This window comes from Opisthocomus hoazin, chromosome 2, assembly GCF_030867145.1.
Source record: "Opisthocomus hoazin isolate bOpiHoa1 chromosome 2, bOpiHoa1.hap1, whole genome shotgun sequence".
Lineage (NCBI taxonomy): Eukaryota > Metazoa > Chordata > Aves > Opisthocomiformes > Opisthocomidae > Opisthocomus > Opisthocomus hoazin.
This window is the reverse complement of record NC_134415.1, coordinates 82,933,127-83,005,215: the sequence shown is the minus strand read 5'-3', so window position 1 is coordinate 83,005,215 and position 72,089 is coordinate 82,933,127.

Below are 72,089 nucleotides of genomic sequence, written 5' to 3'. Positions count from 1 at the left end.
GCTGTTTCAGGAAGTTGTCTTCTACACACTCCAAGAACCTCCTGGACTGTTTCCACTCTGCTGTGTTGTATTTCCAGCAGATATCTGGTAAGTTGAAGTGCCCCACAAGAACAATGGCCAGCAATTGTGAGATTTCCCCCAGCTTCTTATAGAAGATTTCATCTGTCTCTTCATCCTGGTTGAGTGGTCTATAATAGATTCTCACCATGATATCTGCCTTGTTGGCCTTCCACTTGATTCTTACCCATAAATACTCAACCTCAAACCTCAACCCTAATGTGACTGAATGAGTCAGAGGCAAGAATGCATGAGTGAAAAAATAGTGCTGGCCAGATTTTCCTTTGTAAAGCCACCTTACTAAGTAGAACGAGATGGGATGTTCCTCCGTGTGTATGTGGTTTTTGTGTCTGTAAACTGGAAATTAAATGCTAAATTTCCAGTTGCAGTTTATAAACTTCAAAGTAACTCCTTTTTTTTTCTGGTTTTAGTAGACCAAACCATCATGAATTAGTGTTATATGATCATGAAAGACAGTTACCTTATTTATAAGTATGTATAAAAACCCCAATTATTTGTGAAAAAAAAAATAACAACCTGGAGCGGTATTTCAGAATTGTATTGTGTGGTTCTTCTGCTAACTATGCACACTAGTAGAGTCATGTGACATTATTAGGGGTGAAAAGTGTTTCATATGAAAAGCCGAACCACAGAGAAAATGAAAGTTAGGGAAACTAAGGGAAAGTTAATAGTGTGTTTTATCTTTTCATTGAATAGGTTGTTAAAAAATTTCCAAGTGTGAGGCAAATCCAGAAAGGGAGAATTAGTTTCCTAACTGTAGAATTTAAAATGGACTAGGAGCAACTTCTGTAGGTGACTGTGGCACACTTATTTTGGTATTGTTCTGCATAGATTCTTATGACAGTGGGTTTTTTGTTGCTTGGCTCTGTTTCTCTACCTCCTCTACCATTCTTTTGAACAGCAGAACAATGGAATGTAAAAACACATTTATGAAGAGACAGATTGTGTTGGGTATTTTTCGGACAGAGATTGCAGAAAGATTTACAACCCAGTACCCATGAAAGAATGTTTAATTCCACAAATCGTTGTTTATTGATATGGAAAGCTGTTTATGTCTGTAGAAAAAGAGTATAAAATTTATTAGTGATTTTGGAAGAAATTCAACCTATTCTTCGAAGTATTGTTTCACAGTGAAAATGTCTGACACTGTAGGGACCTGTAGAGGACTGAGAAAGAAATTAATTGAGTTCTCTGCAAAGACTAAAATAAAGAATGATCAAATTCTGAAACATTGATTATAACAGAAAACATGTTCTGAGTTTAACATCAAAGTCTAAACGAAGTCCTGTATCTTGGAGCTGTGAGAGTTTGGACTGAAACAAAGCAAAAGACATGATGCAAGATCTTGGAACAGCAGCTATGAGAAAGTGTTGACATGAATGTCTATACAGTGTAACCTGAAAGTGAGCAAATCTGACAACTTTCAGACAAATTAACAGAGGTATCAACAGGAAGCAAAATCACAGAGAGAAGACTTCTGCCAGCAAAATGAAAGTAGTCCTGGAATCAGAGAAAAGGAAACCATAAGAAAAAATAGAATTCTTGAATAAATAAGTGATGTCGTCCTTTGGTTTCCCTCAAATCTGATTTAATACAGCTTCTTAATGTGTGTGTATTTCAGTGGTAAATTCCATGTTTTACTAAATCTTCACAATGCATATTCTGTATTTTGACTTAATAAGCAATACATTATATTATAGACAAAGTAAATTCACTACAACTTGTGGAAGAAGTAATGCATTGTATTATAGACAAAGTAAATTCGTTACAACTTGTGTAAGTCTACAACCATGTTTAAACCACTGACCAGGATAGATAATTGATGTCAGAATAGACACCCAAAAGACCATCAAGAGCACCTGGATAGCAAGAAACACATTTTAAGAAAACCATCTCATCATCATCAGGGCATCAAGGCAGAATTAGTGCCTCTGAAAGATGCCAAATTTATGTTGGAAGCCATTCCAGAAGGTATTAAAATAAAAACCTGAGACTGGTTCCAGTTGTTCATTTCCAGATAGTTGTAGTAAAGAGAGTGGCACATCTAAGTGAAAGTCTCATCAAATGCTCACCAGGAAGTCATGGTCAACAGGTTTCCTCTTAGCATGATCCCATCTATGATCAGCCACTCCTGAAGAGCACAGCTGTCAATGTAATAAGGTTACTATGGAAGTACAGCCACTCTAAGCATTCTCTGTGCTGACATTCGCCAGGTGATCTCCATGGACTGGGAGATGCTATAGGTGACTTGAAACATTCTTTGTGACCTTTTTGGTCTTGCAAAAAGAGTTAGTGCTCCAGGAATTTCAAGAGGATAGAAAAATCACATGATGTTTTTGGGGGTGTGATTGGTTTTTGTTTGTTTTTTTATTTTCTTGCCCTTTCAAATAGAAGGAGTTAATATAGAGGGGAAGGTATTCTGCATAAAAATAGAAGGAATAGAGACTCATACAAGTGTGAAAAGTAAGCTAATATTCTAGAATGGTAGAAGAAATGAAATACCACTTGCGGCTGCATTGCAAGGGACAATAACAGAGCAAGACATAATATGTGTGGGGGCAGAGGGAAAACACAGAACTTGAGAAAGGATGCTGCACCTACATACTGGCTTGTTAGAAGGAAAAAGGAGGCAAATCCTTTGTGAACTGGGAGAAAAATAAGAAAACGTTAATGAAGCTGAAAAGGAAGACGCAAAAATGTTATGCTTCTATTTGACTAACTGGCATCCTCATCTTTGCAGTAGGGGAAAAAAATGACTAAATGTTTTTTCATCATACAGTGAAAGTATATTTCTCCATGTAGATGTTCATGAGGATTGGGGAGAACTTTGTAGTATCCTAGGGGAAGATGATGAAGGTGATTGTAATCTGCACTGCAGTCTGTCATCTAACCTGTTGTTCATAGTAGTGATGGAGAAAATATTTTTAAAATAGACAAACTGTCCTGGACTAATGATGCTTTCTCATCTGTTAGGAAAGAGATGGGACTGACAATCACTATCCCACTCCGGCAACAAAAAACAGCAAAAGAAGCGTTGCCTTCTGCTGCTACCTACTATAGAAGCAGGACACTGGGCTAGAAGGACTGTTCTTGTGTGAATATTTGGCCACGTTTTCCTAAACAGAGGGTGCATTTAACTTTGTGGATATACAGTTCAAATAATGTTACTTTGATTGTTTTATGAGACAGTGCATGGACAGAAACCACAATATAATTTTATTTCTGTTCTAGAGAAAAGTATTGCCACAAAAGTCTTAAAGTATCAAACTCTTGTAAATATCTTATAGGAATAAGTGGTATCTGCAAGGTTTTCAGACATTGTTTTAAAATTCAGTTTGAAACTGTGAATTCCTGTAGCGGACCTCAAGTTTTACATCAGCTTGTACAATGTCAATGTAGTTAATTATTGAATAATGCCTTAGTTTACTGATGTAAAACTATTAATTTTAAAAATAGAAATTGTTAATTAAAGTACCTTCACTTGAGTAGTTTTAGACATTTTTACAAAAGAACTTGGTACTGTATACTTTAACTTACATCATGAAAATTTCAAGGTACATTAAATTCCAAGGTACTTCACTTCTTCTTATTACACAAATACATCAGGTTCTTTGATCTTTTTTGTACTGGTCAAATTGTAATTCATTTAATTGAATAACATAATGTGACACTGAAGTTTTCTTTTTCAACTCTTTCCCTCTTACTACTGAAAAATAACTAAGAAACAAAACTCTACCCTAAGATGGAAATAAACCTGATAACCTTCTTTGTATATGCATTTATAGTGTTCTCTTAGTATATTATGCTATATTACTTACATACTTATCTTACACTTTTTACTCGAAGAAGAATGTTATGCTGATTAATAAAATAATTCCTTTTATGTACTGCTTGATTTATTTTCTGCGTACCTTTCCTTCTATACTTAACTTGCTCATTTTTTCTCTTTCAAATTCCCTCAAACTGTTTCTGTTTTTAATGTCTGCCATTCTTTTCTTTAGTTTTTGTTAGCTTTTGCCACTTCTTTCTTTCCCAGATATCTTTCTCATGTTTTTCTTGATACCACTCTGGTTATCTTCTGCCCCATCACCACAGCATTTGAAAGCCTTCTATGTAAAATCAATAGCAATAAAAAAGTTCCTAAACTGGCATAGATATACTTATCAGCAACTTTAACCTTCACCAGTTTTCACTTTTTTTCCCCCACTCATCTTTCTAGTCTTCATTTTGTTTTGTTCCCTTTTACCATAACTTAATGCAAGTTTTTAACCTTTCTTTTTTTTTTTTTTCTGATACAATACATTCCAAGGGAATGTAGACAATACCTTGCAAATTAGAAAAGTTTAAAATAGCACCACAAAGTTTGACTTCCGAAAATTTTATCTCAAAATCTTTCTAGAATGCGTATTCTTCTTACACATATCCAGATTGCAAATGATAAGTAACAATAAATAAATAAATATCTCAAGGAAATAAAAAATAAATAGATAAGATAAAAATGCTGCACATGCTGAAACACTGAGGAGTGGAAGAGAAATCATCTGCTTTTATCGAGGCTTCCCTCAGGACTAATTTCCAGAGTTGAAAGCAGTTGTCCAAAATGAAAAGAGATTTTAAGTGGATTTGCAATCTATTATATTTGAGTCTGTCCTTTCCTAGGTGATTTGATAGTCATGACTATATTAGTCTGCTTGCATAAGGGAGGAGAAGCTTAGTTTTCCAGGATAATACCATTTGATATCTTAGACAAATATATGAAGCTCTAGGTAACATCTGCTTTTTGCTGAGAATTTAGTATAGTATATAGATAACCACTTTAATGTCCAGGGAATTTTCTGAAATCATCTTAATTTGGTCGTTAATAGCAATGCATCACAAAAAATAAGATGATCACTAAAATGGCATGAACACTAAAAAGTTATGATTGTCTCTTACTGTGTTTCTTCTTTCACTTTTGGTGTTTCAGTTTCCAAGTGTTTCCTGCCAACTTCTTTTTCATGTATCTCAATAAAACTCTTTAAAATGCCAGACTCATGTCTTCCCGTCTCTTTATCCCATCAGCCATATAATCACAAAATTGTACTAGGGGGTGGGAACATGGGAGTTCACCTCGTCAACCTGCTATTTCACCTTTCTAACACTAGGTCAGCAGCCACATGTCCGTCTAGTTTACATCCATCAATGATCCTGCAAATCTTGTAAGTGTGTTAGTTCTTTGGAAATTTATTTTTCACTCCCTTTTTTTACTGATAATTCAGGGTAAACCAGAGCAGCTTTCCAATAAAAATTGGAATAATAAAAATGGAAAAATAAAAATTTCCAAATATTTTTACATTTCTTACAATTTAACGACTTTTCCTGGATAACTATAGCTTTTCCTACTGCAATGTCCTATATTCTAAATTCTTTATGTAATGGACCATATACACTCATTATAAATTTTATGAAAATGACAACAAGTCCAGCAAACTTTAGTAGATCTTCTGAAAATCCTAGCATGGATCTCAGTCATACAAGGAAATTCAGATCTTTTAAAAAAGCTTTATTTCTTTCACTTCTTTTTTTCCTTTTTGTTCTTTTTTCCTATTCTCTAGCTTTTTTCTTCCCTGTTGCAGTTTATTATGGGTTACATGGAGTCAAAACATTGATGCCTTTGCAGTCAAAAAAAAATATAATGTGCTCTAATGAGTCATCAGTCATTTCAAAATCCATTGTAAATGAACAGCAAAAATGTTATTTATTAATGCTCCTCAGACAAAAAAGTATTTTGTTTAAAGCTCTTAAACAGCTTTGGAGTCGGCGTGTGCAAATTCACCCCATCATTGTTCTAGTGTGGGGAAAAAAAGTGATTGGACTGTCTGCAGAGAAAGCAAGAAAAGACAATTATTTTATGTTGCAGTCAGTTACTTTCAAGTGACAGTCCTAATGGAATTGGGGAATGTATTTGATGCAAGTTTGACTAACAGCTGACTCCAAAGTCACTGTTCTACTTACGTGAAGTTAGAACTAAGTCAGCAGTTTGTTGGGCTCAAGGTAAGAAGGATTCACATAGGTCAATCATTTGGAGTGTAATAAACAGCAGATACAACAATTCTGCTTGGTAGTTACACTGCAAGCATCAAGAGCTGCAACCACAAATCACCAGTGCTTACTCAAATGTTCCATGACTCTTCTTATCACTTTTTCAAAAAGATGTCATCATTCAATGAAATGAACATGCTGTCACTATTCAAAAAATAGAACAAAGCCACTTGAACCTATATCATTCTCCACTCCACTAAGCGAAGCCACTTTTATATTTTTAACGTTTACTTGTGAAATCTTTCTAGCTTTACTTACTGGGCATCTTATTTGTAGAGGACTACACCTGCAAAAAGACATACCTCCCCCCCAAGATAAATAACATGAATAGAAACAGAGCCAAATAACACCATTTCTTGGGAAAAAGAAGATGGAAAATTTTTTAGAGTTTGCAAAACTTAAAACATGCCAAATTTCATTCTTATTTAAATACCTGCATTTTGTTCAGCTCTTTAGCTTGAGCTTTAAAAAGGTTTAAACGTCATATATCTTGTCAGTAAAATGCATAGGAAGCCTTGTAAGTACGATTGAGCACTATAAAGCTTTTAATCAGTCTTTTAATTAAGGAAAGAAAACTCAAATTCCATGAAATAAAGGCTGCTTTGTGTGTGAAAGTTTGCTGTGCTGCTTTGGAGAGACTGTAGGTGTATACAAAAACTTCAGCTTCTCAGATGCATCTTCAATTTCACTTGGAAGTTCAAATCTAACAGAGCAGTAATACAGCCGTAATTGGTGAGGGTTATTCAAAAGAGAGCATCCTGTATTCAACATCTCAGTCTACAAACTTTCTCCCATAAGAAAGGAGGGGGACAAAAAAGAAAGCATCAGGGTTATATGAGGCATGAGAAGGAGATGACTTTGGCAATAAAATCACCAGGCAGAGGTCTGTGATCAAGCAGAAGCAATGGATGCTAAAAAGATTCGTAGCTCAAGCTGATGGGGAGAAAGTGGAGAAAGAAGAGCCCAGGACTTTGATGAGATAGAATAAAACCCTCTTATTCTGAATACAACCACTTTTCCTTCTACAAAGATACTGTTAACAGGAAAGGGGAACAGAAGAAAGGCATACTGAATTGAGAAATATGTTTTTAATGGTCTGTAAATTCTTGAGGTTTGTGCTGTATGCAAATACAAGCCTAATCTCATGCACAGTGATGTTATCATGTCATAAGTCGATGTCGTACAGTAGAGCAAAATCATAATCCTGATCCTTTTCCCCGCGATGATAAACAGCACGGCAAGGAACACATACAGGAAGTACAGATTCAAATACCAGAGCCATCTGACCTAAGTCAGAAACATTTTTACCAGCAACTATTTAACTAACATAGTAAATGCGTATGATAAATTTTCACAAAATCTAAGAAAGCTGTTTTAATACCCGCTGCTCAGCCCTGCCGTTATCGCCGCCCCACGCTTGGGCACCAGATTTAATGTTATGGTTTGGCTGCAGCCGGCAACAAAAGCGCCCTGCTGCTGCCCCTCCCCCTGTCAGGGTGTGGAGGAGAATGGAAAGAAACAGGCAGAAACTGGTGGGTCGGGATAAGGGCAGTTTAACAGAACAGCAAACAAAGGGAACAGTAACAACAACGATACAGGTAAAAACACAACACAAACCGCACAACCCAGAGAGACACTCTCCAGGACCGACGCTGCGTGCTCCCGAGACGCGAGTGAGTTCCTGCCGCCCCACTCCCCCCCACTGGAACCCAGCATGATGGCACATGGTATGGAATACCCTGCTCTGTTTGGCCAGGTGGGGTCAGCCCAACCGGCTGTGTCCCTTCCTGGATTCCAGTGAAAATTAACCCTGTCCTGGCCAAACCCAGGACAGTTCCTTAACTGGAAAAAAATTAGTGTATTCAAATACGCTGTGCCAAGCTTGCTCCTTACATCTATTGTGTTCTTTTAAGAAGAGTGTTTAAAGCACAGGACGTCTGAGGAATAAAGGCTAGACTTAGAAAAAGGCTTTTAGAACAATTTAGTAGACCTAAGTCCTACAGCAGGGTGAGTAGGGCCTGTAGGACTTAGGTCGGTCAACTTGTCGTAAAAGTCATCTGGTGATATAACAGCTTGTATTGGGTCTGGTTGGAATGGAGTTAATTTTCCTTACAGAACCGTAGAATCATAGAATGGTTTGGATTGGATGTGACCATCTAGTTCATCTAGTTCCAACTCCCCTGCCATGGGCAGGGACACCTTCTACTAGATCAGGTTGCTCAAAGCCCTGTCCAGCCTGTCCTGGAACACTTCCAGAGAGGGGGCATCCATAAATTCTCTGCAACCTGTTCCAGTGCCTCACCACCCTCATAATAAAGAATTACTTCCTAATATCTAATCTAAATCTACCTTCTTTCAGATTAAAAGTGTTACTCCTTGTCCTGTCACTATCCTCCCTGATAAAGAATCTCTCCCCACCTTTCCTGTAGGCCCCCTTCAGGTACTGGAAGGCTGCTATAAGACCTTCCCAGAGCCATCTCTTCTCCACTCTCTCATCCTGCCCTCATATGAGACGTGCTCCAACTCCTTGATAATCTTCAACATCCTCCTCTCGACCTGCCCAATCAGGTTCACATCTTTCTTATGCTGGGGACCCCAGAGCTGAACACAGTACTCCAGGTGGGGTCTCACAAGAGCAGAGTAGAAGGGAAGAATCACCTCCCTCGTCCTGCCGGCCATGCTTCTCATATCAGTGTGTGTGGTAGTGTGTTTTACAGTTGTGCCTAAAACAGTGTTGATAACACAAACACTTTGTCTATTGCTGAACTCTGCTTGCACAGGATAAAGACCTTCTCTGTTTCTTACTCTGCTCTCTCAGCGAGTAGGCTGGGGGTGGGCAAAAAGGAAGAGTCACATTCCATGCCATCTAACACCACGGTCAGCAATAAAAATGGAGGGAGGAGTCTTTCCAAAGTATCCATTACTTGGAGACTGACTGGGCATCAGGTGGGAGGTAGTAAGTGATTGCTTCTGCATCACTAGGTTTTCTTTCCAGTTTTTTTCTTCACTTATTACATTGCCTTTATCTTGACACACAAGTGTTTCACAGTTTTGCTCTTCTGATTCTCACCCTCGTCCCGCTGCGGGGACAGTGTAAGTGAGTGGCTGGTGAATGCTAGGTTGCTGGCCAGTTAAGCCACTACACAGCTGCATCACACAACAAAAATCCAGTGATAAATATAGTAACTTTTTTATGCTAGTGTAAAGAAATATCTGAATATGTTAAAGCAGAAAAGTGTAGGAAAGATAAATAAATCAAGAGCTTGGTCAGAAAGGGCTTTTTGTCTCTTCCACAAGTAGAAGTTGTATTGCCCCAGATCAAAGCGAACAATTGTCTCAGACATCCGTCTTGAGGAACAGAGACAGAGATGTGTGAATTCTGCAAACTCCTAAGTCGGGAACTGTGCTTTGGGAGCTTCTTCATCTTGATAAAGGACCGTGGCAGATGAGCAGAAACCTGCAGAGGCAGGGTGCTGGCCTGTGAAACCCACATCTGTAAGTTAAGTGCTTGTGCAAAGTAGTGACCAGCCTTGCAGAGGAGGGTTGTGAGACCACCAAGACCCTCCCCCACACCCACCGACTTATTTTGAGTGGGAAGCACAACAGTCTGATTAATTGTTGTTGAATAGCAGCCAATGTTCCAGATAAGAAACATCTTAGGGCTACAGACCTGCTCAGATGAGGACATTGAATCACTCCATGTCAGAAGAAGAAACCCTTGCTACCTTTAACAAATAATATGCTGGAGCAGCTGGACCTTGAGAAGGACAGTTATTCGGAATGTTTTCTGTCTGCTGTAAACTTGGCATCGGAACTGAGAATTCATGTACCCTTAGCTGAACTACCCTTGTTAAAATACTAAAAATCATACCACCTGAGCTGAAGACACTGGCCCAAGCAAAGACCACTACTCACGGAGCATGCCCAGTGAATATGAGGAACACTACATCTTTAAACAGAGACAACACATGTAAGGACCAATGGGAAAAGAGAGTGATTAAGCATAACTGTGAAAGTATTGATAACTCTTGCTCAAAATGTATAAATGTTGACTGCATGTTAGCCAAACTGTGCTTGTGCTTGTGCCTGTGCTTGATTTGTGCAAAACTATTGAGCACCCAGGCTTCCAGCCCTGAAATCAAGCTCCTTGGCACACACCACCACAAGAGGACCCCGACTACCAGCAGAAGTTGATTGTGGATTCAGGCATGGTGATACCTTTTCTTTTATTTGTCCTTCTGTTTTCCTCTCTTTCTCTGTCTCTGACTTTCTAGTCACATGACTGTAATGTTGTAAGTCTGTCAGTCTGCTGTATTTTGTAGATTATTGTAAGCTTTGCCAAATCAATATCCATTCTAACCTCAATGTGTTAAAAGTAATGTCATTAGAAAGTTGCAAAGTTACCATCCTTGTAGTCTCACTGAATTCCAGGTAAGGCTTTGCTTTTAGTCAAGCCTTTTGGGTCATTGTTGTGACTCCTGGGTACCATGTAGAGAATGAAAAATATCACCTCCCCTTATCCACCAAGTGGGATGGGACAGAAGTGATAACAAGCTTATAGCTCAGGAACTAAATTCAAACAGAAAAATATGAAATGAAGGGATCTTTTACAATTTATATAGTACCTTATCAAACTATTACAAGCAAAAAAGAACAAACAATAAGATATTCCTGATCCTACAGAGGAAACACTGTAAAAGAGGACCAAGAAGACATGCATCTTGGTAGCAAGCAGTATTTTACTGGATTCCAGATATTTATTTCCAGATATTAATCCAGTGTTGTATACACACAGTTTTGCCTTTGGCTTTTTGTGGAGCATTTTTGTGTGAATGAGTTTTTACATTAAACATTTTGCATTATAAGAAATTCATAAGCATATTGAAAAAATTCTGTGCTAAGATGTAAGCCTTGTAAATTTTCATATTTAATTACATAGCTGGTTATGTCTATGTTCCCTCTGACAGACAGGTTTTCCTTCATTAACAAACCCTTTGATTATAACTAGGCATAAAGAACCTTTTAAGTACAGATTTTGTAAGCCTTTTCACAATTTTTCTTATAAATGGTAGACATGATTGTTAGGTGAGCTGGCTTCCCTTTCCTGGCTGTGCCCCCATAAGCCTGAGGACTCAGCAGAGTTTTCCTTCATCCTCCACTGCAAATGGTTTTGGTGATCTCTAAAACCCATATAAACGCAAACAATGATCACATGTAAATGAACAGCATAGACTTCCCTGTTCCTCTTATTTGGTTAAACAGGACAGAAGTTCATGCACATGGACCACTTCAGTAGCTACCCCTGATGTCAGATCCACCTTTTTGTTTAAAAGCCGTCATAACTACAAAAAAAAAAAAAAATCAAACCCACAACTACTTACCGAATTAAAAAAAAACCAAAACAAAACAGCAAAAATGAAACTATGAGGCCACCTCCTTCATTACTTACTAACAAGACCACAGTTACTATATACTGTTAGACAAGTAGCAATCTAGGGAACATTTCCAGCTGTACAATATTACTCAAATTGATCTAAAAACTCAGTATGTCTGTAAATAATAATAGATTAAAGGAAAATATTTTAAAACTGCTAAAATGCCTGCATTTCAATAAAATTACTATTAAAAAAAAAACTTTCCTATTACTTGTTCATTTTTGACACTTCATACATGTCTTAACTTCTACATTTCTTATACAGCTGATTAAATATCAATAAATCAAGCAATTTTAATTTAGGGCAAGGAAACATAGAGCAGAAACATCAAAATTAAAACTGTAGGTAGAAATAAGAAAAACAAAGTGCTTAACCTTAACTTTGCAACTTTAATTTATTATCCAGACATATTCCACAGAAGTCAAGACAACTTTTCACATGTGTGGAGTATCAGAATCAACTATTTTAAGAAATAATTTAGTATGGTATGGACCTGGATCTGCATCATACGAGTATCACCAGTGTGTGCACTATACTTTCATTTCCTTTTAGACTGGGCCAAGATCTGCTTTAGGGATTGTGGACTAAAACTTCAAGAAGTCATTGGCTGTTGAAATGCAACTCATTTTACAACATCAAAAACTGTCTGCAGAGAATAGATACACACACACTACAAGTATTTTACTTTTTTCCAGTGGGCTGTGGTTGTCTTGCTGCATATCAGCCAGGTATTTAGAAAGGCACCTTAGGTGTGTTGGGGATGAGGGAGCATTAGATTCTATTCATTATCATAGTATCATATAATGATTTGCATTGGAAGGGGCCTTTAAAGGTCACCTGGTCCAACCCTCCTGTAATGAGCAGGGATTATATTGTATTATCTTACATAACTTATAAATTACTGATTAAAGCATTGCTTCTTGTGCGCATAACAGAGAGCTACAGTGCTTGCAATGTGCTTGAATAAGGTTGCAATCGATAACATGAGACTATGTGGTGTCATGCCTGAACAGGCTAGAATGGTTTGAAATAACAAAACTGCACACTACTTTCTAAATATTTCTGCTTCTCTTTCAGTATTTTACCACTATGTACTGCAACTGTTTATTCTGACTGGTAGTCTTCTATGTCGGTGTTGATATAGTGACTATAGTGCTTAGATCAGGGGACACTTGGCCTCAGCCAAAAATTAACTTGCAAAGCATTGCTCTGAAAACCAGCTGAGACAGCCTATAGCCCTTGTGCTTCTGTGCTTCTGTCAGTCCTTTTGGGATCAGCTGAATCCAGAACCTGGGAAAATGTAACTGTTGTTTAGGGAATGCTGGAGATTCCTCAGGGATCCCCTAGGAGTTTCTTAGGGTATCTGGTAAGAAACTCTTTCTCTATTAAATTATAAATCCCATAGCTCATTTACTCAAAGCTGTTGCTGTGTCCTGCAAAGGCATGCAAAGAACCTGTGTACTGCTATGAAATCCAGCTGTATAAAAAGTGGGGTTTGGGTTCATTAGGTTTTGGGTTCATCCCAATGTGATTACTGACATTTTTAAAGCTTTCCCATTTTTACCTACAAGTGCCCTTCAGATTCAACAATTTCTTTCCTAGGTTTAAGATGTTTTTTCTGTTTTGACCATAGCTAAGATGACCAATGAAACTAAGACATTTTCATGAAGCAGAAGCAGCAGTGCATGTTTTTTTAACTGGGTTATGTGGCCCTAGAAAGTGTGGAAGAACTGTATGCATGCCAGCTAGTGATCATGTTACCTGGCTCCCACCTTCAAATTCAAGAGCTGAATTCTGATTACAGCCACAAAGTGTACTCTTTTCTGCTTTTCAGGTCACTGTTTCAACTTTGGTATAGTCAACATTGTCACCATACCAGACACATGAATATCTGCCAAGAAATGTAGCTATGGTTCAGAGAACATTTATTGATTATAATTCATAGTACTCCTTTTCTTACTTTGTAAGAAAACATTATTTGTTGTGAATTTTACCAGGTCTACCTACAAAATAAAATTAAATTTTACTTTCAGGCACAGCTTACTGTCAAGTAGGGATATTGTTTGTTCCTTTCTTTCTCTCTTAAAGAAGTGTGAGCATATCTCATGCATTGAATAGGTATCTCATGCATTGAAGAGATCTGGTTATATGGTTATCCAAAATCTTCGTTCTTTTTTTCACAGAAGTATGTATTTTACAGCATTTGTAGAAAGACAACCTCTGATTGATTCTTAACCAAGAGGAAAACAAGTTGACTGTAAAGGTTCACTTTTTAATCACATTGATGTCAAGGTTTAAAACAAAGTATTTTTGTTCACACTTCACGAAGATGTATGATAGGGAAAAAACTTTGTGGCAGCAATATCCTCATTGAATCCAACATTGGTGACTTACTGTAACTAAAACCAAGTGCAGTAAAGACAAAACAGTAAGAACGGTGTTTGCCTTATTCTTCCCCAGCAAGTACTCATATCCTGAACATAGCAAGTCTGTGATAAGTTAGTTGGAAGCAATGGAGAACATAAATCATGACAGTAAGTAGATTTGGCAGGCAGCTGTTGAACTCTGATCATCCTAGCAATAAGACACTGTTAGGAATGGTGTTGTTATTGCTATCTATACATTTTTTATTTTTCTTGTGTGTGCCAGCAGGATGAAAAACTGCATGACTCTAGGGTACCATATATTCAGGTAGAGTCAATTATGTCAACATAGTTGTTCAGTTCATGACTTTCAAGAAGGTTCACTTAGCATTGAGAAAATTCATATTGCTTGATCTAAAACTCAGTTAAAAAATCTGGGAATCTAGGGTCGAGAACATTAGTTTTCCTGAGTGTTGGAATAAGCTGTCTTCCAAAGAGTTTTGTTTGTTTGTTTTTCTTTTATTTTCTCTTCTTTTTCTATTCCTGACAAATACAAGACCAAGTAAGAAATTGCTATCAAACAAAAAAATGCTTCACTTTTCTTGCAGAATAGAGATTCTGATACTCTTCATGTCAAGCAACACTTGTCTTCCTAGGAATGCATAAGACAAAAGATTTTTCAAGACTAATATGAAACTTTATGTTACTGTTACTTTGTAACACTGTTGAGTTACACATTCCAACCATTCCTTTCTACCTGAAAAAAAAAAAGAAAGAAAATAAATGTTTGGTGTTAAATTGTATTCTTTTTTTAAATGACAGCTGTACAAGCAAAGGAAATTCATGTTTTCTGAAGACCAAATATTCACTAAATAGCTAGAGAAGCTTCAGCAAATTTCTGTTACCATGAAAAATCCGGCTTTAAACACAAAACAATTAGAAAAAACAGTATTGTGATTATTGTAATAAAACCCAAATACTTGCTGATAGCTTGTATAACTACTTACTTTCTTCCAAACTAGATACCAGCACTTCATTGATTTATATCACACAAGTATGAGGATTTCAGCATTAAATTACGCAAGTCTTTAGCTCAACAGAGCTGCAATAGTGATGCTTAATATTGAATACATGCCAACCATGCAAATGATTAAAGTTTAAATGATGATTAAGCATAAATAGTGTTCAGTTTTAAACAGCATAGTTTAATGTTGTTAAAACTGTTATCATATTTAATTTTCTGACCATCTTACAGTCTAATTCATCATAGTATATATGAAGTCATAGTTCTGGACAGCCCCAAAAGACCTGGTTTTCATTACTTGCTTAAGGGGGGTTTTAGGTAATGATTACTTAGACTATTCTGCTCCAGAGCAAATTATTTCAAACTCTTCACAATCACTTTAGGAAGCTAATGATCTGTGATGCGATACAAAATATTTCATAATGTACATAGGTGTTATTTTTATCAAGAAAAAAAACCTTGCGATTTAAATTCTGTTGCAATAAAACCTATAAAATCCAACGACAGCAAAGAGACAGAACAAGAAAGAAAGGATATACTGGTGGGAAAATCAATGGCTCAATGTCCGGATGGAGACCAGTGACGAGTGGAGTCCCTCAGGGGTCCGTACTGGGACCGGTGCTGTTCAATATATTTATCAATGACATGGACAGCGACATCGAGTGTACCCTCGGCAAGTTTGCAGATGACACCAAGCTGAGTGGTATGGTCGAGACACCAGAAGGATGGGATGCCATCCAGAGGGACCTGGACAAGCTGGAGAGGTGGGCCTGTGTGAACCTCATGAGGTTCAACAAGGCCAAGTGCAAGGTCCTACACCTGGGTCGGGGTAATCCCCCCTATCAATGCAGGCTGGGGGATGAAAGGATCGAGAGCAGCCCTGGGCGTACTGATAGACGAAAGGCTGGACATGAGCCAGCAATGTGCGCTGCCAGCCCAGAGGGACAACCATGTCTTGGGCTGCATCAAGAGAAGCGTCGCCAGCAGGTCGAGAGAGGTGATTCTGCCCCTCTACTCTGCTCTGGTGAGACCTCACCTGGAGTACTGCCTTCAGCTCTGGAGCCCTCAGCACAAGAAAGACGTGGAACTGTTGGAGCGGGTCCAAAGGAGGGCTACAAAAATGATCCGAGGGCTGGAGCAGCTCTCCTATGAGGACAGGCTGAGAGAGTTGGGCTTGTTCAGCCTGGAGAAGAGAAGGCTGCGGGGAGACCTGATTGCAGCCTTTCAGTACTTAAAGGGAGCCTATAGGAAAGATGGGGACCATCTTTTTAGTAGAGACTACAGTGACAGGACAAGGGGTAATGGTTTTAAACTAAAACAGGGTAGGTTTAGGCTAGATATAAGGAAGAAATTCTTTACAATGAGGGTGGTGAAACACTGGAGTGGGTTGCCCAGAGAGGTAGTGGAGGCCCCATCCCTGGAAAAATTCAAGACCATGTTGGACAGGGCTCTGAGCAACCTGATCTAGCTAGCGGTGTCCCTGCTCGCTGCAGCGGGGTTGGACTAGATGACCTCTAAGGGTCTCTTCTGACCCAAAACTTTCTATGATTCTATGATTCTATGATTTATTTTGGAAACAAATGGAACTTCTGATTAAGTTAAAACCCAGAAACATTAACAAACTTATTTTCAGATCTGTTTCTTCTTTAAAAAAATCCATACTTACAAATTTAATTAGTTGTTACCATTTGGCTGCAGCCGGCAACAGAAGCGCCACACGGCCGCCCCTCCCCCTGCTGGGGTGTGGAGGAGAATGGAAAGAAAGAGGCAGAAACTGGTGTGTTGGGATAACGTCAGTTTAACAGAACAGCAAACAAAGGGAACAGTAACAACAACAATACAGATAAGGAGAAAACACAACACAAACCGCACAACCCACTGAGCCGCCCTCCACAACCGTCACCGCGAGCTCCCGAGACGTGAGTGAGTTCCCGCCCCCCAGCTACCCCCCACCGGAACTCAGCATGACGGCACATGGTATGGAATACCCGGCTCTGTTTGGCCAGGTTGGGGTTGGGTCAGCCCACCTGGCCGTGCCCCTTCCTGGATTCTGGTGAAAATTATCTCTGTCCTGGTCAAACCCAGGACATTGACAGGACAAGGGGCAATGGGCACAAACTGAGGCACAGGAAGTTCCGTCTGAACATGAGGAAGAACTTCTTCCCTCTGAGGGTGACGGAGCACTGGAACAGGCTGCCCAGGGAGTTTGTGGAGTCTCCTTCTCTGGAGATATTCAAGACCCGCCCGGACAAGGTCCTGTGAAGCCTGCTGTAGGTGACCCTGCTTCGGCAGGGAGGTTGGACTAGATGACCCACAGAGGTCCCTTCCAACCCCTACTTTTCTGTGATTCTGTGATTATCCACCCCTTATTCCATACCATCTACTTCTTGCCCAGATCCCCCATTGTCCAGTTGATCACCACCACCGCTTCTCCTGTCTCCAGATATCATTCCCTTAGTCTATGGATTATCACTCTAAAGTGTCTGTTGAGTTCATTTAATCCATGACTTTGGTCTCCATGTGTTGTAATGGTCTTCCGTGGCAGGAGAGGTGATGTGTGGTGATGGGCGGTCACTTGCTGCATCCGGAGCTCACGGCTGATGTATCTGGTGTGGCCCGTGCCCACAGTATGCAGGAGATGTTGATCTCGATGAGGTTGCTGGGTGCCAGTTGTTGAAAACCAGGTCCAGTCCCATCATCGCTGTGCTCTGATAGGTTTTCATCAAAAAGTCCATCCTTAACCTGGACAATTCTTACTATGCTACTACTGGTATAACATATAACAATTATAACAGTGATAACAGACAGTGACAGGGTTATTTAACAATTAACTTTATACAATTTATTTGTGGACTATTCTCGCTCAAAATCAAATCCCCATGAGGTACACATCGGACTTCCGCATCCTTCCTCATTACCCATCAGGTACACACAGGTCCTTGAGCAAAAGTAATCCCACGGACGGGCTTGCCTTTGCCCAAGGCAGGACTAACCCAAACCGTCTTCCCTAACATGTTCCGCATGTGCACTACAGGGACTTTATCCCCTTCTACGGGGCGCTGAGGTTTTGACTGGGCAGGACCAGCCCGGTTGGTGGATCCTCTGGTGTTAACCAACCAGGTGGCCTTTGCTAAATGAGTATCCCAGTTTTTGAAAGTCCCACCCCCCATTGCTCTCAAAGTGGTTTTTAGCAGCCCATTGTACTGTTTGATCTTTCCAGAGGGTGGTGCATGGTAGGGGATGTGATACACCCACTCGATATCGTGTTCTTTGGCCCAGGCGTCTATGAGGCTGTTACGAAAGTGAGTCTCGTTGTCCTACTCGATTCATTTGGGAGTGCCATTTTGCCACAGGACTTGTTTTTCCAGGCCCAGGATGGTATTCCGGGCAGTGGCACAGGGTAGGTTTCCAGCCATCCGGTGGTGGCCTCCACCATTGTGAGCACATAGCGCTTGCCTTGGTGGGTTTGTGGCAGTGTGATGTAGTCAATCTGCCAAGCCTCCCCATATTTATATTTTAGCCATCGTCCTCCATACCACGGAGGCTTTACCCGCTTGGCTTGCTTGATTGCAGCGCATGTCTCACATTCATGGATAACCTGTGCGATGGTGTCCATGGTCAAGTCCACCCCTCGGTCACGAGCCCATCTGTATGTAATGTCTCTGCCTTGGTGGCCCGAGGTGTCATGGGCCCACCGAGCTATAAAGAGTTCACGCTTATGTTGCCAGTCCAGATTCACCTGAGACACTTCAATCTTGGCAGCCTGATCTACCTGGTGGTTGTTTTGATGTTCTTCAGTGGCCTGAATCCTAGGGACGTGGACGTCCACATGACGGACTTTTACAACCAACTGCTCCAGCCGGGCAGCAATATCTTGCCACAGTGGGGTAGCCCAGATGGGTTTGCCTCTGCGCTGCCAGTTGTTCTTCTTCCATTGCTGCAGCCACCCCCACAAGGCATTGGCCACCATCCAGGAGTCACTGTAAAGATAAAGCACTGGCGACTGCTCTCGACTGGCAATGTCTAAAGCCAGCTGGATGGCTTTCACCTCTGCAAACAGGCTGGACTCACCTTCTTCTTCGACAGTTTCCGCGACTTGTCGTGTAGGGCTCCATACAGCAGCCTTCCACCTCCGCTGCTTCCCCACAATGCGACAGGACCCATCTGTGAACAGGGCATACTGTTTCTTATCTTCTGGCAGCTGGTTATACAGTGGGGCCTCTTCAGCACGTGTCACCTCCTCCTCTGGCGATGCTCCAAAACCTTTGCCTTCTGGCCAGTCCATTATTACCTCCAGAATTCCTGGGCGACTGTGGTTTCCCATTCGGGCGTGCTGGGTTACCAGCGCGACCCACTTACTCCACGTAGCATTGGTCGCATGATGCGTAGAGGGGACCCTCTCTTTGAACGTCCAGCCCAGGACCGACAATCGTGGTGCTAGGAGGAGCTGTGCTTCTGTGCCGACCACTTCTGAAGCAGCTCGAACGCCTTCATATGCTGCCAGAATCTCTTTTTAGGTGGGAGTATAGCAGGCCTCGGATCCTTCGTATCCCCGGCTCCAGAACCCCAGGGGTAGACCTCGAGTCTCCCCTGGTGCTTTCTGCCAGAGACTCCAGGTTGGGCCATTCTCCCCGGCTGCGGTGTAGAGCATGTTTTTAACATCTTGCTCTGACCGGACTGGACCAAGGGCTACGGCATGAACTATCTCCTGTTTAATCTGTTCAAATGCCTGTCGTTGCTCAGGGCCCCATTCAAAATCATTCTTCTTCCGGGTCACGTGGTACAGAGGACTTACAATCTGGCTGTAGTTTGGGATGTGCATCCTCCAAAAACCCACAACACCTAAGAAGACCTGTGCTTCCTTTTTGCTGGTTGGTGGAGACATAGCTGCTATTTTGTTGATGACATCCATTGGGATTTGACGGCGCCCATCCTGCCATTTTATTCCCAAAAACTGGATCTCTTGCGCAGGGCCCTTAACTTTATTTCACTTAATGTCAAAACCGGCTTTCAGAAGGATCTGAACTATTTTCTCCCCTTTCTCAAAGGCTTCCTCTGCTATGTCACCCCATACAATGATGTCATCGATGTACTGCAGATGTTCTGGAGCTTCATCCTTTTCCAGTGCAGTCTGGATTACTCTATGGCAAATGGTGGGACTGTGTTTCCACCCCTGGGGCAGTCGATTCCAGGTGTACTGGATCCCCCTCCAGGTGAAAGCAAACTGTGGCCTGCACTCTGCTGCCAAAGGGATGGAGAAGAATGCATCAGAGTTGTCATTTGTAGCATACCACTTGGCTGCCTTTGACTCCAGCTGATACTGAAGTTCTAGCATGTCTGGAACGGCAGCACTCAGCGGTGGTGTGACTTCATTCAGGCCACGGCAGTCTATTGTTAGTCTCCACTCTCCAGTAGATTTTCTCACTGGCCATATGGGACTATTAAAGGGTGAGCGAGTTTTGCTGATCTTTCCTTGACTCTGCAGCTGGCGGATCAGCTCATGAATGGGGATAAGGGAGTCTCGTTTGGTACGATACTGTCACCGGTGCACTGTTGTGGTCGCGATTGGCACCTGTTGTTCTTCAACCCTCAGCAACCCCACAAAGGAAGGATCCTCCGAGAGACCAGGCAAAATGGACAGCTGTTTAATTTTTTCCATCTCCAAAGCAGCTATGCCAAAGCCCACCGATACCCCCTTGGGTCCTTGAAATACCCTCTCCTAAGATAGTCTACACCAAGGATACACGGAGCCTCGGGGCCAGTTACAATGGGGTGCTTCTGCCACTCCTGCCCAGTGAGGCTCACTTCAGCCTCCAATACACTCAGGTCTTGGGACCCCCGTGTCACTCCCGAAATACAAATGGACTCTGACCCTTTGAAATCTGATGGCATCAAAGTACACTGTGCACCAGTGTCCACTAGAGCTTTATATTCTTGTGGATCTGACGTGCCAGGCCACCGAATCCACACCGTCCAATAAACCTGGTTGTCCCTTTCCTCCACCTGGCTGGAGGCAGGGCCCCTCTAATCCTGGTCAGAGAATTTGCTACTCACTTACTGTAAGAATGACTTGGAGGTCCCCTCCAGAGTATCGGAATCAAGATCAAACTGTCTACCTGGTCTGGAGAGCTGGCTGCTGGAAACTGGAGCGGCATTTTTCCTAACAGAATCCCCTTTTGTGATTGCTTTACCTCGCAACTCACGCACTCATGCCGCTAGACTTGAGGTGGGTTTTCCATCCCACTTCCTCATGTCCTCTCCGTGGTCACGCAGGTAGAACCACAGGGTGCCACGGGGTGTATAGCCTCTGTATTCCCTCTCCTGAGCAGAGACACGCTTGCCCCTAATAGCTGAGACACTGGCCTGTACAGGTGGGGAGTAGGACTTACTCTTTTCTAGTCGCTTGATCAGTTTCTCCACAGCTGAGACAGGGAAGGAAGAGAGACTTTCCCCATATTGCCGGAGCCGGACAGCCACCTCATCCACTGTTGGTGCCTCTTTACCTTTGCAGTCCACTATTGCCAGTGAGTTGGCATATGAGGATGGCACGCTCCGTACAAACTTCCTCCACATGGATTGTGAGCACTGGACTTCATCTGGGTCTGTGGGTACCTGCTCATCATCTGGTTCATAGTAAACCAGCTCCCGCACAGCTAATTCCCTCAAGTACTGAATACCTCTCTCATAATTGGTCCACTTGCCAGGATAACATACAAAATCATCACTGAAGGGGTACCTCTCCCTCACACCTGACAGAAGTCTCCTCCAGAGGCTGAGGACTTGTTCCCTTTTCCCAATGGCCTTGTCAATGCCCCCATCCCTGGCCAGGGATCCCAGCTGCTTGGCTTCCTTGCCCTCTAATTCCAAGCTACTGGCCCCCTTATCCCAGCACCGCAGCAGCCAGGTGACAATGTGCTCGCCTGGGTGGCAGCTGAAATCTTTCCGCATGTCTTGCAGCTCGCTCAGGGCCAGGGACCGGGTGATGATCTCTGTCTCTGTCTCCTATGATGACCCTGGCTCATTGTCATCCCTCCTGGAGCGACCTGCGCTCTTTGCGTCTTTCTATAGTTTTACAGGGGCGACTGCTACTGGCACAGGTTGGTCATTGGGCTCAGGCGCGATGCCTGCTGCCGGAGCTGAGGCTGGAGCCACTGCCGTGCCAGCTGGGGAAACCAGGGCCGCCCCGGAGATCCTGGCAGCGGCAGCAGTGGTGCCAGTGCAGGGCTGGCTGGGGGGGCAGCGCCAGTCACAGTGCCTGCCGCTTTGCTTCCACCCCCTTCCCCTTTAGGACACTGAACAGTGTTGAACAGGGCAGCTCGGTAGACGTGGGCCAGACCCCAGCACTTTGCGGTGATTTGTGTCTCTCTGGAGTTCCCAGAGTGTCAGCACAGTTTTTGCAGATATTTTACCAGTTTGTCCGGATTCTGCACTTGTTCAGGGGTGAGTTTAAAAAACATTGGGGGTGTCCACTGCCCTAGGTACAGTGATGTTATCATGTCATAAGTCAATATCGTACAGTACAGCAAAATCATCATCCTGATCTTTTTCCCAGCGATTATGAACAGCACGCCATTGAATACATACTGCAAATAAGGATTCAAAAACCACAGCCATCTGATCAAAGTCAGCAACATTTTTACCGGCGACTATTTAACTAACACAGAAAAATGGGTATAACAGAATTTAACAAAATCTAAGAAAGCAGTTTTAACACCTGCTGATCAGCCCTGCCGTTATCCCTGCCCCACACTTGGGTGCCAAATTTAATGCTATAGTTTGGCTGCAGCCGGCAACAAAAGCGCCATGTGGCCGCCCCTCCCCCTGCCGGGGTGAGGAGGAGAATGGAAAGAAACAGGTTGTTTTGGTTTCGGCTGCCGCCGGCAACAAAAGCGCCACGCGGCCGCCCCTCCCCCCGCCGGCGTGCGGAGGAGAATGGAAGGAAAGAGGCAGAAACTGGTGGGTCGGGATAAGGGCAGTTTAACAGAACAGCAAACAGAGGGAAAACAGGAACAAGAACGATACAAATAAGGAGAAAACACAACCACGAACCGTACAACAGCCGCTATCCCGAAACCGGACCGGCGCTGCGCCCGCCCAAGCCGCGAGTGCCTTCCCGCCGCACCGCCCCCCCCCCACCGGAACCCAGCGTGACGTCACATGGTATGGAATACCAGGCTCTGTTTGGCCAGGTGGGGTCAGCCCCCCACCCCCCGGCTGTGCCCCTTCCTGGATTCCGGTGAAAATTAACCCTGTTCTGGCCAAACCCAGGACATTATCCACCCCTTATTCCATACCATCTACATCATGCCCAGGTCCCCCGTTGTCCAGTTGATCACCACCACTTCTCCTGTCTCCAGATATCATTCCTTTAGTCTATGGATCATCACTCTAAAGTGTCCATTGAGTTCATTTAATCCATGACTTCAGGCTCCATCTGTCGTAATGGTCTTCCGTGGCAGGAGAGGTGATGTGTGGTGGTGGGCGGTCACTTGCTGCATCCGGAGCTCACGGCTGATGTATCTGGTGCGGCCCGTGCCCACAGTCTGCAGGAGATGTTGATCTTGATGAAGTTGCTGGATGCCAGTTGTTGAAAACCAGGTCCAGTTCCGTCATTGCTGTGCTCTGCTAGGTTTTCATCGAAAAAGTCCATCCTTCTTTAATCTGGAGAATTCTTACTATGCTACTACTGGTACAAAATATAACAATCATAAGAGTGATAACAGACAGTGACAGGGTTATTTAACAACTAACTTTATACAATTTATTTATGGACTATTCTCGCCCAAAATTGAATCCCCATGAGGTACACATCGGACTTCCCCATCCTTCCGCATTACCCACCAGGTACACCCAGGTCCTTGAGCAAAGGCAATCCCGCGGACGGGCTTGCCTTTGCCCGAGGCAGGACTAACCCAAACCGTCTTCCCTAACATGTTCCGCATGTGCACTACAGGGACTTTATCCCCTTCTACGGGGCGCTGAGGTTTTGACTGGGCAGGACCAGCCCGGTTGGTGGACCCTCTGGTGTTAACCAACCAGGTGGCCTTTGCTAAATGGGTATCCCAGTTTTTGAAAGTCCCACCCCCCATTGCTCTCAAAGTGGTTTTTAGCAGCCCATTGTACTGTTTGATCTTTCCAGAGGGTGGTGCATGGTAGGGGATGTGATACACCCACTCGATATCGTGTTCTTTGGCCCAGGCGTCTATGAGGCTGTTACGAAAGTGAGTCTCGTTGTCCTACTCGATTCATTTGGGAGTGCCATTTTGCCACAGGACTTGTTTTTCCAGGCCCAGGATGGTATTCCGGGCAGTGGCACAGGGTAGGTTTCCAGCCATCCGGTGGTGGCCTCCACCATTGTGAGCACATAGCGCTTGCCTTGGTGGGTTTGTGGCAGTGTGATGTAGTCAATCTGCCAAGCCTCCCCATATTTATATTTTAGCCATCGTCCTCCATACCACGGAGGCTTTACCCGCTTGGCTTGCTTGATTGCAGCGCATGTCTCACATTCATGGATAACCTGTGCGATGGTGTCCATGGTCAAGTCCACCCCTCGGTCACGAGCCCATCTGTATGTAATGTCTCTGCCTTGGTGGCCCGAGGTGTCATGGGCCCACCGAGCTATAAAGAGTTCACGCTTATGTTGCCAGTCCAGATTCACCTGAGACACTTCAATCTTGGCAGCCTGATCTACCTGGTGGTTGTTTTGATGTTCTTCAGTGGCCTGAATCCTAGGGACGTGGACGTCCACATGACGGACTTTTACAACCAACTGCTCCAGCCGGGCAGCAATATCTTGCCACAGTGGGGTAGCCCAGATGGGTTTGCCTCTGCGCTGCCAGTTGTTCTTCTTCCATTGCTGCAGCCACCCCCACAAGGCATTGGCCACCATCCAGGAGTCACTGTAAAGATAAAGCACTGGCGACTGCTCTCGACTGGCAATGTCTAAAGCCAGCTGGATGGCTTTCACCTCTGCAAACAGGCTGGACTCACCTTCTTCTTCGTCAGTTTCCGCGACTTGTCGTGTAGGGCTCCATACAGCAGCCTTCCACCTCCGCTGCTTCCCCACAATGCGACAGGACCCATCTGTGAACAGGGCATACTGTTTCTTATCTTCTGGCAGCTGGTTATACAGTGGGGCCTCTTCAGCACGTGTCACCTCCTCCTCTGGCGATGCTCCAAAACCTTTGCCTTCTGGCCAGTCCATTATTACCTCCAGAATTCCTGGGCGACTGTGGTTTCCCATTCGGGCGTGCTGGGTTACCAGCGCGACCCACTTACTCCACGTAGCATCGGTGGCATGATGCGTAGAGGGGACCCTCTCTTTGAACGTCCAGCCCAGGACCGACAATCGTGGTGCTAGGAGGAGCTGTGCTTCTGTGCCGACCACTTCTGAAGCAGCTCGAACGCCTTCATATGCTGCCAGAATCTCTTTTTAGGTGGGAGTATAGCAGGCCTCGGATCCTTCGTATCCCCGGCTCCAGAACCCCAGGGGTAGACCTCGAGTCTCCCCTGGTGCTTTCTGCCAGAGACTCCAGGTTGGGCCATTCTCCCCGGCTGCGGTGTAGAGCATGTTTTTAACATCTTGCTCTGACCGGACTGGACCAAGGGCTACGGCATGAACTATCTCCCGTTTAATCTGTTCAAATGCCTGTCGTTGCTCAGGGCCCCATGCAAAATCATTCTTCTTCCGGGTCACGTGGTACAGAGGACTCACAATTTGGCTGTAATTTGGGACATGCATCCTCCAAAAACCCACAACACCTAAGAAGGCCTGTGCTTCCTTTTTGCTGGTTGGTGGAGACATAGCTGCTATTTTGTTGATGACATCCATTGGGATTTGACGGCGCCCATCCTGCCATTTTATTCCCAAAAACTGGATCTCTTGCGCAGGTCCCTTTACTTTACTTCGCTTAATGGCGAAACCGGCTTTCAGAAGGATCTGAACTATTTTCTCCCCTTTCTCGAAAACCTCCTCCGCTGTGTCGCCCCATATAATGATGTTGTCGATGTACTGCAGATGTTCTGGGGCTTCACCCTTTTCCAGTGCAGTCTGGATTAGTCCACGCAAATGGTGGGACTGTGTTTCCACCCCTGGGGCAGTCGATTCCAGGTGTACTGGATCCCCCTCCAGGTGAAAGCAAACTGTGGCCTGCACTCTGCTGCCAAAGGGATGGAGAAGAATGCATCAGAGTTGTCATTTGTAGCATACCACTTGGCTGCCTTTGACTCCAGCTGATACTGAAGTTCTAGCATGTCTGGAACGGCAGCACTCAGCGGTGGTGTGACTTCATTCAGGCCACGGCAGTCTATTGTTAGTCTCCACTCTCCAGTAGATTTTCTCACTGGCCATATGGGACTATTAAAGGGTGAGCGAGTTTTGCTGATCTTTCCTTGACTCTGCAGCTGGCGGATCAGCTCATGAATGGGGATAAGGGAGTCTCGATTGGTACGATACTGTCACCGGTGCACTGTTGTGGTCGCGATTGGCACCTGTTGTTCTTCAACCCTCAGCAACCCCACAAAGGAAGGATCCTCCGAGAGACCAGGCAAAATGGACAGCTGTTTAATTTTTTCCATCTCCAAAGCAGCTATGCCAAAGCCCACCGATACCCCCTTGGGTCCTTGAAATACCCTCTCCTAAGATAGTCTACACCAAGGATACACGGAGCCTCGGGGCCAGTTACAATGGGGTGCTTCTGCCACTCCTGCCCAGTGAGGCTCACTTCAGCCTCCAATACACTCAGGTCTTGGGACCCCCGTGTCACTCCCGAAATACAAATGGACTCTGACCCTTTGAAATCTGATGGCATCAAAGTACACTGTGCACCAGTGTCCACTAGAGCTTTATATTCTTGTGGATCTGACGTGCCAGGCCACCGAATCCACACCGTCCAATAAACCTGGTTGTCCCTTTCCTCCACCTGGCTGGAGGCAGGGCCCCTCTAATCCTGGTCAGAGAATTTGCTACTCACTTACTGTAAGAATGACTTGGAGGTCCCCTCCAGAGTATCGGAATCAAGATCAAACTGTCTACCTGGTCTGGAGAGCTGGCTGCTGGAAACTGGAGCGGCATTTTTCCTAACAGAATCCCCTTTTGTGATTGCTTTACCTCGCAACTCACGCACTCATGCCGCTAGACTTGAGGTGGGTTTTCCATCCCACTTCCTCATGTCTTCTCCGTGGTCACGCAGGTAGAACCACAGGGTGCCACGGGGTGTATAGCCTCTGTATTCCCTCTCCTGAGCAGAGACACGCTTGCCCCTAATAGCTGAGACACTGGCCTGTACAGGTGGGGAGTAGGACTTACTCTTTTCTAGTCGCTTGATCAGTTTCTCCACAGCTGAGACAGGGAAGGAAGAGAGACTTTCCTCATATTGCCGGAGCCGGACAGCCACCTCATCCACTGTTGGTGCCTCTTTACCTTTGCAGTCCACTATTGCCAGTGAGTTGGCATATGAGGATGGCACGCTCCGTACAAACTTCCTCCACATGGATTGTGAGCACTGGACTTCATCTGGGTCTGTGGGTACCTGCTCATCATCTGGTTCATAGTAAACCAGCTCCCGCACAGCTAATTCCCTCAAGTACTGAATACCTCTCTCATAATTGGTCCACTTGCCAGGATAACATACAAAATCATCACTGAAGGGGTACCTCTCCCTCACACCTGACAGAAGTCTCCTCCAGAGGCTGAGGACTTGTTCCCTTTTCCCAATGGCCTTGTCAATGCCCCCATCCCTGGCCAGGGATCCCAGCTGCTTGGCTTCCTTGCCCTCTAATTCCAAGCTACTGGCCCCCTTATCCCAGCACCGCAGCAGCCAGGTGACAATGTGCTCGCCTGGGTGGCAGCTGAAATCTTTCCGCATGTCTTGCAGCTCGCTCAGGGCCAGGGACCGGGTGATGATCTCTGTCTCTGTCTCCTATGATGACCCTGGCTCATTGTCATCCCTCCTGGAGCGACCTGCGCTCTTTGCGTCTTTCTATAGTTTTACAGGGGCGACTGCTACTGGCACAGGTTGGTCATTGGGCTCAGGCGCGATGCCTGCTGCCGGAGCTGAGGCTGGAGCCACTGCCGTGCCAGCTGGGGAAACCAGGGCCGCCCCGGAGATCCTGGCAGCGGCAGCAGTGGTGCCAGTGCAGGGCTGGCTGGGGGGGCAGCGCCAGTCACAGTGCCTGCCGCTTTGCTTCCACCCCCTTCCCCTTTAGGACACTGAACAGTGTTGAACAGGGCAGCTCGGTAGACGTGGGCCAGACCCCAGCACTTTGCGGTGATTTGTGTCTCTCTGGAGTTCCCAGAGTGTCAGCACAGTTTTTGCAGATATTTTACCAGTTTGTCCGGATTCTGCACTTGTTCAGGGGTGAGTTTAAAAAACATTGGGGGTGTCCACTGCCCTAGGTACAGTGATGTTATCATGTCATAAGTCAATATCGTACAGTACAGCAAAATCATCATCCTGATCTTTTTCCCAGCGATTATGAACAGCACGCCATTGAATACATACTGCAAATAAGGATTCAAAAACCACAGCCATCTGATCAAAGTCAGCAACATTTTTACCGGCGACTATTTAACTAATACAGAAAAATGGGTATAACAAAATTTAACAAAATCTAAGAAAGCAGTTTTAACACCTGCTGATCAGCCCTGCCGTTATCCCTGCCCCACACTTGGGTGCCAAATTTAATGCTATAGTTTGGCTGCAGCCGGCAACAAAAGCGCCATGTGGCCGCCCCTCCCCCTGCCGGGGTGAGGAGGAGAATGGAAAGAAACAGGTTGTTTTGGTTTCGGCTGCCGCCGGCAACAAAAGCGCCACGCGGCCGCCCCTCCCCCCGCCGGCGTGCGGAGGAGAATGGAAGGAAAGAGGCAGAAACTGGTGGGTCGGGATAAGGGCAGTTTAACAGAACAGCAAACAGAGGGAAAACAGGAACAAGAACGATACAAATAAGGAGAAAACACAACCACGAACCGTACAACAGCCGCTCTCCCGAAACCGGACCGGCGCTGCGCCCGCCCAAGCCGCGAGTGCCTTCCCGCCGCACAGCCCCCCCCCCACCGGAACCCAGCGTGACGTCACATGGTATGGAATACCAGGCTCTGTTTGGCCAGGTGGGGTCAGCCCCCCACCCCCCGGCTGTGCCCCTTCCTGGATTCCGGTGAAAATTAACCCTGTTCTGGCCAAACCCAGGACATTATCCACCCCTTATTCCATACCATCTACATCATGCCCAGGTCCCCCGTTGTCCAGTTGATCACCACCACTTCTCCTGTCTCCAGATATCATTCCTTTAGTCTATGGATCATCACTCTAAAGTGTCCATTGAGTTCATTTAATCCATGACTTCAGGCTCCATCTGTCGTAATGGTCTTCCGTGGCAGGAGAGGTGATGTGTGGTGGTGGGCGGTCACTTGCTGCATCCGGAGCTCACGGCTGATGTATCTGGTGCGGCCCGTGCCCACAGTCTGCAGGAGATGTTGATCTTGATGAAGTTGCTGGATGCCAGTTGTTGAAAACCAGGTCCAGTTCCGTCATTGCTGTGCTCTGCTAGGTTTTCATCGAAAAAGTCCATCCTTCTTTAATCTGGAGAATTCTTACTATGCTACTACTGGTACAAAATATAACAATCATAAGAGTGATAACAGACAGTGACAGGGTTATTTAACAACTAACTTTATACAATTTATTTATGGACTATTCTCGCCCAAAATTGAATCCCCATGAGGTACACATCGGACTTCCCCATCCTTCCGCATTACCCACCAGGTACACCCAGGTCCTTGAGCAAAGGCAATCCCGCGGACGGGCTTGCCTTTGCCCGAGGCAGGACTAACCCAAACCGTCTTCCCTAACATGTTCCGCATGTGCACTACAGGGACTTTATCCCCTTCTACGGGGCGCTGAGGTTTTGACTGGGCAGGACCAGCCCGGTTGGTGGACCCTCTGGTGTTAACCAACCAGGTGGCCTTTGCTAAATGGGTATCCCAGTTTTTGAAAGTCCCACCCCCCATTGCTCTCAAAGTGGTTTTTAGCAGCCCATTGTACTGTTTGATCTTTCCAGAGGGTGGTGCATGGTAGGGGATGTGATACACCCACTCGATATCGTGTTCTTTGGCCCAGGCGTCTATGAGGCTGTTACGAAAGTGAGTCTCGTTGTCCTACTCGATTCATTTGGGAGTGCCATTTTGCCACAGGACTTGTTTTTCCAGGCCCAGGATGGTATTCCGGGCAGTGGCACAGGGTAGGTTTCCAGCCATCCGGTGGTGGCCTCCACCATTGTGAGCACATAGCGCTTGCCTTGGTGGGTTTGTGGCAGTGTGATGTAGTCAATCTGCCAAGCCTCCCCATATTTATATTTTAGCCATCGTCCTCCATACCACGGAGGCTTTACCCGCTTGGCTTGCTTGATTGCAGCGCATGTCTCACATTCATGGATAACCTGTGCGATGGTGTCCATGGTCAAGTCCACCCCTCGGTCACGAGCCCATCTGTATGTAATGTCTCTGCCTTGGTGGCCCGAGGTGTCATGGGCCCACCGAGCTATAAAGAGTTCACGCTTATGTTGCCAGTCCAGATTCACCTGAGACACTTCAATCTTGGCAGCCTGATCTACCTGGTGGTTGTTTTGATGTTCTTCAGTGGCCTGAATCCTAGGGACGTGGACGTCCACATGACGGACTTTTACAACCAACTGCTCCAGCCGGGCAGCAATATCTTGCCACAGTGGGGTAGCCCAGATGGGTTTGCCTCTGCGCTGCCAGTTGTTCTTCTTCCATTGCTGCAGCCACCCCCACAAGGCATTGGCCACCATCCAGGAGTCACTGTAAAGATAAAGCACTGGCGACTGCTCTCGACTGGCAATGTCTAAAGCCAGCTGGATGGCTTTCACCTCTGCAAACAGGCTGGACTCACCTTCTTCTTCGACAGTTTCCGCGACTTGTCGTGTAGGGCTCCATACAGCAGCCTTCCACCTCCGCTGCTTCCCCACAATGCGACAGGACCCATCCGTGAACAGGGCATACTGTTTCTTATCTTCTGGCAGCTGGTTATACAGTGGGGCCTCTTCAGCACGTGTCACGTCCTCCTCTGGCGATGCTCCAAAACCTTTGCCTTCTGGCCAGTCCATTATTACCTCCAGAATTCCTGGGCGACTGTGGTTTCCCATTCGGGCACGCTGGGTTACCAGCGCGACCCACTTACTCCACGTAGCATCGGTGGCATGATGCGTAGAGGGGACCCTCTCTTTGAACGTCCAGCCCAGGACCGACAATCGTGGTGCTAGGAGGAGCTGTGCTTCTGTGCCGACCACTTCTGAAGCAGCTCGAACGCCTTCATATGCTGCCAGAATCTCTTTTTAGGTGGGAGTATAGCAGGCCTCGGATCCTTCGTATCCCCGGCTCCAGAACCCCAGGGGTAGACCTCGAGTCTCCCCTGGTGCTTTCTGCCAGAGACTCCAGGTTGGGCCATTCTCCCCGGCTGCGGTGTAGAGCATGTTTTTAACATCTTGCTCTGACCGGACTGGACCAAGGGCTACGGCATGAACTATCTCCTGTTTAATCTGTTCAAATGCCTGTCGTTGCTCAGGGCCCCATGCAAAATCATTCTTCTTCCGGGTCACGTGGTACAGAGGACTTACAATCTGGCTGTAGTTTGGGATGTGCATCCTCCAAAAACCCACAACACCTAAGAAGGCCTGTGCTTCCTTTTTGCTGGTTGGTGGAGACATAGCTGCTATTTTGTTGATGACATCCATTGGGATTTGACGGCGCCCATCCTGCCATTTTATTCCCAAAAACTGGATCTCTTGCGCAGGTCCCTTTACTTTACTTCGCTTAATGGCGAAACCGGCTTTCAGAAGGATCTGAACTATTTTCTCCCCTTTCTCGAAAACCTCCTCCGCTGTGTCGCCCCATATAATGATGTTGTCGATGTACTGCAGATGTTCTGGGGCTTCACCCTTTTCCAGTGCAGTCTGGATTAGTCCATGGCAAATGGTGGGACTGTGTTTCCACCCCTGGGGCAGTCGATTCCAGGTGTACTGGATCCCCCTCCAGGTGAAAGCAAACTGTGGCCTGCACTCTGCTGCCAAAGGGATGGAGAAGAATGCATCAGAGTTGTCATTTGTAGCATACCACTTGGCTGCCTTTGACTCCAGCTGATACTGAAGTTCTAGCATGTCTGGAACGGCAGCACTCAGCGGTGGTGTGACTTCATTCAGGCCACGGCAGTCTATTGTTAGTCTCCACTCTCCAGTAGATCTTCTCACTGGCCATATGGGACTATTAAAGGGTGAGCGAGTTTTGCTGATCTTTCCTTGACTCTGCAGCTGGCGGATCAGCTCATGAATGGGGATAAGGGAGTCTCGATTGGTACGATACTGTCACCGGTGCACTGTTGTGGTCGCGATTGGCACCTGTTGTTCTTCAACCCTCAGCAACCCCACAAAGGAAGGATCCTCCGAGAGACCAGGCAAAATGGACAGCTGTTTAATTTTTTCCATCTCCAAAGCAGCTATGCCAAAGCCCACCGATACCCCCTTGGGTCCTTGAAATACCCTCTCCTAAGATAGTCTACACCAAGGATACACGGAGCCTCGGGGCCAGTTACAATGGGGTGCTTCTGCCACTCCTGCCCAGTGAGGCTCACTTCAGCCTCCAATACACTCAGGTCTTGGGACCCCCGTGTCACTCCCGAAATACAAATGGACTCTGACCCTTTGAAATCTGATGGCATCAAAGTACACTGTGCACCAGTGTCCACTAGAGCTTTATATTCTTGTGGATCTGACGTGCCAGGCCACCGAATCCACACCGTCCAATAAACCTGGTTGTCCCTTTCCTCCACCTGGCTGGAGGCAGGGCCCCTCTAATCCTGGTCAGAGAATTTGCTACTCACTTACTGTAAGAATGACTTGGAGGTCCCCTCCAGAGTATCGGAATCAAGATCAAACTGTCTACCTGGTCTGGAGAGCTGGCTGCTGGAAACTGGAGCGGCATTTTTCCTAACAGAATCCCCTTTTGTGATTGCTTTACCTCGCAACTCACGCACTCATGCCGCTAGACTTGAGGTGGGTTTTCCATCCCACTTCCTCATGTCCTCTCCGTGGTCACGCAGGTAGAACCACAGGGTGCCACGGGGTGTATAGCCTCTGTATTCCCTCTCCTGAGCAGAGACACGCTTGCCCCTAATAGCTGAGACACTGGCCTGTACAGGTGGGGAGTAGGACTTACTCTTTTCTAGTCGCTTGATCAGTTTCTCCACAGCTGAGACAGGGGAGTAAGAGAGACTTTCCTCATATTGCCGGAGCCGGACAGCCACCTCATCCACTGTTGGTGCCTCTTTACCTTTGCAGTCCACTATTGCCAGTGAGTTGGCATATGAGGATGGCACGCTCCGTACAAACTTCCTCCACATGGATTGTGAGCACTGGACTTCATCTGGGTCTGTGGGTACCTGCTCATCATCTGGTTCATAGTAAACCAGCTCCCGCACAGCTAATTCCCTCAAGTACTGAATACCTCTCTCATAATTGGTCCACTTGCCAGGATAACATACAAAATCATCACTGAAGGGGTACCTCTCCCTCACACCTGACAGAAGTCTCCTCCAGAGGCTGAGGACTTGTTCCCTTTTCCCAATGGCCTTGTCAATGCCCCCATCCCTGGCCAGGGATCCCAGCTGCTTGGCTTCCTTGCCCTCTAATTCCAAGCTACTGGCCCCCTTATCCCAGCACCGCAGCAGCCAGGTGACAATGTGCTCGCCTGGGTGGCAGCTGAAATCTTTCCGCATGTCTTGCAGCTCGCTCAGGGCCAGGGACCGGGTGATGATCTCTGTCTCTGTCTCCTGTGATGACCCTGGCTCATTGTCATCCCTCCTGGAGCGACCTGCGCTCTTTGCGTCTTTCTATAGTTTTACAGGGGCGACTGCTACTGGCACAGGTTGGTCATTGGGCTCAGGCGCGATGCCTGCTGCCGGAGCTGAGGCTGGAGCCACTGCCGTGCCAGCTGGGGAAACCAGGGCCGCCCCGGAGATCCTGGCAGCGGCAGCAGTGGTGCCAGTGCAGGGCTGGCTGGGGGGGCAGCGCCAGTCACAGTGCCTGCCGCTTTGCTTCCACCCCCTTCCCCTTTAGGACACTGAACAGTGTTGAACAGGGCAGCTCGGTAGACGTGGGCCAGACCCCAGCACTTTGCGGTGATTTGTGTCTCTCTGGAGTTCCCAGAGTGTCAGCACAGTTTTTGCAGATATTTTACCAGTTTGTCCGGATTCTGCACTTGTTCAGGGGTGAGTTTAAAAAACATTGGGGGTGTCCACTGCCCTAGGTACAGTGATGTTATCATGTCATAAGTCAATATCGTACAGTACAGCAAAATCATCATCCTGATCTTTTTCCCAGCGATTATGAACAGCACGCCATTGAATACATACTGCAAATAAGGATTCAAAAACCACAGCCATCTGATCAAAGTCAGCAACATTTTTACCGGCGACTATTTAACTAATACAGAAAAATGGGTATAACAAAATTTAACAAAATCTAAGAAAGCAGTTTTAACACCTGCTGATCAGCCCTGCCGTTATCCCTGCCCCACACTTGGGTGCCAAATTTAATGCTATAGTTTGGCTGCAGCCGGCAACAAAAGCGCCATGTGGCCGCCCCTCCCCCTGCCGGGGTGAGGAGGAGAATGGAAAGAAACAGGTTGTTTTGGTTTCGGCTGCCACCGGCAACAAAAGCGCCACGCGGCCGCCCCTCCCCCCGCCGGCGTGCGGAGGAGAATGGAAGGAAAGAGGCAGAAACTGGTGGGTCGGGATAAGGGCAGTTTAACAGAACAGCAAACAGAGGGAAAACAGGAACAAGAACGATACAAATAAGGAGAAAACACAACCACGAACCGTACAACAGCCGCTCTCCCGAAACCGGACCGGCGCTGCGCCCGCCCAAGCCGCGAGTGCCTTCCCGCCGCACAGCCCCCCCCCCCACCGGAACCCAGCGTGACGTCACATGGTATGGAATACCAGGCTCTGTTTGGCCAGGTGGGGTCAGCCCCCCACCCCCCGGCTGTGCCCCTTCCTGGATTCCGGTGAAAATTAACCCTGTTCTGGCCAAACCCAGGACATTATCCACCCCTTATTCCATACCATCTACGTCATGCCCAGGTCCCCCGTTGTCCAGTTGATCACCACCACTTCTCCTGTCTCCAGATATCATTCCTTTAGTCTATGGATCATCACTCTAAAGTGTCCATTGAGTTCATTTAATCCATGACTTCAGGCTCCATCTGTCGTAATGGTCTTCCGTGGCAGGAGAGGTGATGTGTGGTGGTGGGCGGTCACTTGCTGCATCCGGAGCTCACGGCTGATGTATCTGGTGCGGCCCATGCCCACAGTCTGCAGGAGATGTTGATCTTGATGAAGTTGCTGGATGCCAGTTGTTGAAAACCAGGTCCAGTTCCGTCATTGCTGTGCTCTGCTAGGTTTTCATCGAAAAAGTCCATCCTTCTTTAATCTGGAGAATTCTTACTATGCTACTACTGGTACAAAATATAACAATCATAAGAGTGATAACAGACAGTGACAGGGTTATTTAACAACTAACTTTATACAATTTATTTATGGACTATTCTCGCCCAAAATTGAATCCCCATGAGGTACACATCGGACTTCCCCATCCTTCCGCATTACCCACCAGGTACACCCAGGTCCTTGAGCAAAGGCAATCCCGCGGACGGGCTTGCCTTTGCCCGAGGCAGGACTAACCCAAACCGTCTTCCCTAACATGTTCCGCATGTGCACTACAGGGACTTTATCCCCTTCTACGGGGCACTGAGGTTTTGACTGGGCAGGACCAGCCCGGTTGGTGGACCCTCTGGTGTTAACCAACCAGGTGGCCTTTGCTAAATGGGTATTCCAATTTTTGAAAGTCCCACCCCCCATTGCCCTCAAAGTGGTTTTTAGCAGCCCATTGTACCGTTCGATCTTTCCAGAGGCTGGTGCATGGTAGGGGATGTGATACACCCACTCAATACCGTGTTCTTTGGCCCAGGTGTCTATGAGGCTGTTGCGAAAATGAGTCCCGTTGTCCGACTCAATTCTTTCGGGAGTGCCATGTCGCCACAGGACTTGTTTTTCCAGGCCCAGGATGGTATTCCGGGCAGTGGCATGGGGCACAGGGTAGGTTTCCAGCCACCCGGTGGTGGCCTCCACCATTGTGAGCACATAGCGCTTGCCTTGGCGGGTTTGTGGCAGTGTGATGTAGTCAATCTGCCAAGCCTCCCCATATTTATATTTTAGCCATCGTCCTCCATACCACTGAGGCTTTACCCGCTTGGCTTGCTTGATTGCAGCGCATGTCTCACATTCATGGATAACCTGTGCGATAGTGTCCATGGTCAAGTCCACCCCTCGGTCACGAGCCCATCTGTATGTCGCGTCTCTTCCTTGGTGGCCCGAGGTGTCATGGGCCCACCGAGCTATAAAGAGTTCACCCTTATGTTGCCAGTCCAGATCCACCTGAGCCACTTCAATCTTAGCAGCCTGATCTACCTGGTGGTTGTTTTGATGTTCTTCAGTGGCCCGACTCTTAGGGACGTGGGCGTCCACGTGACGGACTTTTACAGCCAACTGCTCTAGCCAGGCAGCAATATCTTGCCACAATGGGGCAGCCCAGATAGGTTTGCCTCTGCGCTGCCAATTGTTCTTCTTCCATTGCTGCAGCCACCCCCACAAGGCATTGGCCACCATCCAAGAGTCAGTGTAAAGATAAAGCACTGGCCACTTCTCTCGACTGGCAATGTCTAAAGCCAGCTGGACGGCTTTCACCTCTGCAAACTGGCTGGACTCACCTTCTCCCTCGGCAGTTTCCGCGACTTGTCATGTAGGGCTCCATACAGCAGCCTTCCACCTCCGCTGCTTCCCCACAATGCAACAGGACCCATCCGTGAACAGGGCATACTGTTTCTTATCTTCTGGCAGCTGGTTATACAGTGGGGCCTCTTCAGCACGTGTCACCTCCTCCTCTGGCGATGCTCCAAAATCTTTGCCTTCTGGCCAGTCCATTATTACCTCCAGAATTCCTGGGCGACTGGGGTTTCCCATTCGGGCACGCTGGGTGATCAGCGCGACCCACTTACTCCACGTAGCATCGGTGGCATGATGCGTAGAGGGGACCCTCTCTTTGAACATCCAGCCCAGGACCGGCAATCGTGGAGCTAGGAGGAGCTGTGCTTCAGTGCCGACCACTTCTGAAGCAGCTCGAACGCCTTCATATGCTGCCAGAATCTCTTTTTCAGTGGGAGTATAGCGGGCCTCGGATCCTTCGTATCCCCGGCTCCAGAACCCCAGGGGTCGACCTCGAGTCTCCCCTGGTGCTTTCTGCCAGAGACTCCAGGTTGGGCCATTCTCCCCGGCTGCGGTGTAGAGCACGTTTTTAACATCTTGCCCTGACCGGACTGGACCAAGGGCTACGGCATGAACTATCTCCCGTTTAATCTGTTCAAATGCCTGTCGTTGCTCAGGGCCCCATTCAAAATCATTCTTCTTCCGGGTCACGTGGTACAGAGGACTCACAATTTGGCTGTAATTTGGGACATGCATCCTCCAAAAACCCACAACACCTAAGAAGGCCTGTGCTTCCTTTTTGCTGGTTGGTGGAGACATAGCTGCTATTTTGTTGATGACATCCATTGGGATTTGACGGCGCCCATCCTGCCATTTTATTCCCAAAAACTGGATCTCTTGCGCAGGTCCCTTTACTTTACTTCGCTTAATGGCGAAACCGGCTTTCAGAAGGATCTGAACTATTTTCTCCCCTTTCTCGAAAACCTCCTCCGCTGTGTCGCCCCATATAATGATGTCGTCGATGTACTGCAGATGTTCTGGGGCTTCACCCTTTTCCAGTGCAGTCTGGATTAGTCCATGGCAAATGGTGGGACTGTGTTTCCACCCCTGGGGCAGTCGATTCCAGGTGTACTGGATGCCCCTCCAGGTGAAAGCAAACTGTGGCCTGCACTCTGCTGCCAAAGGGATGGAGAAGAATGCATTAGCGATGTCAATTGTAGCATACCACTTGGCTGCCTTTGACTCCAGCTGATACTGAAGTTCTAGCATGTCTGGCACGGCAGCACTCAGCGGTGGTGTGACTTCATTCAGGCCACGGCAGTCTATTGTTAGTCTCCACTCTCCAGTAGATCTTCTCACTGGCCATATGGGACTATTAAAGGGTGAGCGAGTTTTGCTGATCTTTCCTTGACTCTCCAGCTGGCGGATCAGCTCATGAATGGGGATAAGGGAGTCTCGATTGGTACGATACTGTCACCGGTGCACTGTTGTGGTCGCGATTGGCACCTGTTGTTCTTCAACCCTCAGCAACCCCACAAAGGAAGGATCCTCCGAGAGACCAGGCAAAATGGACAGCTGTTTAATTTTTTCCATCTCCAAAGCAGCTATGCCAAAGCCCACCGATACCCCCTTGGGTCCTTGAAATACCCTCTCCTAAGATAGTCTACACCAAGGATACACGGAGCCTCGGGGCCAGTTACAATGGGGTGCTTCTGCCACTCCTGCCCAGTGAGGCTCACTTCAGCCTCCAATACACTCAGGTCTTGGGACCCCTGTGTCACTCCCGAAATACAAATGGACTCTGACCCTTTGAAATCTGATGGCATCAAAATACACTGTGCACCAGTGTCCACTAGAGCTTTATATTCTTGTGGATCTGACGTGCCAGGCCACCGAATCCACACCGTCCAATAAACCTGGTTGTCCCTTTCCTCCACCTGGCTGGAGGCAGGGCCCCTCTAATCCTGGTCAGAGAATTTGCTACTCACTTACTGTAAGAATGACTTGGAGGTCCCCTCCAGAGTATCGGAATCAAGATCAAACTGTCTACCTGGTCTGGAGAGCTGGCTGCTGGAAACTGGAGCGGCATTTTTCCTAACAGAATCCCCTTTTGTGATTGCTTTACCTCGCAACTCACGCACTCATGCCGCTAGACTTGAGGTGGGTTTTCCATCCCACTTCCTCATGTCCTCTCCGTGGTCACGCAGGTAGAACCACAGGGTGCCACGGGGTGTATAGCCTCTGTATTCCCTCTCCTGAGCAGAGACACGCTTGCCCCTAATAGCTGAGACACTGGCCTGTACAGGTGGGGAGTAGGACTTACTCTTTTCTAGTCGCTTGATCAGTTTCTCCACAGCTGAGACAGGGAAGGAAGAGAGACTTTCCTCATATTGCCGGAGCCGGACAGCCACCTCATCCACTGTTGGTGCCTCTTTACCTTTGCAGTCCACTATTGCCAGTGAGTTGGCATATGAGGATGGCACGCTCCGTACAAACTTCCTCCACATGGATTGTGAGCACTGGACTTCATCTGGGTCTGTGGGTACCTGCTCATCATCTGGTTCATAGTAAACCAGCTCCCGCACAGCTAATTCCCTCAAGTACTGAATACCTCTCTCATAATTGGTCCACTTGCCAGGATAACATACAAAATCATCACTGAAGGGGTACCTCTCCCTCACACCTGACAGAAGTCTCCTCCAGAGGCTGAGGACTTGTTCCCTTTTCCCAATGGCCTTGTCAATGCCCCCATCCCTGGCCAGGGATCCCAGCTGCTTGGCTTCCTTGCCCTCTAATTCCAAGCTACTGGCCCCCTTATCCCAGCACCGCAGCAGCCAGGTGACAATGTGCTCGCCTGGGTGGCAGCTGAAATCTTTCCGCATGTCTTGCAGCTCGCTCAGGGCCAGGGACCGGGTGATGATCTCTGTCTCTGTCTCCTGTGATGACCCTGGCTCATTGTCATCCCTCCTGGAGCGACCTGCGCTCTTTGCGTCTTTCTTTAGTTTTACAGGGGCGACTGCTACTGGCACAGGTTGGTCATTGGGCTCAGGCGCGATGCCTGCTGCCGGAGCTGAGGCTGGAGCCACTGCCGTGCCAGCTGGGGAAACCAGGGCCGCCCCGGAGATCCTGGCAGCGGCAGCAGTGGTGCCAGTGCAGGGCTGGCTGGGGGGGCAGCGCCAGTCACAGTGCCTGCCGCTTTGCTTCCACCCCCTTCCCCTTTAGGACACTGAACAGTGTTGAACAGGGCAGCTCGGTAGACGTGGGCCAGACCCCAGCACTTTGCGGTGATTTGTGTCTCTCTGGAGTTCCCAGAGTGTCAGCACAGTTTTTGCAGATATTTTACCAGTTTGTCCGGATTCTGCACTTGTTCAGGGGTGAGTTTAAAAAACATTGGGGGTGTCCACTGCCCTAGGTACAGTGATGTTATCATGTCATAAGTCAATATCGTACAGTACAGCAAAATCATCATCCTGATCTTTTTCCCAGCGATTATGAACAGCACGCCATTGAATACATACTGCAAATAAGGATTCAAAAACCACAGCCATCTGATCAAAGTCAGCAACATTTTTACCGGCGACTATTTAACTAATACAGAAAAATGGGTATAACAAAATTTAACAAAATCTAAGAAAGCAGTTTTAACACCTGCTGATCAGCCCTGCCATTATCCCTGCCCCACACTTGGGCGCCAAATTTAATGCTATAGTTTGGCTGCAGCCGGCAACAAAAGCGCCATGTGGCCGCCCCTCCCCCTGCCGGGGTGAGGAGGAGAATGGAAAGAAACAGGTTGTTTTGGTTTCGGCTGCCGCCGGCAACAAAAGCGCCACGCGGCCGCCCCTCCCCCCGCCGGCGTGCGGAGGAGAATGGAAGGAAAGAGGCAGAAACTGGTGGGTCGGGATAAGGGCAGTTTAACAGAACAGCAAACAGAGGGAAAACAGGAACAAGAACGATACAAATAAGGAGAAAACACAACCACGAACCGTACAACAGCCGCTCTCCCGAAACCGGACCGGCGCTGCGCCCGCCCAAGCCGCGAGTGCCTTCCCGCCGCACAGCTCCCCCCCCACCGGAACCCAGCGTGACGTCACATGGTATGGAATACCAGGCTCTGTTTGGCCAGGTGGGGTCAGCCCCCCACCCCCCGGCTGTGCCCCTTCCTGGATTCCGGTGAAAATTAACCCTGTTCTGGCCAAACCCAGGACATTATCCACCCCTTATTCCATACCATCTACATCATGCCCAGGTCCCCCGTTGTCCAGTTGATCACCACCACTTCTCCTGTCTCCAGATATCATTCCTTTAGTCTATGGATCATCACTCTAAAGTGTCCATTGAGTTCATTTAATCCATGACTTCAGGCTCCATCTGTCGTAATGGTCTTCCGTGGCAGGAGAGGTGATGTGTGGTGGTGGGCGGTCACTTGCTGCATCCGGAGCTCACGGCTGATGTATCTGGTGCGGCCCGTGCCCACAGTCTGCAGGAGATGTTGATCTTGATGAAGTTGCTGGATGCCAGTTGTTGAAAACCAGGTCCAGTTCCGTCATTGCTGTGCTCTGCTAGGTTTTCATCGAAAAAGTCCATCCTTCTTTAATCTGGAGAATTCTTACTATGCTACTACTGGTACAAAATATAACAATCATAAGAGTGATAACAGACAGTGACAGGGTTATTTAACAACTAACTTTATACAATTTATTTATGGACTATTCTCGCCCAAAATTGAATCCCCATGAGGTACACATCGGACTTCCCCATCCTTCCGCATTACCCACCAGGTACACCCAGGTCCTTGAGCAAAGGCAATCCCGCGGACGGGCTTGCCTTTGCCCGAGGCAGGACTAACCCAAACCGTCTTCCCTAACATGTTCCGCATGTGCACTACAGGGACTTTATCCCCTTCTACGGGGCGCTGAGGTTTTGACTGGGCAGGACCAGCCCGGTTGGTGGACCCTCTGGTGTTAACCAACCAGGTGGCCTTTGCTAAATGGGTATTCCAATTTTTGAAAGTCCCACCCCCCATTGCCCTCAAAGTGGTTTTTAGCAGCCCATTGTACCGTTCGATCTTTCCAGAGGCTGGTGCATGGTAGGGGATGTGATACACCCACTCAATACCGTGTTCTTTGGCCCAGGTGTCTATGAGGCTGTTGCGAAAATGAGTCCCGTTGTCCGACTCAATTCTTTCGGGAGTGCCATGTCGCCACAGGACTTGTTTTTCCAGGCCCAGGATGGTATTCCGGGCAGTGGCATGGGGCACAGGGTAGGTTTCCAGCCACCCGGTGGTGGCCTCCACCATTGTGAGCACATAGCGCTTGCCTTGGCGGGTTTGTGGCAGTGTGATGTAGTCAATCTGCCAAGCCTCCCCATATTTATATTTTAGCCATCGTCCTCCATACCACTGAGGCTTTACCCGCTTGGCTTGCTTGATTGCAGCGCATGTCTCACATTCATGGATAACCTGTGCGATAGTGTCCATGGTCAAGTCCACCCCTCGGTCACGAGCCCATCTGTATGTCGCGTCTCTTCCTTGGTGGCCCGAGGTGTCATGGGCCCACCGAGCTATAAAGAGTTCACCCTTATGTTGCCAGTCCAGATCCACCTGAGCCACTTCAATCTTAGCAGCCTGATCTACCTGGTGGTTGTTTTGATGTTCTTCAGTGGCCCGACTCTTAGGGACGTGGGCGTCCACGTGACGGACTTTTACAGCCAACTGCTCTAGCCAGGCAGCAATATCTTGCCACAATGGGGCAGCCCAGATAGGTTTGCCTCTGCGCTGCCAATTGTTCTTCTTCCATTGCTGCAGCCACCCCCACAAGGCATTGGCCACCATCCAAGAGTCAGTGTAAAGATAAAGCACTGGCCACTTCTCTCGACTGGCAATGTCTAAAGCCAGCTGGACGGCTTTCACCTCTGCAAACTGGCTGGACTCACCTTCTCCCTCGGCAGTTTCCGCGACTTGTCGTGTAGGGCTCCATACAGCAGCCTTCCACCTCCGCTGCTTCCCCACAATGCAACAGGACCCATCCGTGAACAGGGCATACTGTTTCTTATCTTCTGGCAGCTGGTTATACAGTGGGGCCTCTTCAGCACGTGTCACCTCCTCCTCTGGCGATGCTCCAAAATCTTTGCCTTCTGGCCAGTCCATTATTACCTCCAGAATTCCTGGGCGACTGGGGTTTCCCATTCGGGCACGCTGGGTGATCAGCGCGACCCACTTACTCCACGTAGCATCGGTGGCATGATGCGTAGAGGGGACCCTCTCTTTGAACATCCAGCCCAGGACCGGCAATCGTGGAGCTAGGAGGAGCTGTGCTTCAGTGCCGACCACTTCTGAAGCAGCTCGAACGCCTTCATATGCTGCCAGAATCTCTTTTTCAGTGGGAGTATAGCGGGCCTCGGATCCTTCGTATCCCCGGCTCCAGAACCCCAGGGGTCGACCTCGAGTCTCCCCTGGTGCTTTCTGCCAGAGACTCCAGGTTGGGCCATTCTCCCCGGCTGCGGTGTAGAGCATGTTTTTAACATCTTGCCCTGACCGGACTGGACCAAGGGCTACGGCATGAACTATCTCCCGTTTAATCTGTTCAAATGCCTGTCGTTGCTCAGGGCCCCATTCAAAATCATTCTTCTTCCGGGTCACGTGGTACAGAGGACTCACAATTTGGCTGTAATTTGGGACATGCATCCTCCAAAAACCCACAACACCTAAGAAGGCCTGTGCTTCCTTTTTGCTGGTTGGTGGAGACGTAGCTGCTATTTTGTTGATGACATCCATTGGGATTTGACGGCGCCCATCCTGCCATTTTATTCCCAAAAACTGGATCTCTTGCGCAGGTCCCTTTACTTTACTTCGCTTAATGGCGAAACCGGCTTTCAGAAGGATCTGAACTATTTTCTCCCCTTTCTCGAAAACCTCCTCCGCTGTGTCGCCCCATATAATGATGTCGTCGATGTACTGCAGATGTTCTGGGGCTTCACCCTTTTCCAGTGCAGTCTGGATTAGTCCATGGCAAATGGTGGGACTGTGTTTCCACCCCTGGGGCAGTCGATTCCAGGTGTACTGGATGCCCCTCCAGGTGAAAGCAAACTGTGGCCTGCACTCTGCTGCCAAAGGGATGGAGAAGAATGCATTAGCGATGTCAATTGTAGCATACCACTTGGCTGCCTTTGACTCCAGCTGATACTGAAGTTCTAGCATGTCTGGCACGGCAGCACTCAGCGGTGGTGTGACTTCATTCAGGCCACGGCAGTCTATTGTTAGTCTCCACTCTCCAGTAGATCTTCTCACTGGCCATATGGGACTATTAAAGGGTGAGCGAGTTTTGCTGATCTTTCCTTGACTCTCCAGCTGGCGGATCAGCTCATGAATGGGGATAAGGGAGTCTCGATTGGTACGATACTGTCACCGGTGCACTGTTGTGGTCGCGATTGGCACCTGTTGTTCTTCAACCCTCAGCAACCCCACAAAGGAAGGATCCTCCGAGAGACCAGGCAAAATGGACAGCTGTTTAATTTTTTCCATCTCCAAAGCAGCTATGCCAAAGCCCACCGATACCCCCTTGGGTCCTTGAAATACCCTCTCCTAAGATAGTCTACACCAAGGATACACGGAGCCTCGGGGCCAGTTACAATGGGGTGCTTCTGCCACTCCTGCCCAGTGAGGCTCACTTCAGCCTCCAATACACTCAGGTCTTGGGACCCCTGTGTCACTCCCGAAATACAAATGGACTCTGACCCTTTGAAATCTGATGGCATCAAAATACACTGTGCACCAGTGTCCACTAGAGCTTTATATTCTTGTGGATCTGACGTGCCAGGCCACCGAATCCACACCGTCCAATAAACCTGGTTGTCCCTTTCCTCCACCTGGCTGGAGGCAGGGCCCCTCTAATCCTGGTCAGAGAATTTGCTACTCACTTACTGTAAGAATGACTTGGAGGTCCCCTCCAGAGTATCGGAATCAAGATCAAACTGTCTACCTGGTCTGGAGAGCTGGCTGCTGGAAACTGGAGCGGCATTTTTCCTAACAGAATCCCCTTTTGTGATTGCTTTACCTCGCAACTCACGCACTCATGCCGCTAGACTTGAGGTGGGTTTTCCATCCCACTTCCTCATGTCCTCTCCGTGGTCACGCAGGTAGAACCACAGGGTGCCACGGGGTGTATAGCCTCTGTATTCCCTCTCCTGAGCAGAGACACGCTTGCCCCTAATAGCTGAGACACTGGCCTGTACAGGTGGGGAGTAGGACTTACTCTTTTCTAGTCGCTTGATCAGTTTCTCCACAGCTGAGACAGGGAAGGAAGAGAGACTTTCCTCATATTGCCGGAGCCGGACAGCCACCTCATCCACTGTTGGTGCCTCTTTACCTTTGCAGTCCACTATTGCCAGTGAGTTGGCATATGAGGATGGCACGCTCCGTACAAACTTCCTCCACATGGATTGTGAGCACTGGACTTCATCTGGGTCTGTGGGTACCTGCTCATCATCTGGTTCATAGTAAACCAGCTCCCGCACAGCTAATTCCCTCAAGTACTGAATACCTCTCTCATAATTGGTCCACTTGCCAGGATAACATACAAAATCATCACTGAAGGGGTACCTCTCCCTCACACCTGACAGAAGTCTCCTCCAGAGGCTGAGGACTTGTTCCCTTTTCCCAATGGCCTTGTCAATGCCCCCATCCCTGGCCAGGGATCCCAGCTGCTTGGCTTCCTTGCCCTCTAATTCCAAGCTACTGGCCCCCTTATCCCAGCACCGCAGCAGCCAGGTGACAATGTGCTCGCCTGGGTGGCAGCTGAAATCTTTCCGCATGTCTTGCAGCTCGCTCAGGGCCAGGGACCGGGTGATGATCTCTGTCTCTGTCTCCTGTGATGACCCTGGCTCATTGTCATCCCTCCTGGAGCGACCTGCGCTCTTTGCGTCTTTCTTTAGTTTTACAGGGGCGACTGCTACTGGCACAGGTTGGTCATTGGGCTCAGGCGCGATGCCTGCTGCCGGAGCTGAGGCTGGAGCCACTGCCGTGCCAGCTGGGGAAACCAGGGCCGCCCCGGAGATCCTGGCAGCGGCAGCAGTGGTGCCAGTGCAGGGCTGGCTGGGGGGGCAGCGCCAGTCACAGTGCCTGCCGCTTTGCTTCCACCCCCTTCCCCTTTAGGACACTGAACAGTGTTGAACAGGGCAGCTCGGTAGACGTGGGCCAGACCCCAGCACTTTGCGGTGATTTGTGTCTCTCTGGAGTTCCCAGAGTGTCAGCACAGTTTTTGCAGATATTTTACCAGTTTGTCCGGATTCTGCACTTGTTCAGGGGTGAGTTTAAAAAACACTGGGGGTGTCCACTGCCCTAGGTACAGTGATGTTATCATGTCATAAGTCAATATCGTACAGTACAGCAAAATCATCATCCTGATCTTTTTCCCAGCGATTATGAACAGCACGCCATTGAATACATACTGCAAATAAGGATTCAAAAACCACAGCCATCTGATCAAAGTCAGCAACATTTTTACCGGCGACTATTTAACTAATACAGAAAAATGGGTATAACAAAATTTAACAAAATCTAAGAAAGCAGTTTTAACACCTGCTGATCAGCCCTGCCGTTATCCCTGCCCCACACTTGGGCGCCAAATTTAATGCTATAGTTTGGCTGCAGCCGGCAACAAAAGCGCCATGTGGCCGCCCCTCCCCCCGCCGGCGTGCGGAGGAGAATGGAAGGAAAGAGGCAGAAACTGGTGGGTCGGGATAAGGGCAGTTTAACAGAACAGCAAACAGAGGGAAAACAGGAACAAGAACGATACAAATAAGGAGAAAACACAACCACGAACCGTACAACAGCCGCTCTCCCGAAACCGGACCGGCGCTGCGCCCGCCCAAGCCGCGAGTGCCTTCCCGCCGCACCGCCCCCCCCCCCACCGGAACCCAGCGTGACGTCACATGGTATGGAATACCAGGCTCTGTTTGGCCAGGTGGGGTCAGCCCCCCACCCCCCGGCTGTGCCCCTTCCTGGATTCCGGTGAAAATTAACCCTGTTCTGGCCAAACCCAGGACATTATCCACCCCTTATTCCATACCATCTACATCATGCCCAGGTCCCCCGTTGTCCAGTTGATCACCACCACTTCTCCTGTCTCCAGATATCATTCCTTTAGTCTATGGATCATCACTCTAAAGTGTCCATTGAGTTCATTTAATCCATGACTTCAGGCTCCATCTGTCGTAATGGTCTTCCGTGGCAGGAGAGGTGATGTGTGGTGGTGGGCGGTCACTTGCTGCATCCGGAGCTCACGGCTGATGTATCTGGTGCGGCCCGTGCCCACAGTCTGCAGGAGATGTTGATCTTGATGAAGTTGCTGGATGCCAGTTGTTGAAAACCAGGTCCAGTTCCGTCATTGCTGTGCTCTGCTAGGTTTTCATCGAAAAAGTCCATCCTTCTTTAATCTGGAGAATTCTTACTATGCTACTACTGGTACAAAATATAACAATCATAAGAGTGATAACAGACAGTGACAGGGTTATTTAACAACTAACTTTATACAATTTATTTATGGACTATTCTCGCCCAAAATTGAATCCCCATGAGGTACACATCGGACTTCCCCATCCTTCCGCATTACCCACCAGGTACACCCAGGTCCTTGAGCAAAGGCAATCCCGCGGACGGGCTTGCCTTTGCCCGAGGCAGGACTAACCCAAACCGTCTTCCCTAACATGTTCCGCATGTGCACTACAGGGACTTTATCCCCTTCTACGGGGCGCTGAGGTTTTGACTGGGCAGGACCAGCCCGGTTGGTGGACCCTCTGGTGTTAACCAACCAGGTGGCCTTTGCTAAATGGGTATTCCAATTTTTGAAAGTCCCACCCCCCATTGCCCTCAAAGTGGTTTTTAGCAGCCCATTGTACCGTTCGATCTTTCCAGAGGCTGGTGCATGGTAGGGGATGTGATACACCCACTCAATACCGTGTTCTTTGGCCCAGGTGTCTATGAGGCTGTTGCGAAAATGAGTCCCGTTGTCCGACTCAATTCTTTCGGGAGTGCCATGTCGCCACAGGACTTGTTTTTCCAGGCCCAGGATGGTATTCCGGGCAGTGGCATGGGGCACAGGGTAGGTTTCCAGCCACCCGGTGGTGGCCTCCACCATTGTGAGCACATAGCGCTTGCCTTGGCGGGTTTGTGGCAGTGTGATGTAGTCAATCTGCCAAGCCTCCCCATATTTATATTTTAGCCATCGTCCTCCATACCACTGAGGCTTTACCCGCTTGGCTTGCTTGATTGCAGCGCATGTCTCACATTCATGGATAACCTGTGCGATAGTGTCCATGGTCAAGTCCACCCCTCGGTCACGAGCCCATCTGTATGTCGCGTCTCTTCCTTGGTGGCCCGAGGTGTCATGGGCCCACCGAGCTATAAAGAGTTCACCCTTATGTTGCCAGTCCAGATCCACCTGAGCCACTTCAATCTTAGCAGCCTGATCTACCTGGTGGTTGTTTTGATGTTCTTCAGTGGCCCGACTCTTAGGGACGTGGGCGTCCACGTGACGGACTTTTACAGCCAACTGCTCTAGCCAGGCAGCAATATCTTGCCACAATGGGGCAGCCCAGATAGGTTTGCCTCTGCGCTGCCAATTGTTCTTCTTCCATTGCTGCAGCCACCCCCACAAGGCATTGGCCACCATCCAAGAGTCAGTGTAAAGATAAAGCACTGGCCACTTCTCTCGACTGGCAATGTCTAAAGCCAGCTGGACGGCTTTCACCTCTGCAAACTGGCTGGACTCACCTTCTCCCTCGGCAGTTTCCGCGACTTGTCGTGTAGGGCTCCATACAGCAGCCTTCCACCTCCGCTGCTTCCCCACAATGCAACAGGACCCATCCGTGAACAGGGCATACTGTTTCTTATCTTCTGGCAGCTGGTTATACAGTGGGGCCTCTTCAGCACGTGTCACCTCCTCCTCTGGCGATGCTCCAAAATCTTTGCCTTCTGGCCAGTCCATTATTACCTCCAGAATTCCTGGGCGACTGGGGTTTCCCATTCGGGCACGCTGGGTGATCAGCGCGACCCACTTACTCCACGTAGCATCAGTGGCATGATGCGTAGAGGGGACCCTCTCTTTGAACATCCAGCCCAGGACCGGCAATCGTGGAGCTAGGAGGAGCTGTGCTTCAGTGCCGACCACTTCTGAAGCAGCTCGAACGCCTTCATATGCTGCCAGAATCTCTTTTTCAGTGGGAGTATAGCGGGCCTCGGATCCTTCGTATCCCCGGCTCCAGAACCCCAGGGGTCGACCTCGAGTCTCCCCTGGTGCTTTCTGCCAGAGACTCCAGGTTGGGCCATTCTCCCCGGCTGCGGTGTAGAGCACGTTTTTAACATCTTGCCCTGACCGGACTGGACCAAGGGCTACGGCATGAACTATCTCCCGTTTAATCTGTTCAAATGCCTGTCGTTGCTCAGGGCCCCATTCAAAATCATTCTTCTTCCGGGTCACGTGGTACAGAGGACTCACAATTTGGCTGTAATTTGGGACATGCATCCTCCAAAAACCCACAACACCTAAGAAGGCCTGTGCTTCCTTTTTGCTGGTTGGTGGAGACGTAGCTGCTATTTTGTTGATGACATCCATTGGGATTTGACGGCGCCCATCCTGCCATTTTATTCCCAAAAACTGGATCTCTTGCGCAGGTCCCTTTACTTTACTTCGCTTAATGGCGAAACCGGCTTTCAGAAGGATCTGAACTATTTTCTCCCCTTTCTCGAAAACCTCCTCCGCTGTGTCGCCCCATATAATGATGTCGTCGATGTACTGCAGATGTTCTGGGGCTTCACCTTTTTCCAGTGCAGTCTGGATTAGTCCATGGCAAATGGTGGGAATGTGTTTCCACCCCTGGGGCAGTCGATTCCAGGTGTACTGGATGCCCCTCCAGGTGAAAGCAAGCTGTGGCCTGCACTCTGCTGCCAAAGGGATGGAGAAGAATGCATTAGCGATGTCAATTGTAGCATACCACTTGGCTGCCTTTGACTCCAGCTGATACTGAAGTTCTAGCATGTCTGGCACGGCAGCACTCAGCGGTGGTGTGACTTCATTCAGGCCACGGCAGTCTATTGTTAGTCTCCACTCTCCAGTAGATCTTCTCACTGGCCATATGGGACTATTAAAGGGTGAGCGAGTTTTGCTGATCTTTCCTTGACTCTCCAGCTGGCGGATCAGCTCATGAATGGGGATAAGGGAGTCTCGATTGGTACGATACTGTCACCGGTGCACTGTTGTGGTCGCGATTGGCACCTGTTGTTCTTCAACCCTCAGCAACCCCACAAAGGAAGGATCCTCCGAGAGACCAGGCAAAATGGACAGCTGTTTAATTTTTTCCATCTCCAAAGCAGCTATGCCAAAGCCCACCGATACCCCCTTGGGTCCTTGAAATACCCTCTCCTAAGATAGTCTACACCAAGGATACACGGAGCCTCGGGGCCAGTTACAATGGGGTGCTTCTGCCACTCCTGCCCAGTGAGGCTCACTTCAGCCTCCAATACACTCAGGTCTTGGGACCCCCGTGTCACTCCCGAAATACAAATGGACTCTGACCCTTTGAAATCTGATGGCATCAAAGTACACTGTGCACCAGTGTCCACTAGAGCTTTATATTCTTGTGGATCTGACGTGCCAGGCCACCGAATCCACACCGTCCAATAAACCTGGTTGTCCCTTTCCTCCACCTGGCTGGAGGCAGGGCCCCTCTAATCCTGGTCAGAGAATTTGCTACTCACTTACTGTAAGAATGACTTGGAGGTCCCCTCCAGAGTATCGGAATCAAGATCAAACTGTCTACCTGGTCTGGAGAGCTGGCTGCTGGAAACTGGAGCGGCATTTTTCCTAACAGAATCCCCTTTTGTGATTGCTTTACCTCGCAACTCACGCACTCATGCCGCTAGACTTGAGGTGGGTTTTCCATCCCACTTCCTCATGTCCTCTCCGTGGTCACGCAGGTAGAACCACAGGGTGCCACGGGGTGTATAGCCTCTGTATTCCCTCTCCTGAGCAGAGACACGCTTGCCCCTAATAGCTGAGACACTGGCCTGTACAGGTGGGGAGTAGGACTTACTCTTTTCTAGTCGCTTGATCAGTTTCTCCACAGCTGAGACAGGGAAGGAAGAGAAACTTTCCTCATATTGCCAGAGCCGGACAGCCACCTCATCCACTGTTGGTGCCTCTTTACCTTTGCAGTCCACTATTGCCAGTGAGTTGGCATATGAGGATGGCACGCTCCGTACAAACTTCCTCCACATGGATTGTGAGCACTGGACTTCATCTGGGTCTGTGGGTACCTGCTCATCATCTGGTTCATAGTAAACCAGCTCCCGCACAGCTAATTCCCTCAAGTACTGAATACCTCTCTCATAATTGGTCCACTTGCCAGGATAACATACAAAATCATCACTGAAGGGGTACCTCTCCCTCACACCTGACAGAAGTCTCCTCCAGAGGCTGAGGACTTGTTCCCTTTTCCCAATGGCCTTGTCAATGCCCCCATCCCTGGCCAGGGATCCCAGCTGCTTGGCTTCCTTGCCCTCTAATTCCAAGCTACTGGCCCCCTTATCCCAGCACCGCAGCAGCCAGGTGACAATGTGCTCGCCTGGGTGGCAGCTGAAATCTTTCCGCATGTCTTGCAGCTCGCTCAGGGCCAGGGACCGGGTGATGATCTCTGTCTCTGTCTCCTGTGATGACCCTGGCTCATTGTCATCCCTCCTGGAGCGACCTGCGCTCTTTGCGTCTTTCTTTAGTTTTACAGGGGCGACTGCTACTGGCACAGGTTGGTCATTGGGCTCAGGCGCGATGCCTGCTGCCGGAGCTGAGGCTGGAGCCACTGCCGTGCCAGCTGGGGAAACCAGGGCCGCCCCGGAGATCCTGGCAGCGGCAGCAGTGGTGCCAGTGCAGGGCTGGCTGGGGGGGCAGCGCCAGTCACAGTGCCTGCCGCTTTGCTTCCACCCCCTTCCCCTTTAGGACACTGAACAGTGTTGAACAGGGCAGCTCGGTAGACGTGGGCCAGACCCCAGCACTTTGCGGTGATTTGTGTCTCTCTGGAGTTCCCAGAGTGTCAGCACAGTTTTTGCAGATATTTTACCAGTTTGTCCGGATTCTGCACTTGTTCAGGGGTGAGTTTAAAAAACATTGGGGGTGTCCACTGCCCTAGGTACAGTGATGTTATCATGTCATAAGTCAATATCGTACAGTACAGCAAAATCATCATCCTGATCTTTTTCCCAGCGATTATGAACAGCACGCCATTGAATACATACTGCAAATAAGGATTCAAAAACCACAGCCATCTGATCAAAGTCAGCAACAGTTTTACCGGCGACTATTTAACTAATACAGAAAAATGGGTATAACAAAATTTAACAAAATCTAAGAAAGCAGTTTTAACACCTGCTGATCAGCCCTGCCGTTATCCCTGCCCCACACTTGGGCGCCAAATTTAACGCTATAGTTTGGCTGCAGCCGGCAACAAAAGCGCCATGTGGCCGCCCCTCCCCCTGCCGGGGTGAGGAGGAGAATGGAAAGAAACAGGTTGTTTTGGTTTCGGCTGCCGCCGGCAACAAAAGCGCCACGCGGCCGCCCCTCCCCCCGCCGGCGTGCGGAGGAGAATGGAAGGAAAGAGGCAGAAACTGGTGGGTCGGGATAAGGGCAGTTTAACAGAACAGCAAACAGAGGGAAAACAGGAACAAGAACGATACAAATAAGGAGAAAACACAACCACGAACCGTACAACAGCCGCTCTCCCGAAACCGGACCGGCGCTGCGCCCGCCCAAGCCGCGAGTGCCTTCCCGCCGCGCCGCCCCCCCCCCACCGGAACCCAGCGTGACGTCACATGGTATGGAATACCAGGCTCTGTTTGGCCAGGTGGGGTCAGCCCCCCACCCCCCGGCTGTGCCCCTTCCTGGATTCCGGTGAAAATTAACCCTGTTCTGGCCAAACCCAGGACATTATCCACCCCTTATTCCATACCATCTACATCATGCCCAGGTCCCCCGTTGTCCAGTTGATCACCACCACTTCTCCTGTCTCCAGATATCATTCCTTTAGTCTATGGATCATCACTCTAAAGTGTCCATTGAGTTCATTTAATCCATGACTTCAGGCTCCATCTGTCGTAATGGTCTTCCGTGGCAGGAGAGGTGATGTGTGGTGGTGGGCGGTCACTTGCTGCATCCGGAGCTCACGGCTGATGTATCTGGTGCGGCCCGTGCCCACAGTCTGCAGGAGATGTTGATCTTGATGAAGTTGCTGGATGCCAGTTGTTGAAAACCAGGTCCAGTTCCGTCATTGCTGTGCTCTGCTAGGTTTTCATCGAAAAAGTCCATCCTTCTTTAATCTGGAGAATTCTTACTATGCTACTACTGGTACAAAATATAACAATCATAAGAGTGATAACAGACAGTGACAGGGTTATTTAACAACTAACTTTATACAATTTATTTATGGACTATTCTCGCCCAAAATTGAATCCCCATGAGGTACACATCGGACTTCCCCATCCTTCCGCATTACCCACCAGGTACACCCAGGTCCTTGAGCAAAGGCAATCCCGCGGACGGGCTTGCCTTTGCCCGAGGCAGGACTAACCCAAACCGTCTTCCCTAACATGTTCCGCATGTGCACTACAGGGACTTTATCCCCTTCTACGGGGCGCTGAGGTTTTGACTGGGCAGGACCAGCCCGGTTGGTGGACCCTCTGGTGTTAACCAACCAGGTGGCCTTTGCTAAATGGGTATTCCAATTTTTGAAAGTCCCACCCCCCATTGCCCTCAAAGTGGTTTTTAGCAGCCCATTGTACCGTTCGATCTTTCCAGAGGCTGGTGCATGGTAGGGGATGTGATACACCCACTCAATACCGTGTTCTTTGGCCCAGGTGTCTATGAGGCTGTTGCGAAAATGAGTCCCGTTGTCCGACTCAATTCTTTCGGGAGTGCCATGTCGCCACAGGACTTGTTTTTCCAGGCCCAGGATGGTATTCCGGGCAGTGGCATGGGGCACAGGGTAGGTTTCCAGCCACCCGGTGGTGGCCTCCACCATTGTGAGCACACAGCGCTTGCCTTGGCGGGTTTGTGGCAGTGTGATGTAGTCAATCTGCCAAGCCTCCCCATATTTATATTTTAGCCATCGTCCTCCATACCACTGAGGCTTTACCCGCTTGGCTTGCTTGATTGCAGCGCATGTCTCACTTTCATGGATAACCTGTGCGATAGTGTCCATGGTCAAGTCCACCCCTCGGTCACGAGCCCATCTGTATGTCGCGTCTCTTCCTTGGTGGCCCGAGGTGTCATGGGCCCACCGAGCTATAAAGAGTTCACCCTTATGTTGCCAGTCCAGATCCACCTGAGCCACTTCAATCTTAGCAGCCTGATCTACCTGGTGGTTGTTTTGATGTTCTTCAGTGGCCCGACTCTTAGGGACGTGGGCGTCCACGTGACGGACTTTTACAGCCAACTGCTCTAGCCAGGCAGCAATATCTTGCCACAATGGGGCAGCCCAGATAGGTTTGCTTCTGCGCTGCCAATTGTTCTTCTTCCATTGCTGCAGCCACCCCCACAAGGCATTGGCCACCATCCAAGAGTCAGTGTAAAGATAAAGCACTGGGCACTTCTCTCGACTGGCAATGTCTAAAGCCAGCTGGACGGCTTTCACCTCTGCAAACTGGCTGGACTCACCTTCTCCCTCGGCAGTTTCTGCGACTTGTCGTGTAGGGCTCCATACAGCAGCCTTCCACCTCCGCTGCTTCCACACAATGCAACAGGACCCATCCGTGAACAGGGCATACTGTTTCTTATCTTCTGGCAGCTGGTTATACAGTGGGGCCTCTTCAGCACGTGTCACCTCCTCCTCTGGCGATGCTCCAAAATCTTTGCCTTCTGGCCAGTCCATTATTACCTCCAGAATTCCTGGGCGACTGGGGTTTCCCATTCGGGCACGCTGGGTGATCAGCGCGACCCACTTACTCCACGTAGCATCGGTGGCATGATGCGTAGAGGGGACCCTCTCTTTGAACATCCAGCCCAGGACCGGCAATCGTGGAGCTAGGAGGAGCTGTGCTTCAGTGCCGACCACTTCTGAAGCAGCTCGAACGCCTTCATATGCTGCCAGAATCTCTTTTTCAGTGGGAGTATAGCGGGCCTCGGATCCTTCGTATCCCCGGCTCCAGAACCCCAGGGGTCGACCTCGAGTCTCCCCTGGTGCTTTCTGCCAGAGACTCCAGGTTGGGCCATTCTCCCCGGCTGCGGTGTAGAGCACGTTTTTAACATCTTGCCCTGACCGGACTGGACCAAGGGCTACGGCATGAACTATCTCCCGTTTAATCTGTTCAAATGCCTGTCGTTGCTCAGGGCCCCATTCAAAATCATTCTTCTTCCGGGTCACGTGGTACAGAGGACTCACAATTTGGCTGTAATTTGGGACATGCATCCTCCAAAAACCCACAACACCTAAGAAGGCCTGTGCTTCCTTTTTGCTGGTTGGTGGAGACATAGCTGCTATTTTGTTGATGACATCCATTGGGATTTGACGGCGCCCATCCTGCCATTTTATTCCCAAAAACTGGATCTCTTGCGCAGGTCCCTTTACTTTACTTCGCTTAATGGCGAAACCGGCTTTCAGAAGGATCTGAACTATTTTCTCCCCTTTCTCGAAAACCTCCTCCGCTGTGTCGCCCCATATAATGATGTCGTCGATGTACTGCAGATGTTCTGGGGCTTCACCTTTTTCCAGTGCAGTCTGGATTAGTCCATGGCAAATGGTGGGAATGTGTTTCCACCCCTGGGGCAGTCGATTCCAGGTGTACTGGATGCCCCTCCAGGTGAAAGCAAGCTGTGGCCTGCACTCTGCTGCCAAAGGGATGGAGAAGAATGCATTAGCGATGTCAATTGTAGCATACCACTTGGCTGCCTTTGACTCCAGCTGATACTGAAGTTCTAGCATGTCTGACACGGCAGCACTCAGCGGTGGTGTGACTTCATTCAGGCCACGGCAGTCTATTGTTAGTCTCCACTCTCCAGTAGATCTTCTCACTGGCCATATGGGACTATTAAAGGGTGAGCGAGTTTTGCTGATCTTTCCTTGACTCTCCAGCTGGCGGATCAGCTCATGAATGGGGATAAGGGAGTCTCGATTGGTACGATACTGTCACCGGTGCACTGTTGTGGTCGCGATTGGCACCTGTTGTTCTTCAACCCTCAGCAACCCCACAAAGGAAGGATCCTCCGAGAGACCAGGCAAAATGGACAGCTGTTTAATTTTTTCCATCTCCAAAGCAGCTATGCCAAAGCCCACCGATACCCCCTTGGGTCCTTGAAATACCCTCTCCTAAGATAGTCTACACCAAGGATACACGGAGCCTCGGGGCCAGTTACAATGGGGTGCTTCTGCCACTCCTGCCCAGTGAGGCTCACTTCAGCCTCCAATACACTCAGGTCTTGGGACCCCCGTGTCACTCCCGAAATACAAATGGACTCTGACCCTTTGAAATCTGATGGCATCAAAGTACACTGTGCACCAGTGTCCACTAGAGCTTTATATTCTTGTGGATCTGACGTGCCAGGCCACCGAATCCACACCGTCCAATAAACCTGGTTGTCCCTTTCCTCCACCTGGCTGGAGGCAGGGCCCCTCTAATCCTGGTCAGAGAATTTGCTACTCACTTACTGTAAGAATGACTTGGAGGTCCCCTCCAGAGTATCGGAATCAAGATCAAACTGTCTACCTGGTCTGGAGAGCTGGCTGCTGGAAACTGGAGCGGCATTTTTCCTAACAGAATCCCCTTTTGTGATTGCTTTACCTCGCAACTCACGCACTCATGCCGCTAGACTTGAGGTGGGTTTTCCATCCCACTTCCTCATGTCCTCTCCGTGGTCACGCAGGTAGAACCACAGGGTGCCACGGGGTGTATAGCCTCTGTATTCCCTCTCCTGAGCAGAGACACGCTTGCCCCTAATAGCTGAGACACTGGCCTGTACAGGTGGGGAGTAGGACTTACTCTTTTCTAGTCGCTTGATCAGTTTCTCCACAGCTGAGACAGGGAAGGAAGAGAAACTTTCCTCATATTGCCAGAGCCGGACAGCCACCTCATCCACTGTTGGTGCCTCTTTACCTTTGCAGTCCACTATTGCCAGTGAGTTGGCATATGAGGATGGCACGCTCCGTACAAACTTCCTCCACATGGATTGTGAGCACTGGACTTCATCTGGGTCTGTGGGTACCTGCTCATCATCTGGTTCATAGTAAACCAGCTCCCGCACAGCTAATTCCCTCAAGTACTGAATACCTCTCTCATAATTGGTCCACTTGCCAGGATAACATACAAAATCATCACTGAAGGGGTACCTCTCCCTCACACCTGACAGAAGTCTCCTCCAGAGGCTGAGGACTTGTTCCCTTTTCCCAATGGCCTTGTCAATGCCCCCATCCCTGGCCAGGGATCCCAGCTGCTTGGCTTCCTTGCCCTCTAATTCCAAGCTACTGGCCCCCTTATCCCAGCACCGCAGCAGCCAGGTGACAATGTGCTCGCCTGGGTGGCAGCTGAAATCTTTCCGCATGTCTTGCAGCTCGCTCAGGGCCAGGGACCGGGTGATGATCTCTGTCTCTGTCTCCTGTGATGACCCTGGCTCATTGTCATCCCTCCTGGAGCGACCTGCGCTCTTTGCGTCTTTCTTTAGTTTTACAGGGGCGACTGCTACTGGCACAGGTTGGTCATTGGGCTCAGGCGCGATGCCTGCTGCCGGAGCTGAGGCTGGAGCCACTGCCGTGCCAGCTGGGGAAACCAGGGCCGCCCCGGAGATCCTGGCAGCGGCAGCAGTGGTGCCAGTGCAGGGCTGGCTGGGGGGGCAGCGCCAGTCACAGTGCCTGCCGCTTTGCTTCCACCCCCTTCCCCTTTAGGACACTGAACAGTGTTGAACAGGGCAGCTCGGTAGACGTGGGCCAGACCCCAGCACTTTGCGGTGATTTGTGTCTCTCTGGAGTTCCCAGAGTGTCAGCACAGTTTTTGCAGATATTTTACCAGTTTGTCCGGATTCTGCACTTGTTCAGGGGTGAGTTTAAAAAACATTGGGGGTGTCCACTGCCCTAGGTACAGTGATGTTATCATGTCATAAGTCAATATCGTACAGTACAGCAAAATCATCATCCTGATCTTTTTCCCAGCGATTATGAACAGCACGCCATTGAATACATACTGCAAATAAGGATTCAAAAACCACAGCCATCTGATCAAAGTCAGCAACATTTTTACCGGCGACTATTTAACTAATACAGAAAAATGGGTATAACAAAATTTAACAAAATCTAAGAAAGCAGTTTTAACACCTGCTGATCAGCCCTGCCGTTATCCCTGCCCCACACTTGGGCGCCAAATTTAACGCTATAGTTTGGCTGCAGCCGGCAACAAAAGCGCCATGTGGCCGCCCCTCCCCCTGCCGGGGTGAGGAAGAGAATGGAAAGAAACAGGTTGTTTTGGTTTCGGCTGCCGCCGGCAACAAAAGCGCCACGCGGCCGCCCCTCCCCCCGCCGGCGTGCGGAGGAGAATGGAAGGAAAGAGGCAGAAACTGGTGGGTCGGGATAAGGGCAGTTTAACAGAACAGCAAACAGAGGGAAAACAGGAACAAGAACGATACAAATAAGGAGAAAACACAACCACGAACCGTACAACAGCCGCTCTCCCGAAACCGGACCGGCGCTGCGCCCGCCCAAGCCGCGAGTGCCTTCCCGCCGCACCGCCCCCCCCCCACCGGAACCCAGCGTGACGTCACATGGTATGGAATACCAGGCTCTGTTTGGCCAGGTGGGGTCAGCCCCCCACCCCCCGGCTGTGCCCCTTCCTGGATTCCGGTGAAAATTAACCCTGTTCTGGCCAAACCCAGGACATTATCCACCCCTTATTCCATACCATCTACATCATGCCCAGGTCCCCCGTTGTCCAGTTGATCACCACCACTTCTCCTGTCTCCAGATATCATTCCTTTAGTCTATGGATCATCACTCTAAAGTGTCCATTGAGTTCATTTAATCCATGACTTCAGGCTCCATCTGTCGTAATGGTCTTCCGTGGCAGGAGAGGTGATGTGTGGTGGTGGGCGGTCACTTGCTGCATCCGGAGCTCACGGCTGATGTATCTGGTGCGGCCCGTGCCCACAGTCTGCAGGAGATGTTGATCTTGATGAAGTTGCTGGATGCCAGTTGTTGAAAACCAGGTCCAGTTCCGTCATTGCTGTGCTCTGCTAGGTTTTCATCGAAAAAGTCCATCCTTCTTTAATCTGGAGAATTCTTACTATGCTACTACTGGTACAAAATATAACAATCATAAGAGTGATAACAGACAGTGACAGGGTTATTTAACAACTAACTTTATACAATTTATTTATGGACTATTCTCGCCCAAAATTGAATCCCCATGAGGTACACATCGGACTTCCCCATCCTTCCGCATTACCCACCAGGTACACCCAGGTCCTTGAGCAAAGGCAATCCCGCGGACGGGCTTGCCTTTGCCCGAGGCAGGACTAACCCAAACCGTCTTCCCTAACATGTTCCGCATGTGCACTACAGGGACTTTATCCCCTTCTACGGGGCGCTGAGGTTTTGACTGGGCAGGACCAGCCCGGTTGGTGGACCCTCTGGTGTTAACCAACCAGGTGGCCTTTGCTAAATGGGTATTCCAATTTTTGAAAGTCCCACCCCCCATTGCCCTCAAAGTGGTTTTTAGCAGCCCATTGTACCGTTCGATCTTTCCAGAGGCTGGTGCATGGTAGGGGATGTGATACACCCACTCAATACCGTGTTCTTTGGCCCAGGTGTCTATGAGGCTGTTGCGAAAATGAGTCCCGTTGTCCGACTCAATTCTTTCGGGAGTGCCATGTCGCCACAGGACTTGTTTTTCCAGGCCCAGGATGGTATTCCGGGCAGTGGCATGGGGCACAGGGTAGGTTTCCAGCCACCCGGTGGTGGCCTCCACCATTGTGAGCACACAGCGCTTGCCTTGGCGGGTTTGTGGCAGTGTGATGTAGTCAATCTGCCAAGCCTCCCCATATTTATATTTTAGCCATCGTCCTCCATACCACTGAGGCTTTACCCGCTTGGCTTGCTTGATTGCAGCGCATGTCTCACATTCATGGATAACCTGTGCGATAGTGTCCATGGTCAAGTCCACCCCTCGGTCACGAGCCCATCTGTATGTCGCGTCTCTTCCTTGGTGGCCCGAGGTGTCATGGGCCCACCGAGCTATAAAGAGTTCACCCTTATGTTGCCAGTCCAGATCCACCTGAGCCACTTCAATCTTAGCAGCCTGATCTACCTGGTGGTTGTTTTGATGTTCTTCAGTGGCCCGACTCTTAGGGACGTGGGCGTCCACGTGACGGACTTTTACAGCCAACTGCTCTAGCCAGGCAGCAATATCTTGCCACAATGGGGCAGCCCAGATAGGTTTGCCTCTGCGCTGCCAATTGTTCTTCTTCCATTGCTGCAGCCACCCCCACAAGGCATTGGCCACCATCCAAGAGTCAGTGTAAAGATAAAGCACTGGCCACTTCTCTCGACTGGCAATGTCTAAAGCCAGCTGGACGGCTTTCACCTCTGCAAACTGGCTGGACTCACCTTCTCCCTCGGCAGTTTCCGCGACTTGTCGTGTAGGGCTCCATACAGCAGCCTTCCACCTCCGCTGCTTCCCCACAATGCAACAGGACCCATCCGTGAACAGGGCATACTGTTTCTTATCTTCTGGCAGCTGGTTATACAGTGGGGCCTCTTCAGCACGTGTCACCTCCTCCTCTGGCGATGCTCCAAAATCTTTGCCTTCTGGCCAGTCCATTATTACCTCCAGAATTCCTGGGCGACTGGGGTTTCCCATTCGGGCACGCTGGGTGATCAGCGCGACCCACTTACTCCACGTAGCATCAGTGGCATGATGCGTAGAGGGGACCCTCTCTTTGAACATCCAGCCCAGGACCGGCAATCGTGGAGCTAGGAGGAGCTGTGCTTCAGTGCCGACCACTTCTGAAGCAGCTCGAACGCCTTCATATGCTGCCAGAATCTCTTTTTCAGTGGGAGTATAGCGGGCCTCGGATCCTTCGTATCCCCGGCTCCAGAACCCCAGGGGTCGACCTCGAGTCTCCCCTGGTGCTTTCTGCCAGAGACTCCAGGTTGGGCCATTCTCCCCGGCTGCGGTGTAGAGCACGTTTTTAACATCTTGCCCTGACCGGACTGGACCAAGGGCTACGGCATGAACTATCTCCCGTTTAATCTGTTCAAATGCCTGTCGTTGCTCAGGGCCCCATTCAAAATCATTCTTCTTCCGGGTCACGTGGTACAGAGGACTCACAATTTGGCTGTAATTTGGGACATGCATCCTCCAAAAACCCACAACACCTAAGAAGGCCTGTGCTTCCTTTTTGCTGGTTGGTGGAGACATAGCTGCTATTTTGTTGATGACATCCATTGGGATTTGACGGCGCCCATCCTGCCATTTTATTCCCAAAAACTGGATCTCTTGCGCAGGTCCCTTTACTTTACTTCGCTTAATGGCGAAACCGGCTTTCAGAAGGATCTGAACTATTTTCTCCCCTTTCTCGAAAACCTCCTCCGCTGTGTCGCCCCATATAATGATGTCGTCGATGTACTGCAGATGTTCTGGGGCTTCACCTTTTTCCAGTGCAGTCTGGATTAGTCCATGGCAAATGGTGGGAATGTGTTTCCACCCCTGGGGCAGTCGATTCCAGGTGTACTGGATGCCCCTCCAGGTGAAAGCAAGCTGTGGCCTGCACTCTGCTGCCAAAGGGATGGAGAAGAATGCATTAGCGATGTCAATTGTAGCATACCACTTGGCTGCCTTTGACTCCAGCTGATACTGAAGTTCTAGCATGTCTGGCACGGCAGCACTCAGCGGTGGTGTGACTTCATTCAGGCCACGGCAGTCTATTGTTAGTCTCCACTCTCCAGTAGATCTTCTCACTGGCCATATGGGACTATTAAAGGGTGAGCGAGTTTTGCTGATCTTTCCTTGACTCTCCAGCTGGCGGATCAGCTCATGAATGGGGATAAGGGAGTCTCGATTGGTACGATACTGTCACCGGTGCACTGTTGTGGTCGCGATTGGCACCTGTTGTTCTTCAACCCTCAGCAACCCCACAAAGGAAGGATCCTCCGAGAGACCAGGCAAAATGGACAGCTGTTTAATTTTTTCCATCTCCAAAGCAGCTATGCCAAAGCCCACCGATACCCCCTTGGGTCCTTGAAATACCCTCTCCTAAGATAGTCTACACCAAGGATACACGGAGCCTCGGGGCCAGTTACAATGGGGTGCTTCTGCCACTCCTGCCCAGTGAGGCTCACTTCAGCCTCCAATACACTCAGGTCTTGGGACCCCCGTGTCACTCCCGAAATACAAATGGACTCTGACCCTTTGAAATCTGATGGCATCAAAGTACACTGTGCACCAGTGTCCACTAGAGCTTTATATTCTTGTGGATCTGACGTGCCAGGCCACCGAATCCACACCGTCCAATAAACCTGGTTGTCCCTTTCCTCCACCTGGCTGGAGGCAGGGCCCCTCTAATCCTGGTCAGAGAATTTGCTACTCACTTACTGTAAGAATGACTTGGAGGTCCCCTCCAGAGTATCGGAATCAAGATCAAACTGTCTACCTGGTCTGGAGAGCTGGCTGCTGGAAACTGGAGCGGCATTTTTCCTAACAGAATCCCCTTTTGTGATTGCTTTACCTCGCAACTCACGCACTCATGCCGCTAGACTTGAGGTGGGTTTTCCATCCCACTTCCTCATGTCCTCTCCGTGGTCACGCAGGTAGAACCACAGGGTGCCACGGGGTGTATAGCCTCTGTATTCCCTCTCCTGAGCAGAGACACGCTTGCCCCTAATAGCTGAGACACTGGCCTGTACAGGTGGGGAGTAGGACTTACTCTTTTCTAGTCGCTTGATCAGTTTCTCCACAGCTGAGACAGGGAAGGAAGAGAAACTTTCCTCATATTGCCAGAGCCGGACAGCCACCTCATCCACTGTTGGTGCCTCTTTACCTTTGCAGTCCACTATTGCCAGTGAGTTGGCATATGAGGATGGCACGCTCCGTACAAACTTCCTCCACATGGATTGTGAGCACTGGACTTCATCTGGGTCTGTGGGTACCTGCTCATCATCTGGTTCATAGTAAACCAGCTCCCGCACAGCTAATTCCCTCAAGTACTGAATACCTCTCTCATAATTGGTCCACTTGCCAGGATAACATACAAAATCATCACTGAAGGGGTACCTCTCCCTCACACCTGACAGAAGTCTCCTCCAGAGGCTGAGGACTTGTTCCCTTTTCCCAATGGCCTTGTCAATGCCCCCATCCCTGGCCAGGGATCCCAGCTGCTTGGCTTCCTTGCCCTCTAATTCCAAGCTACTGGCCCCCTTATCCCAGCACCGCAGCAGCCAGGTGACAATGTGCTCGCCTGGGTGGCAGCTGAAATCTTTCCGCATGTCTTGCAGCTCGCTCAGGGCCAGGGACCGGGTGATGATCTCTGTCTCTGTCTCCTGTGATGACCCTGGCTCATTGTCATCCCTCCTGGAGCGACCTGCGCTCTTTGCGTCTTTCTTTAGTTTTACAGGGGCGACTGCTACTGGCACAGGTTGGTCATTGGGCTCAGGCGCGATGCCTGCTGCCGGAGCTGAGGCTGGAGCCACTGCCGTGCCAGCTGGGGAAACCAGGGCCGCCCCGGAGATCCTGGCAGCGGCAGCAGTGGTGCCAGTGTAGGGCTGGCTGGGGGGGCAGCGCCAGTCACAGTGCCTGCCGCTTTGCTTCCACCCCCTTCCCCTTTAGGACACTGAACAGTGTTGAACAGGGCAGCTCGGTAGACGTGGGCCAGACCCCAGCACTTTGCGGTGATTTGTGTCTCTCTGGAGTTCCCAGAGTGTCAGCACAGTTTTTGCAGATATTTTACCAGTTTGTCCGGATTCTGCACTTGTTCAGGGGTGAGTTTAAAAAACATTGGGGGTGTCCACTGCCCTAGGTACAGTGATGTTATCATGTCATAAGTCAATATCGTACAGTACAGCAAAATCATCATCCTGATCTTTTTCCCAGCGATTATGAACAGCACGCCATTGAATACATACTGCAAATAAGGATTCAAAAACCACAGCCATCTGATCAAAGTCAGCAACAGTTTTACCGGCGACTATTTAACTAATACAGAAAAATGGGTATAACAAAATTTAACAAAATCTAAGAAAGCAGTTTTAACACCTGCTGATCAGCCCTGCCGTTATCCCTGCCCCACACTTGGGCGCCAAATTTAACGCTATAGTTTGGCTGCAGCCGGCAACAAAAGCGCCATGTGGCCGCCCCTCCCCCTGCCGGGGTGAGGAGGAGAATGGAAAGAAACAGGTTGTTTTGGTTTCGGCTGCCGCCGGCAACAAAAGCGCCACGCGGCCGCCCCTCCCCCCGCCGGCGTGCGGAGGAGAATGGAAGGAAAGAGGCAGAAACTGGTGGGTCGGGATAAGGGCAGTTTAACAGAACAGCAAACAGAGGGAAAACAGGAACAAGAACGATACAAATAAGGAGAAAACACAACCACGAACCGTACAACAGCCGCTCTCCCGAAACCGGACCGGCGCTGCGCCCGCCCAAGCCGCGAGTGCCTTCCCGCCGCGCCGCCCCCCCCCCACCGGAACCCAGCGTGACGTCACATGGTATGGAATACCAGGCTCTGTTTGGCCAGGTGGGGTCAGCCCCCCACCCCCCGGCTGTGCCCCTTCCTGGATTCCGGTGAAAATTAACCCTGTTCTGGCCAAACCCAGGACATTATCCACCCCTTATTCCATACCATCTACATCATGCCCAGGTCCCCCGTTGTCCAGTTGATCACCACCACTTCTCCTGTCTCCAGATATCATTCCTTTAGTCTATGGATCATCACTCTAAAGTGTCCATTGAGTTCATTTAATCCATGACTTCAGGCTCCATCTGTCGTAATGGTCTTCCGTGGCAGGAGAGGTGATGTGTGGTGGTGGGCGGTCACTTGCTGCATCCGGAGCTCACGGCTGATGTATCTGGTGCGGCCCGTGCCCACAGTCTGCAGGAGATGTTGATCTTGATGAAGTTGCTGGATGCCAGTTGTTGAAAACCAGGTCCAGTTCCGTCATTGCTGTGCTCTGCTAGGTTTTCATCGAAAAAGTCCATCCTTCTTTAATCTGGAGAATTCTTACTATGCTACTACTGGTACAAAATATAACAATCATAAGAGTGATAACAGACAGTGACAGGGTTATTTAACAACTAACTTTATACAATTTATTTATGGACTATTCTCGCCCAAAATTGAATCCCCATGAGGTACACATCGGACTTCCCCATCCTTCCGCATTACCCACCAGGTACACCCAGGTCCTTGAGCAAAGGCAATCCCGCGGACGGGCTTGCCTTTGCCCGAGGCAGGACTAACCCAAACCGTCTTCCCTAACATGTTCCGCATGTGCACTACAGGGACTTTATCCCCTTCTACGGGGCGCTGAGGTTTTGACTGGGCAGGACCAGCCCGGTTGGTGGACCCTCTGGTGTTAACCAACCAGGTGGCCTTTGCTAAATGGGTATTCCAATTTTTGAAAGTCCCACCCCCCATTGCCCTCAAAGTGGTTTTTAGCAGCCCATTGTACCGTTCGATCTTTCCAGAGGCTGGTGCATGGTAGGGGATGTGATACACCCACTCAATACCGTGTTCTTTGGCCCAGGTGTCTATGAGGCTGTTGCGAAAATGAGTCCCGTTGTCCGACTCAATTCTTTCGGGAGTGCCATGTCGCCACAGGACTTGTTTTTCCAGGCCCAGGATGGTATTCCGGGCAGTGGCATGGGGAACAGGGTAGGTTTCCAGCCACCCGGTGGTGGCCTCCACCATTGTGAGCACACAGCGCTTGCCTTGGCGGGTTTGTGGCAGTGTGATGTAGTCAATCTGCCAAGCCTCCCCATATTTATATTTTAGCCATCGTCCTCCATACCACTGAGGCTTTACCCGCTTGGCTTGCTTGATTGCAGCGCATGTCTCACATTCATGGATAACCTGTGCGATAGTGTCCATGGTCAAGTCCACCCCTCGGTCACGAGCCCATCTGTATGTCGCGTCTCTTCCTTGGTGGCCCGAGGTGTCATGGGCCCACCGAGCTATAAAGAGTTCACCCTTATGTTGCCAGTCCAGATCCACCTGAGCCACTTCAATCTTAGCAGCCTGATCTACCTGGTGGTTGTTTTGATGTTCTTCAGTGGCCCGACTCTTAGGGACGTGGGCGTCCACGTGACGGACTTTTACAGCCAACTGCTCTAGCCAGGCAGCAATATCTTGCCACAATGGGGCAGCCCAGATAGGTTTGCCTCTGCGCTGCCAATTGTTCTTCTTCCATTGCTGCAGCCACCCCCACAAGGCATTGGCCACCATCCAAGAGTCAGTGTAAAGATAAAGCACTGGCCACTTCTCTCGACTGGCAATGTCTAAAGCCAGCTGGACGGCTTTCACCTCTGCAAACTGGCTGGACTCACCTTCTCCCTCGGCAGTTTCCGCGACTTGTCGTGTAGGGCTCCATACAGCAGCCTTCCACCTCCGCTGCTTCCCCACAATGCAACAGGACCCATCCGTGAACAGGGCATACTGTTTCTTATCTTCTGGCAGCTGGTTATACAGTGGGGCCTCTTCAGCACGTGTCACCTCCTCCTCTGGCGATGCTCCAAAATCTTTGCCTTCTGGCCAGTCCATTATTACCTCCAGAATTCCTGGGCGACTGGGGTTTCCCATTCGGGCACGCTGGGTGATCAGCGCGACCCACTTACTCCACGTAGCATCAGTGGCATGATGCGTAGAGGGGACCCTCTCTTTGAACATCCAGCCCAGGACCGGCAATCGTGGAGCTAGGAGGAGCTGTGCTTCAGTGCCGACCACTTCTGAAGCAGCTCGAACGCCTTCATATGCTGCCAGAATCTCTTTTTCAGTGGGAGTATAGCGGGCCTCGGATCCTTCGTATCCCCGGCTCCAGAACCCCAGGGGTCGACCTCGAGTCTCCCCTGGTGCTTTCTGCCAGAGACTCCAGGTTGGGCCATTCTCCCCGGCTGCGGTGTAGAGCACGTTTTTAACATCTTGCCCTGACCGGACTGGACCAAGGGCTACGGCATGAACTATCTCCCGTTTAATCTGTTCAAATGCCTGTCGTTGCTCAGGGCCCCATTCAAAATCATTCTTCTTCCGGGTCACGTGGTACAGAGGACTCACAATTTGGCTGTAATTTGGGACATGCATCCTCCAAAAACCCACAACACCTAAGAAGGCCTGTGCTTCCTTTTTGCTGGTTGGTGGAGACATAGCTGCTATTTTGTTGATGACATCCATTGGGATTTGACGGCGCCCATCCTGCCATTTTATTCCCAAAAACTGGATCTCTTGCGCAGGTCCCTTTACTTTACTTCGCTTAATGGCGAAACCGGCTTTCAGAAGGATCTGAACTATTTTCTCCCCTTTCTCGAAAACCTCCTCCGCTGTGTCGCCCCATATAATGATGTCGTCGATGTACTGCAGATGTTCTGGGGCTTCACCTTTTTCCAGTGCAGTCTGGATTAGTCCATGGCAAATGGTGGGAATGTGTTTCCACCCCTGGGGCAGTCGATTCCAGGTGTACTGGATGCCCCTCCAGGTGAAAGCAAGCTGTGGCCTGCACTCTGCTGCCAAAGGGATGGAGAAGAATGCATTAGCGATGTCAATTGTAGCATACCACTTGGCTGCCTTTGACTCCAGCTGATACTGAAGTTCTAGCATGTCTGACACGGCAGCACTCAGCGGTGGTGTGACTTCATTCAGGCCACGGCAGTCTATTGTTAGTCTCCACTCTCCAGTAGATCTTCTCACTGGCCATATGGGACTATTAAAGGGTGAGCGAGTTTTGCTGATCTTTCCTTGACTCTCCAGCTGGCGGATCAGCTCATGAATGGGGATAAGGGAGTCTCGATTGGTACGATACTGTCACCGGTGCACTGTTGTGGTCGCGATTGGCACCTGTTGTTCTTCAACCCTCAGCAACCCCACAAAGGAAGGATCCTCCGAGAGACCAGGCAAAATGGACAGCTGTTTAATTTTTTCCATCTCCAAAGCAGCTATGCCAAAGCCCACCGATACCCCCTTGGGTCCTTGAAATACCCTCTCCTAAGATAGTCTACACCAAGGATACACGGAGCCTCGGGGCCAGTTACAATGGGGTGCTTCTGCCACTCCTGTCCAGTGAGGCTCACTTCAGCCTCCAATACACTCAGGTCTTGGGACCCCCGTGTCACTCCCGAAATACAAATGGACTCTGACCCTTTGAAATCTGATGGCATCAAAGTACACTGTGCACCAGTGTCCACTAGAGCTTTATATTCTTGTGGATCTGACGTGCCAGGCCACCGAATCCACACCGTCCAATAAACCTGGTTGTCCCTTTCCTCCACCTGGCTGGAGGCAGGGCCCCTCTAATCCTGGTCAGAGAATTTGCTACTCACTTACTGTAAGAATGACTTGGAGGTCCCCTCCAGAGTATCGGAATCAAGATCAAACTGTCTACCTGGTCTGGAGAGCTGGCTGCTGGAAACTGGAGCGGCATTTTTCCTAACAGAATCCCCTTTTGTGATTGCTTTACCTCGCAACTCACGCACTCATGCCGCTAGACTTGAGGTGGGTTTTCCATCCCACTTCCTCATGTCCTCTCCGTGGTCACGCAGGTAGAACCACAGGGTGCCACGGGGTGTATAGCCTCTGTATTCCCTCTCCTGAGCAGAGACACGCTTGCCCCTAATAGCTGAGACACTGGCCTGTACAGGTGGGGAGTAGGACTTACTCTTTTCTAGTCGCTTGATCAGTTTCTCCACAGCTGAGACAGGGAAGGAAGAGAAACTTTCCTCATATTGCCAGAGCCGGACAGCCACCTCATCCACTGTTGGTGCCTCTTTACCTTTGCAGTCCACTATTGCCAGTGAGTTGGCATATGAGGATGGCACGCTCCGTACAAACTTCCTCCACATGGATTGTGAGCACTGGACTTCATCTGGGTCTGTGGGTACCTGCTCATCATCTGGTTCATAGTAAACCAGCTCCCGCACAGCTAATTCCCTCAAGTACTGAATACCTCTCTCATAATTGGTCCACTTGCCAGGATAACATACAAAATCATCACTGAAGGGGTACCTCTCCCTCACACCTGACAGAAGTCTCCTCCAGAGGCTGAGGACTTGTTCCCTTTTCCCAATGGCCTTGTCAATGCCCCCATCCCTGGCCAGGGATCCCAGCTGCTTGGCTTCCTTGCCCTCTAATTCCAAGCTACTGGCCCCCTTATCCCAGCACCGCAGCAGCCAGGTGACAATGTGCTCGCCTGGGTGGCAGCTGAAATCTTTCCGCATGTCTTGCAGCTCGCTCAGGGCCAGGGACCGGGTGATGATCTCTGTCTCTGTCTCCTGTGATGACCCTGGCTCATTGTCATCCCTCCTGGAGCGACCTGCGCTCTTTGCGTCTTTCTTTAGTTTTACAGGGGCGACTGCTACTGGCACAGGTTGGTCATTGGGCTCAGGCGCGATGCCTGCTGCCGGAGCTGAGGCTGGAGCCACTGCCGTGCCAGCTGGGGAAACCAGGGCCGCCCCGGAGATCCTGGCAGCGGCAGCAGTGGTGCCAGTGCAGGGCTGGCTGGGGGGGCAGCGCCAGTCACAGTGCCTGCCGCTTTGCTTCCACCCCCTTCCCCTTTAGGACACTGAACAGTGTTGAACAGGGCAGCTCGGTAGACGTGGGCCAGACCCCAGCACTTTGCGGTGATTTGTGTCTCTCTGGAGTTCCCAGAGTGTCAGCACAGTTTTTGCAGATATTTTACCAGTTTGTCCGGATTCTGCACTTGTTCAGGGGTGAGTTTAAAAAACATTGGGGGTGTCCACTGCCCTAGGTACAGTGATGTTATCATGTCATAAGTCAATATCGTACAGTACAGCAAAATCATCATCCTGATCTTTTTCCCAGCGATTATGAACAGCACGCCATTGAATACATACTGCAAATAAGGATTCAAAAACCACAGCCATCTGATCAAAGTCAGCAACATTTTTACCGGCGACTATTTAACTAATACAGAAAAATGGGTATAACAAAATTTAACAAAATCTAAGAAAGCAGTTTTAACACCTGCTGATCAGCCCTGCCGTTATCCCTGCCCCACACTTGGGCGCCAAATTTAACGCTATAGTTTGGCTGCAGCCGGCAACAAAAGCGCCATGTGGCCGCCCCTCCCCCTGCCGGGGTGAGGAGGAGAATGGAAAGAAACAGGTTGTTTTGGTTTCGGCTGCCGCCGGCAACAAAAGCGCCACGCGGCCGCCCCTCCCCCCGCCGGCGTGCGGAGGAGAATGGAAGGAAAGAGGCAGAAACTGGTGGGTCGGGATAAGGGCAGTTTAACAGAACAGCAAACAGAGGGAAAACAGGAACAAGAACGATACAAATAAGGAGAAAACACAACCACGAACCGTACAACAGCCGCTCTCCCGAAACCGGACCGGCGCTGCGCCCGCCCAAGCCGCGAGTGCCTTCCCGCCGCGCCGCCCCCCCCCCACCGGAACCCAGCGTGACGTCACATGGTATGGAATACCAGGCTCTGTTTGGCCAGGTGGGGTCAGCCCCCCACCCCCCGGCTGTGCCCCTTCCTGGATTCCGGTGAAAATTAACCCTGTTCTGGCCAAACCCAGGACATTATCCACCCCTTATTCCATACCATCTACATCATGCCCAGGTCCCCCGTTGTCCAGTTGATCACCACCACTTCTCCTGTCTCCAGATATCATTCCTTTAGTCTATGGATCATCACTCTAAAGTGTCCATTGAGTTCATTTAATCCATGACTTCAGGCTCCATCTGTCGTAATGGTCTTCCGTGGCAGGAGAGGTGATGTGTGGTGGTGGGCGGTCACTTGCTGCATCCGGAGCTCACGGCTGATGTATCTGGTGCGGCCCGTGCCCACAGTCTGCAGGAGATGTTGATCTTGATGAAGTTGCTGGATGCCAGTTGTTGAAAACCAGGTCCAGTTCCGTCATTGCTGTGCTCTGCTAGGTTTTCATCGAAAAAGTCCATCCTTCTTTAATCTGGAGAATTCTTACTATGCTACTACTGGTACAAAATATAACAATCATAAGAGTGATAACAGACAGTGACAGGGTTATTTAACAACTAACTTTATACAATTTATTTATGGACTATTCTCGCCCAAAATTGAATCCCCATGAGGTACACATCGGACTTCCCCATCCTTCCGCATTACCCACCAGGTACACCCAGGTCCTTGAGCAAAGGCAATCCCGCGGACGGGCTTGCCTTTGCCCGAGGCAGGACTAACCCAAACCGTCTTCCCTAACATGTTCCGCATGTGCACTACAGGGACTTTATCCCCTTCTACGGGGCGCTGAGGTTTTGACTGGGCAGGACCAGCCCGGTTGGTGGACCCTCTGGTGTTAACCAACCAGGTGGCCTTTGCTAAATGGGTATTCCAATTTTTGAAAGTCCCACCCCCCATTGCCCTCAAAGTGGTTTTTAGCAGCCCATTGTACCGTTCGATCTTTCCAGAGGCTGGTGCATGGTAGGGGATGTGATACACCCACTCAATACCGTGTTCTTTGGCCCAGGTGTCTATGAGGCTGTTGCGAAAATGAGTCCCGTTGTCCGACTCAATTCTTTCGGGAGTGCCATGTCGCCACAGGACTTGTTTTTCCAGGCCCAGGATGGTATTCCGGGCAGTGGCATGGGGCACAGGGTAGGTTTCCAGCCACCCGGTGGTGGCCTCCACCATTGTGAGCACACAGCGCTTGCCTTGGCGGGTTTGTGGCAGTGTGATGTAGTCAATCTGCCAAGCCTCCCCATATTTATATTTTAGCCATCGTCCTCCATACCACTGAGGCTTTACCCGCTTGGCTTGCTTGATTGCAGCGCATGTCTCACTTTCATGGATAACCTGTGCGATAGTGTCCATGGTCAAGTCCACCCCTCGGTCACGAGCCCATCTGTATGTCGCGTCTCTTCCTTGGTGGCCCGAGGTGTCATGGGCCCACCGAGCTATAAAGAGTTCACCCTTATGTTGCCAGTCCAGATCCACCTGAGCCACTTCAATCTTAGCAGCCTGATCTACCTGGTGGTTGTTTTGATGTTCTTCAGTGGCCCGACTCTTAGGGACGTGGGCGTCCACGTGACGGACTTTTACAGCCAACTGCTCTAGCCAGGCAGCAATATCTTGC